At 41.2% G+C, this 61,141-nt stretch overlaps 3 protein-coding genes and 1 pseudogene across 9 annotated transcripts; 3 read left to right on the plus strand and 1 right to left on the minus strand.

The window, feature by feature from the left end:
- The first annotated feature begins 9,071 nt into the window (after positions 1-9,071).
- On the plus strand, positions 9,072-11,985 carry LOC116384305 (trans-1,2-dihydrobenzene-1,2-diol dehydrogenase-like; annotated as a pseudogene).
- A 3,251-nt stretch (positions 11,986-15,236) lies between these two features.
- On the plus strand, positions 15,237-18,760 carry dhdh.2 (dihydrodiol dehydrogenase, tandem duplicate 2). Of its 2 annotated transcripts, none has more exons than XM_031848551.1 (7): positions 15,237-15,326; positions 15,792-15,903; positions 16,153-16,316; positions 16,571-16,823; positions 17,453-17,577; positions 17,678-17,828; positions 18,080-18,760. In XM_031848551.1, the coding sequence occupies exons 1-7, from the start codon at positions 15,237-15,239 to the stop codon at positions 18,187-18,189; spliced, it is 1,005 nt and encodes a 334-aa protein (XP_031704411.1). In that variant the 3' UTR covers positions 18,190-18,760. The 2 variants fall into 2 exon arrangements, with proteins under 2 accessions (XP_031704411.1, XP_031704412.1); XM_031848552.1 differs by having other exon boundaries at positions 17,678-17,783.
- On the minus strand, positions 18,564-33,870 carry pkma (pyruvate kinase M1/2a). 3 transcript variants are annotated; one of them, XM_031848550.1, is made up of 11 exons: positions 33,764-33,870; positions 27,801-27,976; positions 27,602-27,693; positions 24,715-24,846; positions 24,407-24,593; positions 24,037-24,307; positions 23,667-23,817; positions 23,295-23,447; positions 20,955-21,121; positions 19,886-20,067; positions 18,564-19,799 (listed from the first exon to the last, which is right to left on the minus strand). In XM_031848550.1, exons 2-11 carry the CDS (start codon positions 27,955-27,957, stop codon positions 19,693-19,695), a joined length of 1,599 nt encoding a protein of 532 aa, XP_031704410.1. In that variant the 5' UTR covers positions 27,958-27,976; positions 33,764-33,870; the 3' UTR covers positions 18,564-19,692. The 3 variants fall into 3 exon arrangements, with proteins under 3 accessions (XP_031704410.1, XP_031704408.1, XP_031704407.1); XM_031848548.1 differs by lacking the exon at positions 20,955-21,121 and adding an exon at positions 21,495-21,661; XM_031848547.1 differs by lacking the exons at positions 20,955-21,121; positions 33,764-33,870 and adding exons at positions 21,495-21,661; positions 31,342-31,607.
- Positions 33,871-36,707: 2,837 nt separating this feature from the next.
- Positions 36,708-56,371, plus strand: LOC116384162 (protein mono-ADP-ribosyltransferase PARP6). 4 transcript variants are annotated; one of them, XM_031848609.1, is made up of 23 exons: positions 36,708-36,968; positions 38,433-38,590; positions 39,073-39,150; positions 41,724-41,818; positions 42,238-42,298; positions 42,501-42,591; positions 42,762-42,828; positions 43,066-43,215; positions 44,781-44,931; positions 45,381-45,512; positions 45,713-45,808; positions 46,097-46,189; positions 46,447-46,572; positions 46,844-46,906; positions 47,313-47,380; positions 47,867-47,915; positions 48,071-48,183; positions 49,532-49,604; positions 51,393-51,462; positions 52,383-52,462; positions 52,793-52,856; positions 53,526-53,610; positions 54,437-56,371. In XM_031848609.1, exons 2-23 carry the CDS (start codon positions 38,588-38,590, stop codon positions 54,537-54,539), a joined length of 1,911 nt encoding a protein of 636 aa, XP_031704469.1. In that variant the 5' UTR covers positions 36,708-36,968; positions 38,433-38,587; the 3' UTR covers positions 54,540-56,371. The 4 variants fall into 4 exon arrangements, with proteins under 4 accessions (XP_031704469.1, XP_031704471.1, XP_031704470.1 ...); XM_031848611.1 differs by having other exon boundaries at positions 45,459-45,512; positions 46,841-46,906; XM_031848610.1 differs by having other exon boundaries at positions 42,576-42,591; positions 46,841-46,906.
- The last annotated feature ends 4,770 nt before the right edge of the window (positions 56,372-61,141 follow it).

Here is a 61,141-nt window from a genome sequence, read left to right on the forward strand (position 1 = left end):
CCCCCCCCCCCCCCCCCCCCAAAAAAAAATAAACAAACAGGCATTCCTGCAGTAGCCATCTCAATGCATGCATAAACAAAATCTTTCTCATCAACAAGGTAACGGATGGAATGCACATGGCAAAAGAGTCACAGCCAACATTGCGTTCACCCTCCTCATGTCAAGTGGCCTGTAATGTTACGTCATATAGCCCAGGAGAGCTGTAACATGTACCAGTAGTGAGTGAAATCAGAATCAGCTGTGATTGTTAGTTAGTACAATGAAAGCCTGAAAGGCCTTTCACTGAATGATTTCTTTCCCCATTGTGGAAAATAAAAAAGTCCCTGTCGCTGACCAGCTCTGGAGTGCTGAAGAGTCAGAAATATATCTCACTATGTGGCTTAAAGGACTGCTGAACAATCTGCTGCTCATTCACAAAGCGAGGGCTGTGGAGGGAGAAAGAGAGGGGTGGGTGAGGAAGGAGCGAGGCAGAGGAGACTTAAGAATGAGAGGTGTGCGAAAAGGGAGACCTGGAGAAAAATTAATTAAGTTTAACACAATATCTACATGGTCTAAATTATGAAACACCTATAATAGATTGATATTCTATACTGACCATGCCTGGTCCTCTTTTTGCTGCCGTTGCAAAGGGCACTTTGAAAGGATATCTGCGCTTTTGCCAATATGAATTCAAAAAGAATTAAGTCACACACCGCTTTAGGAGACGTGCAGGTCATTCAGGCATTTGGTAATGCAGCCATTCTCTCCTTCTGCCTGTCAGCACTGCAACGTTTGACCATTTATGGCAGATTCTTGATAACATAGAGAGAGATATTTGTAAAACACTCCTATGTGACTGACATACAAAACAGGTCTTACTGTAAAATACTTTCCAAAAATTGTTTCAAATCATATGGTTACGGTTTGGTTGACCGAGTAAGTGCGTTTACTGGTGACTCTGAGCCAGATGTTGTAACTGGTTGGCGTAGATGATAAAACACAGATGAGTATCTAAAATTGAATGAAGGATTTTTAATGGACACCTACATCTTCTGTTCATGTTTTCAACAGCTGCCGTCACTGCAGCCTCGGAGGCACTCAGCTAAGATTCACCAGCTATCACGGTCACTTGAATGTAAACATGTATTGTTTTGAGGTATTTTCTGTTGTTTTTCCAGTAGTCAAGTGTCATGCTTCAGAGTCAGGTGTCTCCCTAAAATCTGTCTGTATCTTTACCAACAGCCATCAATGGAGCAGGTCTCACAGAGGCTATAGAGTCTTTACATAACATGAAGGGAGCAGATATAGTTTGTGTAAAGGATGTCTCACTTTCATTAGCAGAGGTGGATCCTTCAGCGCTATTGTACCTTTGCTGTTTCCTCCTCAGGTGTTTCACAGGAAACACCTATCGCAAGATTAATATTGCATGTAATTGTCTGTGTGTATGTGTGAGTGTGTAACCACATAGCCCACAGCATTGGATACAATAGACAGTTACAGTACGGTGCCAACTTCCCCAGAGCAAAACAGAGACGAAAACAAGAGGGAGAGGTGGGGAAAATTGTATCGTGTTCGTGCTCTTATATTTGTGACTGTGCCTCTTTGGCTGTGTCTATGAGTGTGTGTGTTTTATGTGTGTGAGGGTTGTGCAGGGGAGAGGAAAGGTCCTGTGAGGTGATGGCCGAGCGATGGAGTATGTCTGTGGCCACGCTCAGGTGCACTGTAGGCACTGTAGGTGTGCTCCATCGTTTGAGTGTGAGGAGGAGACGGACAGACAGGAAGAGAAAGAGATGGTGTTTTGGAACATCCAGTTCTGCTTCCTTTCTAATCCTGGCACAGCCGTTGGGATTAAAGGAGGCAGTTAAACTCTGAATATTTCATGATTTTTATGTCAACCACAAAGAAATTTAGAGTATTATGCATGCTCTTTTCTGATATGGTGATTAGAGTCAGACGTGTTTGTTGTTTTTATTGTTGACCTGTATGTCTTTTTTCCTGTTGCCCAATTGACTGTTTGCGAAACCCCTCCCCGAAGAATGTTTGTCCAATACTAGTTTAGCAACCGTAACTATAGGCACGACAATTTAAAGTGGTGTCGATAGGGCTCCATTAAAAGTTATATTTGGAATGTTAGTATTTATTCTTTATATCTTTACTTGTCATACTCATAGTATCAGGATTCACTGGACTCAATTATGTTTTCCTTATTTCTTTTACATGTCTTTTACATGGATCATCAATAGGACGCTGGATTTTTTTGTTTGTAACATGCAGCTTTAGCCTCACTCTTAAAGAGCATTACATTGTAATTTGCTGTCAAGTGCATATTTAAGACCCCTTTTACAAGATTCTTATATATAAACAAGTCAGCAAGAAACATTAAAGACAGGGTTTTATTAAAACTTTATATCAAGTGACACATCCTTTTGAAATGTTGCTAAAAATAATTGCGAATAAGGAACTTTTCTATTCACTGATTTGGAACAAATAATCTTGTCTACAGTGTAGTTTGGTCAGAAGTTAGTGCTTGTGTATCAAGGTAGCACGGCTGTAAACCGCTATTAAACAGAATAGAAGAAGTAGCAAATCGGAAACAAGTCAGCATGGCCATATAACTCATCTATGAGAGGCAAATGGAGTGAGATCTTCAGGAATTTGTAATAGTTCTTTCATGTCAGCTACTTAGGCTAAGTTTCGTACTGTGCAGAGACAAAGAAAAGCATTTGCATGTTATGGGAATAAAGTGGTGCAAAGTGGGGATGAGTTGGTGTCTGTACATTTCAGGTTTGCTCGTCTTAAAGTCAATAGCTTTTTAGAATGGGTTTTTGGAAAGATTCCTGAAATAAGATATGTGTTTCACACAAGCTGAAGATGTTTTAAAGTTTTGTTCTACAATATAAAATATGCCAGTAAATATCCCTCTGTGGATTTTGAGGTTTTTAAGAAAAAAAATACTATTGCTAAAAGCTGGTGAAATGAGACTCCTGCTCATGCTACCGTGGTGTAGTTCATTTATAATGCTTTTTACTTCTGGAGATTGCATTTACACTTCAAAAATCATAAAAGTGGTGTTCATTTAGATAGATGGATTAAAACATGTAAGCATCATAAACCTGTGTTTGCCACAGAGCTTATTTTCTGCAGTATTCCAAAATCCAATGGAAGAATTCCATTGTTTTTTATTGAGGGAACCAATGCGATGCAAACTTCCGGAGTTGGCCTACAGAAATACGTCATCCCTGCAGCACTCTATATCCGAGAAGCCGTACACAGCTCAGGCAGTCATGTTAAATGTTCACTACGTCACAATTTGTTTGGCAAAAGTGTTTCCTGGTCCATTCATCGCATTAACTCCATTTCGACAAAGACAAAAACCTCCTCAAACAGCCATTAAAACTTTTTGTGGCAATTGAGGAAATTTAAGTACATTTTGACATTTCTATTCAGCAAAGGCATCTAAGGATTTGAATTGATTTTAGTTAGCTGTCCACTCAGAAAATATGGCAAGGAAAGATCAAGATTGACCATGAAATGTGGTGCATATTCTTTCATTTATTTATTCCAGGGTTCAAAGTTTTACACTTACCCTATTTTGGGAGAAATTGTGCTTGCGTTGTAAAATAGTGTGACTAACTGGCTGTATCCAATCAGTGTGCCGAGTGACCGCAGTAAAAATTCCTAAACTGCATTGAGGGAGTTGCTGAATGAATTCAATAATTCCCACATGAGACAGAGCTTGCACTCAAAGAGGAGAAATCCACTTCCTAATCCCCTGCCACAAACTCAACTGGAAAAGTGAGCGAATTGTTTTTTTCCTGTTTTTTTGTTGGTCGGCAGTTAGTAGGCTCCGGAGCTCTAATAAGGATCCTATGCTGTCTCTCTCTCTCTCTCTCTGGCTCCCCCACTGACACTTCTTCCTCCCTTCACCTCCCTCCAAAGCCCTAAATCACTCTGACTGTGGACAAGCATACAGTTAATAAACTCAACAGCCGGCAGGGAAGTGCTAATGTGTGTGTGATGTGTGTGAGAGACAGCAACAGTAACCTTTGTACTGCATCTGTATATAAAGTCCCTAGGCAGGAAAATGCCTCATATCTGATACTGATAGCAGCTTATAGTGATACATCCATCCACTATACTTTTCAGAGCCATCTTTAAACCTCATAATGTACATGCAAATATCCACAGTGGAGGAACAATTGTGTACTGTATGTGGGAAAGTCGGCTCCAAAGTGCTGAAGAAATTGTTCATTATCTTAGCACGATAATGATGAGGCGTCAAAGCCAAAGCCCAATTTAGGTACGGATGTTCTGTGCTATGTCACAGCTGAGAGGCTGGGTCACACAGTTTGATATGCAGGTGCACAGAAGCCCCGGGTTTCCTGCAGCAAGCAGGCAGCTCTCTTGTCAGAGGTGTACCGAGGCATGACACATAAAGACACACACACACACACACACACACATCTCCCCTCTTGGCAGCCATCCGCCACAGGACAGCTGATAAAAATATCACAAGCCCTATCAAGCAATTAAATAGGGGGACGCAGCGGAGTGTGTTAGCTGCTTAATGGCTTCGGCCTCCCCACAGAGGAGCCAGTGTGACTGGCCAACAGGGGGGATACAGACCACTGATGGAGTGGGAAATCAGAAGGTGGGTGAAGCAGCTACATTGGTCTCAGTCAACAGCTTTTCTGTCACGCGGTAGAGGAAGGGTGCTCAGGAGGGCCATGTTAGGAAATGTTTATGTGGAAGAAGGTTTAAACTGTAAAGTTAAAAGATAAATTATAATAAGGAGATTGAACATCAATATTGCAATATGTTGGGACAACTTTTCAATGAGTCATGATTCATAAACTCTCAAGTAGTGGGTTTATAAATGGGTAATGCACGCTTTGGCGGTGCCTTATGTATCAGTAATAAGCCGAGAGAGAGAGAGAGAGAGAGAGAGAGAGAGAGAGAGAGAGAGAGAGAGAGAGAGAGAGAGCGAGAGAGAGAGAGAGAGGAACAACTTCAGTGGAACAACAGCACTGATGGAGTAGACACCTTGTTTAGCACTCAAATAGAAATAGACATTCACCACACGGACAAAACCTCCTCTCACAGGCCTTTATTTGTTGGTTGGAAAACCCTCTTTCAGATCCATTAAGTGTAACCGTTACAGAAAAAACAAGACATATTTTACCACATTTGTTAACATGAAAACTCACCTTGGTAAATCCATTCTCCTTGTACATCTGCCTGAAACTTTGGTCAGAGTAATAAACAATTGGTATTACTTTGCTTGTTTAAATAAAGATTACACAACAATGAGACATTGCAAATGTAACAGAGAAGTGAATTTTGCTTAAAATGCGCTTGGGGTGTGTAGGTTAGTGTTGAAGAAAATCATCATATAACTTAGGATTGAACTGAACACATTTGGGCTCACAAGCAACCCGTTTATATAACGTGTTATGTAACACACATTCTGGTTCATAACAACATTCTTAAGTGATTAGGGCGCGCCAGACAAATTGTAATAAATCTCTCCAATTCGTACCAAATTGCCAAAAGGTTAACCTGACCTGAACAAGGACATGAGAACATGACCTAATGAAGAGACCAGATGTGCTTTGTTTTTGGTTCAACGGACTGGTTTGATTGGTGGAAAGTAACTTAAAGGGGGGTGAATCTTGACTATAAAAGTGATCTGTGAAAAGTAACACATTTGGATTTGTTTCGATATGCAGAACTTGTTGATGTTGGCTTGATCTTATTAAAAACACTTCCCGCTGGTTGCAACTCCAGTTCGCCGTCTCTTCTCGTCATTTGCCACAACATTAGCAGATGTGAAGATTAGATCACATTGGTGGTGCTTGCTTAGTCTGTACAGTGTCAATAACAGTGCACATATTTGACTTTAAACAGGCAACCAAGCATCAGGACTAAATGCACAATACTGTGTAAAATAAACGATCAACATATAATAACCAGCCTGCTGACAATGTTGCCTAATGTGTCTCCTCGGTCCGCTTTCATGAGTGTATTCAGCCTCACATAAACGGCTGACAAAAATCATAAGACACATGGAGAGTTGGTTGAAATGAACGGTAACTCGGTGTAATAGCTTTATGTTCCGCTCTACTCTCTCTACATCCTGCTGCCCTCCATATCAGCACTAACATCCAGATGAAGGGCTGCTAAGTCAGCTCTGGTCCAGCCTGCTGTTGGTCCACAGCTCAGCCTCCCAGTGTGTGTGTGCTGCAGACAAAGATAGGACTCTCAAAGGACCAGCACAATGCCGGGCAGCTCAAAGGCTCCCATTTCTGCTTGCTCCTCTCAGTCTCCTTCTATCACACTTTTTCTAATGGAAAAAAATAACCCGGCCCGCACATCAGAACATGCTGTAGCATTGACAAAATGACTTATTACTCCTCTCTGCCCACTTCCCTCTCCCTCCCTGGATTCATCAAGCTCCCAACCTCCCCTGAAAATAATGGCTGGCACCTTCTGGCGCTTGTCTAGCCTGACACCCTTCGTCTGCAGTGACCTTGAGACAGAGATGAAGGAGTGATGGTGCTCCCATAACTGCTGCAATACTGTTCCTTTTCCCCCACAAAAAAGAAAATACAAAGCAGCAAGATGGCTCTCACTTACACTGACAGCTGGAGGAAGGGGGGAAGAACCCTCTGCATATCCACATCAATCAAAATAGGATTAGGGTGCCTCTCTCTAGTCCTTTTTTATTTCCCATTAACTTGAAGTTGCTGATGAAATGCGGAGCTGTTACGTGGTAACTTGGGTTGCAGAGCCCCAATGTAGCCAGTACTATCTTCAATAATTAAGATTCAAAAAGAGTTCAACAACATCAAATAACAGGCTAGCTTTAAAAAATCCTACTAGTTTACAAGTTTTGAATGTTTTATGTTTCTTTCTTCCCAAAATTAGTTTGGGGGAGGGGTCTTTTTGATACCAATATGCACAGACGAAATTATGTGACAATGTGTGAAACAAAACTGTCTGCTGTGATCAACCACCTTCACATGCAAAACAATCCCCCCTCTCTAAGGAAACTGTTGCGACCGGTCTTCCTCCATGTCCTGGTGGAATAGGGAGGCAGACAAGAGATGATGCATGAATTCTTAATCAAATAGAGACAGTGAGAAGTGAAAGACGTGGAAGGCAATCGTCCTGGCCGTGCTAAATATTGAGGCCCTGGCTTCCTGGTATGCCAGGTTTCTGAATGACTTGGCTCATCACCATTTGCTTTCTGGAGCCATCTTTACCATCCACCTCCATCCCAGGGCCTCAAACTCCACCTTCTGATATTGACTCTTCAGCCACTCTTCACGCAAACTGAACAGTTTGCAGGTTTTGTCCTCCTCATGACCTCGAGCTTATGCAAGGAAGGGATGCTTTCAGCTGTCATTTTTTTTGTTTTCACTCTCCGCTGAGAAGTAGGCATCCATGGCTCAGCTGACGGGGAGAGCTGTGGGGTCCCAGTGCACGGCTGTCGGGCGACCCTGTCCGAGTCCTGTCCAGAACAGCCTTCTCTGACCACCTGAGCCTCTGTGCTGTGTGTCAGAACCAAGTCCTTGCTTCACACCAATTTAAAATCTAGTTGCACTCGCCCTGTCAGGTTACACATCCTGCCTCACACTTTTACCTCTTTTCTTAACACCTGTGGTGATGCCAGAGAAATACCGCTGTATCCGTAGTACTTAAAGTTAAAAATTAATAAAAAGGTACAAATTACTCAAGGAGGAGTTGGGCATTCCCATGGCAACCAGGTCCTGTGGTATAGGCAAGGATATCAGGCCAAGCCCAATGCTATTTGCATACAAATTGCCCAGCTGGCACCTTGTTGTTATGACAACGGCACACAGCTCCCAGTATTCATTTGGAAGCGAAATACAAAAGGAAAGCAGCCAGCGAGTATAGAGTCATTGATAAAAAAAAATAATGTCATAATGAGGAAGTTGCTGACACTGTCACTATGTTGACATGCAAATCCAATCACCATATAGCTCCTGCAGAAAATGAGGAAAAACACCATATAGCCTACTGAAGGCAAGATAATGACAAGAATGTACTTTAAATTGACCGCAATATTAAATGGGTATACATTTAGACAGGAAAATATATTTAAAATGTTGTGAATCATTGTCAAAAAATGTAACTATCCTCAGATGACAATAAATTCAACAAATGTTACATGACCTCTGGCAGATAGAAAGTGCATCTGTCTTCTCCTTAACTCACCTGATTTTGCAAACCTTTATATAATTCCTTACAATGACAAATGCCAACTCCTCAGAGCTTGAGAGGGAAAGTAAACTCCGCTGACAACACAGTGTCCTCTACTGGCAGCGCATGGCAGGAAGTTTACACAATCTGTAAACGGATAATATTTAGCTCAAGGGCAACTGAGCTGATTCTTTTCTATAGTCATCCTGGCTCAGCTTACTGGCCAGTTAAATTATCCTGCTGTGGGCACTATGAGCATTCTGTGAACCTAGCATATCTATTTATCCCAGAAACCCCCACGAGACTCGGGTTTAACCTTCTGTGTGGCTGACAGACCATCGCAGGCTGGCTCTCTCAGTGTGAAACAAAGCAGCTCCTGGTTCCAGTACCTGACCTGTACTACTGTGGGAGAGTGTTGGTCTGTGGACAAGGTGAGCCCTCGCCCTGTATACATTAAACTTTGCAATTTTTCCCCTTCAGCGTGTTAATGATTAGAGTCCCACTGATAATCCTGTTGCAGATTTCTAGAGGCAACTGGTACAAAACCACTTTAGTCCAAATTTAAAGGCCTGTGTCAACAACAACGCAGCAGTGTGTGTGTGTGTGTGTGTGTGTGTGTGTGTGTGTGTGTGTGTTGTACCATCTAACCTCAGGGTGGGAACAGAGGGCAGGTGACACATCCAGCCTCCCCAGCATATAAATTCAGGAGCCTTCTCGCTGAAGTGCTGCTGGCTCTAAGGCATGACAGTTTAGTATGTTTCTTCCCCTGAACGTGCAACCTTTTCCAAGGTCACAATTCGCCAGCAGCTCAGACCTTTACTAAAGCACCATCCCGCTCATTTGTCACTTATACGTTCCAAGTCAACATGGCAACCCGATGGGGACTCTGTGGTGTGGGGAAGATCAGCCATGACTTCAGCGTGGCCATGAAGACTCTGCCTCCTGGAGATCACCAGGTACTCTACCCAATCAGGCTCACTACATCTTCACTGTCAGACAGGTTGTCTCCTCTGCACTAAACAGAGCTGCTGACAGAGCAGCACTGTGATAAATGTGTGTGTTTTTTTGTGTTTTTTTCTCTTTCGCACAGATAGCAGTGATTGCATCGAGGAGCTTGGAGCGTGCCAAAGAGTTTGCCAAGAGGCATGGTGTTCCTAAGGCTTACGGCAGCTATGTGGAGCTGGCCAACGACCTAGACATTGGTGAATGAAGAGCTGTGAGCGGCTGCACAGGCAGAGATAGTGGCTTGTTTGTGTCGCTGTTTGAAGCTGAGCCTGGAACATCTGTATCCTCACAGACATTGTGTACTTGGGAGTGCTGCACATGGAGCACTGGCAAGTGCAGGTTTGGTGCCAACAACAAAATTAAGGTGTGATTAGAGGTTAAAACTGGGAGGTAATAATCGTAACACACAGACATCTTCCCCTTTAGTATCTCGTGAAATAAAAATGGATCAAATGCAGAAAACTATTATATTGTTATTAAATTACTTTTTTTCAACATTTTGGTAAATAGACTTTGCATTATTTGCTCTCCTGCCAGGAATTAGATGATAATGTATACCATACCCATTTGCAGAGAGTACTATCCATCTTCTCATCTAGCTCTCTGCAAGAAAGCAAGCGTATTTCCCAAAATGTACTGTATATCTATTGCTTTAACCTGTCACAAACAATATTGCAGCAGGAGGCATTGCATGTTGTATGTTAAAAATCCCATTACACTTTAGGCCAGCAGTTACATTACAGTGGCATGAGTGCAGTTATTTGAAGCAAAGAAGATTAATGTAGGAAGCAAAAGCCTGAATGTCATGGGAATATTTATACCTCATGACGCAAGAAAACATCTTGTCTGTCATGTTTGACCAGCACATCTGCCACAGCACTCATGGCAGGTGGAGAAAGTGGAGAGTTGTAGTTATAAACTGCTGCTCAGGTGAAAGTCCAGTATAAGCTGTTTACTGTTGCAGTGGTGCTAGGTTTTCTGCTCCGTCCCTCTCAGGCCATCTGGTCACGCTGTTTTCCCGTGCATGCTGAGGTGCGCAGGCTGCTGGCGGAGAAGGCATGTAGGCGAGCTTAAGCTGGTAAAGGCCTACTTCGGCTCCCTTCAGCTCCACATCCCCCGCTCTGTGGAGAAGGAGCTGGGTGGTGGCGCACTGCTGGATATTGGAGTGTACTGCTTGCAATTTGTGCTGATGGTGCTGAACGGAGAGAGGCCGGAGTCCATCCAGGCCACAGGGGTGCTGCTTGACTCAGGTATGATTCATGCAGCAGAGGTGGGATGTAGATTAGCATCATTAACCACCCTACATGAATCACTGATCACAAATGAAACCATAAAAAAGAACATTAGAATCCCTCTTGTGATGCACAAGAAACTTAGACAGAAATCACTTTTTTAAATAAACTGTCCACAGTGTAAACACCTCAGGGAAGAATTCTTCACACAGAAAATCCCAGACTTATCTTTAAAATGTGAGACTAATCCAAAGCCTCCCCGGAGAATACAGTAATACAGTAAAACTGACAGGGGAATACTGTCTCACAGCATGATATCCTTCAATGTAGGTCCATCACATCACACTACACATGTAATGAGCATTTTCTTATCTCTTACTTATCGTCATGTAACATTTTTGACTTTAATTTAATAGCTACACAAAAACAAATGGTGTGACCTCATGCCAGTAAATCCTGAATATTATTTAACTTATTGGACCTAGTTTTGATGAGCAACAGCAGTAGTGATTCCATTCATTCAGCCATTTCCTTTTCACCAGTGTTTCAATGATGTACCTTTTTAAATGTTCGACAGGAGTGGATGAGTCAGTGATTGTGGTGATGGAGTTCTCCAGGAACAGAATGGCCTTCTGTGCCTTTTCAATTGCTGCTCGACTTCCGAACGATGCTGTCATCAGTGGCACTGAGGGCTCCATTAAAGCATATTATGGTAGTCTTGCACAGGGACATTTGACTTAATTAAGAAAGGACTGAGACATGCAAAAAACTGAGTTAGACCGCTAATTATTTTCACATTTAATTAAACTGAAGCATTCAGTCAAGGATCCATTCCCACTGCATTTGATGAGTTACGAGTTGAGTGATTGGATAAACACAAAAATGCATGTCCTCTTTCCCCTCTAGGTCGTTGGCCCCATGCACTGCCCTACCACACTCATGGTGAACGACAAGGAGACAAAGTACCCTCTGCCTGAACACTGCCTCCCTCTGAATTTCACCAACAGCGCTAGGCTTCGCTATGAGGCAGAAGAAGTGAGGCAGTGCCTGCTTAAAGGTAGGTATATGTATATTTGTCTTCAAAGAGGTGAAACTGTTTGAACAGCCCGAAACCCCCATTTCAAAGGTAAGGTGCAGTTTGAAAGAACGACACTGCAAGTCAGTGAAACAGTCACTTTCCTGGAGCTTCTTGAGGAAATTTGGATGAGTACATGAATGAACTCATCAGATTGGTTCAGAATCAATGCTGTTATCAGTCCTCTAGCTTATACAGTATTACACTCCTATTTGTTTTGCCTCTTATGAATTTACATAATCTTTACATCCCTGCTATGACATAATTTATGCCTCATTGTGAATACGTGCATATAAACAGTGGTTATAAACAGTCTTTCAGTCAGTCTGATTTCCCTATTAAACTCCTCTTCATCTGCAGGACTTAAGGAGAGCCCACGGATGCCTCTGGCAGACTGTCTTACTGACAGAGATCATGGATGAAATCAGGAAACGGGTGGGAGTTACCTTCAGCCAGGACAGCCAGTGACATCACTCCAAAGCCGAAATCACCTGACCTTAACCTACTCAGATGGAACAGAGGGAGCTGCTCGAGGCAGGCTTTGGATCTTTGGTATAAGCAGATCACTCATGACAGTGTGTGACAAAGCCCGAGCAGACGCAGTGTCAGTGAGACAAATGTGACTTGGATAACATACTGTAGTGAGCGGCCACATGTATTAAAAATAAAATCTGCAAATTATTTGACCATGCAAATCAGTGCTTTCCATTTATTTTGTTGCATCTGATAGACCCGTTAGATCTCCAAACTGTCATTCTACCCCAGATTCACCTAGTAGGTCCTTATGATACAGTACACGACAAACACTGACACTGTCAGTTTACAAATGTCAGTTTAAAATGTCTTAAAACAGATAAATCACAATGTAACAAACAGAGCAGCCATGTCCTGTAATCAAGTCCTAGGCCTTGAAAGGCAACCCCAGCTGTCACTGTGGGATGTGTGATTGATGAATCCAATAAAGGATTGATTGTGAAAGCCTTGTTTCATTTCAAATATCATCCGCTGGAGAGAAGAAGAGACTTCGAGTGGCACATTTGAATCAAAGTGTTTTCTCATGTCTGACCCCTGCAGTCGTGTACAAATAGACTCATGCTCTCCATACAACAATAGGTTGCACTGCCTGCTTTTCAAGGTTAGGACAGAGAGAATGGCCTTTTATGAGTCAGCAAAGAGCATGGCTCATTTAATACTTTTTTTCCAACCTTTTGGCCTCATACTGTAGGCCTCCAAAAAACTGGGCAGTGTCTCATTGATGCAGGATGCCGTCCATGAATGCAAATGCAGTAACGTTATTTTGGCAACTGTTTTGCTTGTTGAATTGATAATGCTGAAATTTGCTGATATAAAAAAAATAAGTTATAAATGTATTTCTATACATGTCGTGCTGTTTCCATGCCAAAACTTTAACCTGTCACCTCTTACTAGAACAAAGACGGCTGTTTGTTTTGGGGCATAACATTTTAAATAAACATCTTCACTAAGGTAAAAAGATCTAATAGTCAAAATCTGATGAAAAATAACTATAAATAAAATAGCCCATGAGTCCATGCAGGAAAGAAGGAACATATAAGATATTACAAAACTGAATATAAAAAAAGGTTTATTCTGGTATTATTAGTGTCATGATCACTATTATTAATTATTGCTGTGCAACGTCACAGAGATACAAATAACACTGTGCCTCCATCTTGTGGCAGCAAAGTGGCACTGTTGATATCAACCGATAGACACTGTGACAAAACAGGTTAAAAAAAATTAGATCAGAAAGATCAGATTAATATGCTTCAGTTTCATCTAACACCAAGAAGAAGAAGAAGAAGAAGAAGAAGAAGAAGAACAAAGTGCCGCATATAATTCATTTATTGACTTTTCAAACTGAATATAAGGAGACTGAACGTGCACATTTGATTATTTTGAATTCTGATTTTTAACTATTTCAACAAAGGACTGGGAGGACTACTGTGGAAGCCTGACCTGGGATAGTGGTAGGAGGCAGACAGGAGAAACTTTTTCCTGAAAACAAAAAGTGTTTATTTACAAGAGTGGCCCTGCACATGTAACCAAAAATATATATAAACAATATATAGTATAAACAAAAACAGTTGATTTGGCTTAACTTCAGGCAGAAAACACTTTCAGATAGTTTACCATATGCTATGCAATTGCAACCATGCATAACAGATCACAACTAACCTAAATACCCACCTTTACATAATCTACCCCCCCCTACTTGGTCTAAACCTATGACATCACCGCTGACGTCATCAGTGTATAAATAGAGGTAATGGTTGGGCACCTCATCATTTAAACTCTGGAACACACTGTTGTATGTTAAGTACAAGTTGTTTGGGTACAATACCTAAAATGACTTCTTTCAACAACCTATGCTATGACTTATTTATGACTTTTTCCGACATACTTTACTGTGTTTTTTTTTTCCCATGATTTCTTTTTACTTTTTTGGACTCAACACACTATGATTTTTTTCTACGTACTATATAATAGATTTTGTTTCGTCATACTATTTTATGATTGTTTTCAACAGTAGTTATCATTTTGCTGCTCATATTAGTGCTACTACTGCTATTACTACTCTCATGTGTATCGTTTCTATCATATGGATTGACTATGTTGTAATCTTATTATGTTAAGTCTGTACACATGATATCTATTGCACCTCTGCCCATCCTAGGAGAGGGATCCCTCCTCAACTGCTCTTCCTGTGGTTTCTTCCTTCCCCCCCCATTAAAGTTTCTTTGGGGGGAGTTTTTCCTTAACCAATGTGAGGGTCCAAAGACAGGATATCGTATGTTGTACAGATGGTAAATCCATCTGAGGCAGATTTGTGATATGGAATGTTGCAATAGGACTGGAAGCTTGAGCGGGCACTGTTTCCGCGTGGTCCTAGTGCGTGCCATATATACAGTCTTTTCCCCCCTTTTAATATAGTTTTCGGACTGTGAAAAGTGGAGGGGTCCAATAATTAAATGTATTCATGTTCACTTTTGATCAGTTTTATGGTGCTTCTTTACCGCAACTTCACTCTATTACATTTACTTATTTAGTTAAGAGGTTAAATAAATAGACAATTCAGCCTCAATATAATGCCAAGCAATATAATGATAAATAGTCGCTAACAAAATGTACCTGTGCATAATAATAATAATAATAACTTTATTTATATAGCACCTTTAAAAACAGAGTTCACAAAGTGCTTTGACAGTCAAAGCAGAAAAAACAAGGCAATAACAACAACAGAAAGCTCAGTGAGACATTAAATGAACTAATAAAAAAAAAAAAAAAAAGAATAAAAAATATGAATAATAATAAATTAATAAAAATAAATAAATAATAATACATTAATTTAAAAAAACACACACACATATATACATACACACATACATATACACTTATACTTTATATACATGTCAGCTTATAAATAGAAGATATAAATAATACAATCATAAAAATGAATAATAAATAAAAGTGCTACTCTGACTATGGGCAGTGATGAAATAAGAGAAGGTAACAGAACACTATTAAAAAGTAGTTTATTTGATACGCGTTTTTGTACAAATCACCATCATTATATCTTCGTGCAACGTCACAGAGTTAAAAATAATACTTTGCCTCCACCGTGTGGCAGTAATGTGACACTGATATCAACTCAATGTGTTAGTTTCCCGTCGAACCACTTCTCACAGTCTGTGTCCAATATGGCAACGAGGTGGGGAATCTGTAGCGCGGGGCAGATCAGTCATGACTTCACTATAGCCCTGAAAACTCTTCCTCCTGAAGAACATCAGGTATCAGTATGAATAGATTCAGACACAAATACATCTCTGGTTTCAAATGCAAGACGTCTCCTCAGGACTCGGCGAGGATTAGACTGTATACTGTTTGCGACTATCCACAGTTCACCTTGTTAAAATCAGGCCGCAATGAAATGTTATAGATTTGCAACCAGCAGCTTTAACGAGCTAAATGCCATCGACACTGGACACCAGTGAGTTTAAGTACAATGCAAGCTACTGTTTGCAGCATTTTGAACACTTTGGCACACTTTCTTTGTAGGCTACCGTAAATTAAGCACTACATTTCTTTGCACTCGATAGCCTAAGAATTACGGTACTTTTTTTTCATCAATAATTACATTAAGGCAAAAGCTATCAGCAAAAGTGATGATTATGTGGCAATCCTGAGTCCTCTATACAGACTGGAACAGACGCACTGTGTTGTTAATAGTTAATATTATGAAACTGTATTTACAGGTTGTGGCTGTGGCAGCTCGCAAATTAGAGGATGCACAGGAGTTTGCCAAAAAGCATAGCGTCTCCCGGGCATACGGCAGCTATGAGGAGCTGGCCAGAGATCCAGATATAGGTTGGTTTCTGTCAGACCTTGGTCATAAAAGATTATGGTTCTTTGCACTTTAGCACCTGATGTAAGGGATTTGCTGTTTCAGGACATTTCAGTGGGAGCTAAAACTTAACAATGCAGTATAGCTTCAACCTTTACAGCTGTTTTCATTTCCTGTGGAAAATGTACTGTTACATGGAATTTGACAGACAGAACCATTTCTCCTGCTACATACTCTCTGGTTTGTGTGTGTGTGTGTGTGTGTGTGTGCAGATGCGGTGTATGTTGGAGTTATCCACCCCTACCATCTGACCACTTGTCTGCTCTTTACGAATGCCAAGAAGAATGTGCTGTGTGAGAAGCCACTGGCCATGAACACCAAGGAGGTGAAGGAGATCCTGACCTCTGCCAAGAGGAACGACGTCTTCCTCATGGAGGTACGCATGGAAAACATCTTCACAGCTTTAATTTCTCGTTCTCCGCTTTTCACCAGCAAAATAATTTAGGGGTCGGGATGTCTCGAGTTAAAAAATGACATGTGATAACTAAATGAGCTTGCAAACCCTTTCTAATAATTTAAAGTTATTTTAAGCTGGGATGTTTGAGCTTTAGTGTAAATCAACACCTGCATAACATAACACCAAGCAACTAGAATGCAACTGTAGAAACCACCTCCTGCTCTTTGCTTTAGGCCGTCTGGACCCGATTCTTCCCGGCCTCAGTGGAGATCAAACGGCTGCTGGCCCAGGGGGAGGTAGGAGAGGTCAAGATGGTAAGATCCGAGTTTGGCTTGCCGGTGATCCACTTGCCGAGATCTTCGCAGAAGGAGCTGGGCGGAGGAGCAATGCTAGATATTGGTGTCTACTGCTTGCAGTTCATATGCATGGTGTACAATGGAGAAAAGCCAGAGTGCATCCAGGCCACAGGTGTCTGCACGGAGACAGGTAACGACAAAGAGAACAGTAAGATCGCAAGATGCAATTATATGATTGCTGAAGCTCTGTCGCTTTATTAACATCTGGGGAAGTGTTAAAAAAATAGCTCATTCATTTACCAAAAAAACTAAATATTTGTTCATATGATATGAGTGATATGACAAAAAAAAAGCCTGTTGTAGTGGCCAAGTCGTCCTCCTCAATCCTGCTTTCTCTTCTCGCTTTAAACACATCAATCACAGTTTGACCGTGGCAGGATTGTTGCTCAGCAATATATATTCATTTGAAGCCCCTCATATAATAATAAATGGGAGTTTTTAAGGTGGAGCTTGTAAAATCTTTGCCAGTATGATTTTATACTGTATATAAATAGAGAATAGTTAACCATGGGAGTGTTCCTGTCTGAAAAAACTTCATCTCTTGGGTCTTATCTGCCACAATAAAATGTACGATATGATTCTTTTTCACTATATAGCACAGTCAAATTAACTGAGTCAACATTATGTTTGCAGAGGACGCATTTGGATACGCTGCAACAGTAATCTATGTTGCACTTTTTTAAAACCATGTCACAAAATGTACATAATTTGTTTTATCACTTCATCAAATGCAAATTATATATCTGCATGTTGTTGCAGGAGTGGACGAGACTGTCGTTGTCACTCTGAAGTTCTCCAAGAACAGGTTGGCAGTGTTTACTTGCTCTTCGCGTGTAGAGCTGTCCAACGATGCCATAATTGTGGGGACAAAAGGCATCATCAGGGTAGGTCATCACAGAAGGGTTGCATAATCAAATACAGTTCAGATAGTCTGAAATGCCAAACCAGTGCCTGCTGTTAAATATCCTGTTCCATGCTTTTTAGATCCCTGCCCATATGTGGTGCCCCACATCATTAGAAGTGAACGGGAAGGAGACCCAGTACCCAGTGCCAGATCCCTGTCTGCCTCTAAACTTCCTCAACAGCACAGGTATGCGTTACGAAGCAGAGGAGGTTCGACAGTGTTTGCTCAAAGGTACTTTGACACCCAGCATATTTTAGTCTGCATCTATATCACGATAAGAATGAGTTGTATTAAAAGAAATAACTACAAGCATCAGTAGGTGATTCATTATCATGTTAAGCATACCTTGTTATACATCCTTTCAACACAAGATGGCGTCAGAAACACTAAAATCTTAATGGCCATTTACTACATTTCTACCTGCAGACTAAACAGTACAGTTCAGTACAGTAATGTTCTTACAGTATGATTTTCCCATGTAGGGCTAAAGGAGAGTGCAGTTATCTCCCATGCTGACTCTATTCTGCTGGCTGAGGTGGAGGACGAGATTCGCAGGCAGGTGGGGGTGGTGTACAGCCAGGACAGCCAGTAATAAACATTAAGCTGAAAAAAATCCCCTTGTTGAATAGAACACGTTTGTTATCGAGCATGAATGGTTCTTTATGTTCCAACTGGACTTAACATTAGTACATGATCAGTTTGGATCATATTGACTAAGAAAGCGAAACTTCCTCTTTTGTCTGGCAACGATTAGCTTTAATATGGCTCATGTGTTTTGATAAAGATGTGTGACACGCCAGTATTTGCAAGCTCTTTAGTTCATCAAACCTACTCACTGGATGTCTTAGGTCTACCCACACATTAAAGCACTATCAAACCTTTGAGCATTTATAAAACATTCAGTGACTTGAGTTTTTCACCTGAAGGAAAAAAAAAAAAAAAATTTTTAAAAAGGCAAAGACAAGGTAGGTGCTCATATTTTTTATTGATGGAAACTCAGTCTTTTAGGATAGCTCAGTACACCAGCTAAACATTTCTTACACTCTAGCATTACAATCAAAAGCATGTTAGACACATGAAGACAACTACAGTGGGTCACCAACAAAAAGAGAAGCAGAGGTGGTTCCACCCACCACCCATTGGAGTTGAGAGGGAAAGGAAGTCAACCCACCACTAGGTCCCCAATGACAAAAACTCAAAGTGCATATTCATATTAGTCGACGTTAGTGAACTATACATTAGTTATAAGTGCGAACTTAGATATGAGCCGAATACAAATAAAGGCTTTATAACACATCTAATCACAAATACAGTAACACCTCTGAGGTGGACATCCAAAACTAACATTTCTCTCTATATATTCAGACAAAATAGAAGTAGTATTGGATGTCCCAAAACAAAACCCCACCACTCACAAAAGTCAAGTATAATATCAAATGTAACATCGTCTGGAGGAGATTAGGAGTGCACTTACAGACACACTTGGATACAGCGATAGCTGGCATTAAGAGCGGACACCACTACAAAGGGATCTGTTTGGGTGGAGTGGTGGAGCCAGTGCAGATCTGTAGGAGGAGCCCTTCGAATTAGGATGCCACAAATTTGTTCGTAATATCGGCAGAGGAGCGCGATTAGTAAACTGCAGTAGTCAAGGTGCTCTTTTAAGATCAGCCTGACCAACCCACCAACTCCACCTGAACAAGAGCCAGTATGCGCATGCACACCGACCAGGATGCATTCACTCTCACACTGGTTCACCTTTAATAATACAAGTGTTTGAGTGAATAAATACAGCAGTTTCTGGTCAGGTTGTTTTAATCTGAGGCCCTGCAGACTGGTTTGATTGAAATAATGTGAAAGGAATGGAGAAATAAAGTGGAATTGAACGAATCAAACCCCCATACCCACCGGAAACAGCCCTCTGGTCATGAGGGCTGTACTCTAATTTGCATTATTGCCTAAACGATTAATTGTTCAGCGGTTGAGTCTGTGAGCCCAGGTGTTCGATGAGAAGGGCTGTGAGCTGGAATGGCGTGGAGAGCTATGAAAGATAGATGAAGGTGGAGGGAGAAAGTAGAGCAGCCCTGTGGGCTGTTCAAGGCACCAGAACCACACGCATGGTGTTGGTGTAACCAGAGCCTGGGCGCCAGCCGGTCAAGACGATGACAACATCTCCCGCTTTGAAGAAGCCTCGGGCCTTGCCTGGAAATTAAACATAAACATGTTAAATGTACACTTTTTCTTCTATTAAGTATAAAACACTAAAAGGTGACAGAGTAGATACGAACCCATATCCATGGCAAAGTTGACGCGCATGTCGACGTCCTCTGCCCACACATCGTGGGCGGGCTTGGTGTAGAGGACGGGGAAAATGCCGCGGTACAGGTGGGCTTGGCGAGCCGTCTGGGCGTTACGAGTCACAGCAAGGATGGGAGCACGTGGCCTGTATCTGGAGATCAGGTGGGCGGACCTGCGAATACACAGAACGTTTACCTCACCTCACTCACATTTTCCTTTCATGATTGCAACAGTATAACTAAATAACTATGATGATTCGGGAGGGAAACAGATGAACAAGTTCGATGCAAAAATACTAGGTAATGCTTACTTCAACTGTGTACAAAATATCTTTACTTTTAAAAGTCAGTAAGAGGCTCAGTTACTACGGCATTATGTTATTATTCACAAGATATATTCAAAAGGCAGAATTTGGATCGATATTGTATATAATTCTCAGATGGATTCTTGGAGGAAGCAATTCAGTGCGATTAAAATCCCTGAACCCCACATACGGCAGCTACTAAATCCAGCAGTACTCCTGTAAACTAAATGTTAGCCGAGCTCAGACTTCATTAACTTAATCATGACAAACATACCGAGCTGTCCTGCCCAAACAGGTGCAAGACAACTAACAGGAAAGCTTCTCGTGTATGTTGCGTGTGCAGAGGCTTAAAGTCACTGCAGCGGGCAAACAAGAATGACAGCTTGCAACAAGTATCCATGTATGTTACTGTACTGTGTAAAACTAATGATTTCCATTAATCATTTCTAGTTGGATAATATTTAATATACTATATGAAGCTGTGTAGTAGCACTCAATTTGACTACATCTCTTGTGATATTAAATAAAGTATGTGAAGGATGGACATTGGGACTGGGCTAATGATTATCCCCACTCTTGATATCTGTTGCTGTCTCCACCCACCCTTTGTAACGCAATTCAGACACCCACACACAATCAATGGAGAGGGGATCTGCAAGAGCACATTAGGTGTTGGAGGGAGAATCAGGAGCTGTGTTGACGACACCTTACCTTCAGGACCAGAATCACTTCACCTCTACCCTTGTCTATCTTACCTTCCAGTCTTAGTGAGAACAATGATGGCACTAGCGCAGCATTTGAAGGCAGACTCAACGGCACCAACAGCTACCACCTCTGAGGGGTCTCTGGTCAGGTGGGAGTGTCTCCTCAGCTCCTCAAACAGCTGTCTGTGGAAGGTGGCCGCCTCGGCCTCTCGTGCTATCTGAGCCCAGAGGGACCATGAGGGAAGGGTGGGGTGGTGGGGTTACTCACAGATCACCCACTACTGCACGCCGAGTCATTCACACCACCGACAGTGACTGGCAAATGCGTAGCTAGACTCATGGTTAAACTTTAGTTGTTGCTTTAATGATAATCAAAGTTTTGGGTTAATTTGAGCCTTTAAACTGCAGGGCTTTGAAGACCACTTGTCCACATGGGTAAAGAAAAAAAACAGCAGTCTACTAGGTGTTTGCCAGGCTCTCCCAGTTACATCAGTCAGTCCCTGTCTGGCCCTACTCTCTCTCTCTCTCAGACTCCTTAAGCACCGGTATTATAATCCTCCCCGACCTGCTAGGACCAGATAACCTGCCTACCTTCCAGAGCCAGTGAGCACAATCATCGCAGAGGCTAAGCTCTTAAAAGAGGCCTCAACAGCGCCGATCGCAATAGCCTCAGCGGGGTCTTTGCAGTACGGCGTGGAGCGACGCAGGTCCTCAAACACCTGCCGGTGGAACATGGCTGCCTCGGCTTCACGGGCAATCTGGCACAAGTGAGGGCAAGATGCATCAAGCAAAGGCATTCCCACACCAGGCACACACACACCGATGTAAAATGAGGAAAACAGGAAAGGAACACACGAGAGAGAGAGAGAGAGACAATGTTAGAGGCACACAAAAAGAACCCAAGTTAAAGTAAAGAAGAGAAGAGACAGAAGGAAAGGAACAATGCATAGAAGAGTTTAGGTGTACACTTAGTGGGGGGGGGAGACAAGGAAACAACATATCCAGGAGTCAAGATTTCACCACAAACGTTAACATGAGGTATTTAAAAAAAAAAAAAATATATATATAAATTGTGCTAATCTAGAGTAAAGGCAACTGGGCTGCTGAGAACCACAAGGAATATTTAACATAAAGATAAAAAACAAAGTACCAAAATGACAGAGCCAAGCTTAATCAATTAAATAAATGAATTAAAAAACAAATTCAAGACAACTAAATGTGAAGAAATTGTAAAAAAGGAGAAATGAGTAAGAAAAACATGTAAAAGATTGAAGTAAAGGAGAAGAACACAAGAGTTATTAGTCTACGAGATGTTAAGAGAATATAAAATATTCCTAATATAAGCTTTTAGGTCAGCGACAGTCTTTGTATACAATATGCTAATTTAACATAAGGGCAGCAAGCTCAAAGGCAGGCACTGCAGTACTGCTGAGTCACTTCTGCATCTGCATAGCAGTGCAAACAGTGTAGCCGAGAACAGTGACGGTTAGCCAAGAAAGGCCTGAACAAGAGCAATTAGTGCATTGTCCATCCACGCAACTGATACCAATTGTGATTTTGATAATTTTTGACAATAGTGTCTGTCCCTGACTGAAAATAAATACAAACGTAGGTATTAGACACAATTTTAAGCAATTTTCAAAATCCATCAGCCTTGTTAATAACCAACAATTGGTTAATTTTATAAAATACAGACAGCACAAATGTTCCACAATAAATGCATTACCTCTATGTGCATGATTTGATTTTGCCATCACTCAAAGCTGATGTTGCTGCTGCCTCTGCACCAGCCTTATTGTTATTTAAGAACAGCAGTATACCTATGTAGTTTAGGGTGACTCATATGGGCACTGCAAGTCCTCGTTGACAAAAACTGGGTGGATCAGTTTGGGGATACCATGACAAATTAAGAAATGGTGAGAAAGCGTTGTGAAATTTGACTCCCGTTATTACAATTATCGTTAAGTGATCAAATATTTAATGATTGTTCATTGATTGATTATTCATTAGCATACCTAAAAGGCAGTAAATGTCTAAACTGAAAATAAGTGTATGGAAAAAATATGATGCACTTCCATTTGACCTAACAGTTCTGCTGACACCTTCTTTAGCAGCTATTAGGCCAAGTGGAAAAAGAGATGCTGAGAAGTAATAGAAGTGTTCAGGAGAACACAAAAATTAGGAAACAAGAAAGAGCAGTTTCCCTTTCCTAGAGCATGCTGTTAGAAGAGACATGCAAGATCATCCCATAAAATCCTGACATTTTAAAATGATAACTTTTATGCTTAGATAGATAGATAGATAGATAGATATATATATACACATATACACACACACACACACACACACACACACACACACACACACACACACACACACACACAGACTCACCATGTGCTGTGTGCGTACTGCCTCCAGAGGATAATCTCCCTTGGCAGTCTCTCCGCTCAGCATGATGCAGTCGGCTCCGTCCAACACGGCGTTGGCCACGTCGCTGCCCTCAGCACGTGTGGGTCTGGGCTTCTTGATCATGCTCTCCAACATCTGAATGGTGTTCATAGGATGTGTTAGAAGGTAACATGCATAGATCGCAAAAATAACAGCCTTTTGAGTGAGACAAACAAAATGAATGCTAGCATTATGTTTTAGAAAGCCCTCCTTCACATTCACATAAGTGCAGATATTAACGCATAAGTGGCTAATCTTAGCTCCTGGGGATAATATAGCTGAAGATATACAGCACGTCCTTTGCTTTTATCTAACCTGCGTGGCACATGTGATCGGCTTGCCAGCTCTGTTGCAGCGACCGATCATCATCTTCTGGGCGAGGAAGACCTTTTCTGTGGGGATCTCAATTCCCAAGTCTCCACGGGCCACCATGATGCCATCGCTGGCCTCCATGATCTCATCAAATCTGCACAGGAGACAGAAAATGAGTCATTTAACAGTAATCTGAAAATGATCATAAGATTCTAAAAGTTTCAAATGCCATGTGAAAGACACGGGTTCATAAAACACAGCCAACCATGGAATAAATAAAATATATTCAGAACAAGTATATCATGATGCAAACAAAAGATCTGAATTACTTGACCACACCAGTAAAACAGATGAAAACACTTCATCCACACACCTGCATACACCCTCGTGGTTCTCCAGCTTGCTGATGATCTTAATGTCTTTGCCCTTCTCTCCCAGCACTGCTCTGACAGCATGCACGTCTGCTGCTTTGCGGATAAAGGAGGCGAAGACCATGTCGACTCCATGCTCCACACCAAACTGCAAGTCCTGGATGTCCTTTTCTGAAACAGCAGGCAGGTCCACAGCAGCACCGGGGAGGTTCACTCCCTTCTTGCTGCCCAGGGTGCCACCGTTCTCAATCTCGCACATGAGGAAATCAGAACCTGGAGAAACAATAAAACGTGAATGGGTTGAGCCTTTAATTGGGTATTCTAAACATTCTAATGGATTACAAGAGATTCTGTTTGTTTGCCACTCCTCACCAATCTCCTTGACCTGAAGGGACATGAGTCCGTCATCAATGTAGATCTTGCTGCCAATCTCGACTACGTTGGGAATGTTCTTGTAGTCCAGCCAGAGGATCTCCTCACTGCAGTTCTCCTGATAGCTATCGTCCAAGGTTATCTTGATCATGTTGCCCTTCTTCAGCTCCACCTCAGCAGTGCCACTCTGTCAAATCATTAACAGACATCATTTTGCTTTCTTTTTGCTTCGTTTTCATGCAAAATGTTCTTGATTGTCAACAGCTAATAAAGCCATTGTGAAGACTACTAGGTAATGCTAAACTCACTCCCTGGATGAGGCCAGTCCTGATCTCTGGGCCTTTGGTGTCCAGGGCAATGCCGATGGGCCTGTACTGGATACTGCCAGGCTCGAAGCTCTCGCATGCCTTACGCATATTCTTGATGGTGTCTGCATGGTACTACATAAAGGGAAGAGAAGCATAACACGTGTTGAAATACCTCCAGAGGAAACATTAAGCAAGACCTATATTTCTAACCAATCTTCTGATTCTATACATTGAAATTAAATCACAATTATGCAGAGGCACTGGCATTAGAGATGCAACATATAAGTTTTATTCAAAAGACGTAAAAAAAAAACAAAAAAAACCAAAACAAAAAAAAAAACAAAAAAAAAAAAAAAAAACAACAACTCCCCCAGTAATAAACATGAGTTATACTGTCAGCATCACTGCAGGGTCATAAGGTTCTTTCTACCACCTTCACTGGCATGTTAAGTGTAACTCTGGAGTCTGAGTGCACTAACCACAATACCCGATAGACTTTAAGATAAAATGCCTTGCAAATTCAGCGTCAGTAAGTAATGCCATTGAAGACCAAAATTACATGTCATACAGTATCACTTAAATTAGCATTATAGATATAGAATGTGGCTTGCAATGTCTTTTGCCTCAAGTTGTATTGAGAGTATGTGCAGGGTTTCTCAGGAGGAAATTCCTCTGTGAAATTGGTGTTGAAAACCCAGCAATCCAGATCCTACCCCAATTTGAAATGGAAACCGACTTGTGTAAAATCATTACTCATGTGGTCGGATCTTGTTCCCTGCATCAACAGAATCTGGTGGCCGGCCTTAACCCTAAAATGCACATTACCGTTTGAGCCTTCCCGGCCCATTCATGCAGGCTAATGAACATGCAGCACAGTGTTTCCAGCAGAGAGCCGTCTTCAAAGCAACACACGGCTTAAACTTCCCACCTGGGTAACCAGAGTTTTCAGTAATAACTTAAGCGGCAGGTGAATGCATTGGCTGCCTTTCACAATGGCGATACATTGAGCCAACACTGTAGTCACTGCACTGTGACTAAAAGAAAGCCTGGATGGTCTCACCAACTGCAAAAACAACAAAAAAAAAAAAAAAAAAGACTAATCCAAAATTAGACCACTGTAGTTGTCCTACACGCTCGACACATAAGGAGAAATTTCAGTTGGTTGGAAGTTGCAACCTCACCACTAGATGTCGCCAGATCCTACACACTGCACCTTTAACTGGTTTTAAGAAATGGGACTTGCAACATAATATACTTTACACTCTAAAGTATAGTGACCTTGGTGTTGGTTGTTGTACACACTTAATGACAGAGTCTAGGCACGCAGCCAGCTGAGGAGATAAAGGGCAGGAAGCTACAGATACATATATATATATACACACACACACACACACACACACACACACACATATAGCACCCTAAGCCAACAAAGTTCCGATTTATTTTGATATTCTCCAAATCAAGACTAACCTTTCACTCACACAGCATGGACAGTTAAAACCTTTTGACTGAATCCATTTTTATCCATCTACTAGGGCTGTTAAGCAATTAAAATATTTAATCGCAATAAATTGCATGTTTGTCCATAGTTAATTGCAATTTTTTTTACCTGTTAAAAAAAAAAAAAAAAAAATGAACCTTAAAAGTATTTAGTACTCTTATCAACATGGGAGTGGACAAAAATGCTTGGTTTATGCAAATGTAAATACATTTATTAATTGGAAATCCGTTTACACAAAATGATGACAAATAGTCCAGAAACCCACACAGGTGCTGCATGCAGCAACAACAGCTGTCAGTGTGACAGTGTGCTGACAATATAGGGCTGTATCGAATGCAATTTATTTACTAAGCTTCTACAATTTGTTTTGACTTAGAGAGCGAGAGAGTAGACTGCACGCAATGCTTCTGTGAGTTATTAAAAATAATTTGAACGTTTACGTTTTGAATGAAGCTTTGAACTATTCGGTACAGCTCTAGTTCAATGTTCCACTGTTTTGCTACTTGCATAGTGTTCTTTATAAGTTCTCGGCTCATGCAAAATAAACTAAACAAAGTGAGGAATTTAAGCATAACATCCGACAGTCCAGTGCAGTGTGCATCTTGCAGAGTCTTAATCTACACGGTAACATCAGATTAAACGGACACTATGAGAAAAGCCCCACCTATCCCATGTGGATAGTTCTCTAATTAGATTGGATAATCTGTTGAAAAACATTACCATCTAGTTCTCCCTGCAGGAACCTGGAGGGTGGAGTCAGGTTGTCAGCGAGATTGGAACTGGGTTGGGGCATAAATGCAACTCATCTGAGCATTGCTTTCTTCAGTTTGCCTGACCAATGAACTGATTCATAGATCCGAGTTGTGTTTTTCATTAGACAAGCCATTAGCGTGACATTATAACTCAGGCTTTTTGATGAGAACTAGTGCTGACAGATAAGATTAATTAGCCAATTCTCTTGTTTGTCTGTTTTTAACAGATATAGTGAAGACGGACATTTGACTGATTACGGAATCTTAAAAGTATTAACTTTACAGAGCATTTGCCCTTGTGTGACACAAAGACTATTTTTTTTTTTCAGTCATGCTGGTTGGCCAAGTCTAGCTCAACGTGCCAATCTGATTGCAGTAGTTTAAAATGATTAACGTGCTTTTTCCCCGTGAGCATTGTTGACCCCGTCACCATAGCTATCTCATGAAAAGAGTTACAAACACTGCTTGGGGGGGAAGGGAGGAGAGAGAGAGAAGAAAAAAAAAAAAAAAAAAAAAAAAAAAAAAAAAAAAAAAAAAAAAAAAGGCTACACAAGACAAACGTGACTTTTAACAATTGGTTGGCTGCACCTGACAAACACATTTACAGAGTAGACAGAATTGTGCAAAGACCCACCTCATGTGTGCCATGGGAAAAGTTCATGCGAGCAATGTTCATTCCAGACTTGATCATCTCCTGCAGCATTTCCACAGAACGAGATGCTGGCCCTGCAGGCAGGTATTGAAAGGAAAGGACAAAGAGACAGCATACATTTTAAAATGTTACATTTACTATTAGATGTTAACAATTGTAATACAACTAAATGTTGACCAACCGATGGTGCAGATGATGCCGGTATTGCGTGCGGTGGTGGGCTCGGAGTCGATGTCCAGCAGGCACAAGTGTTCGAGGAAGGTGTCAGCCATGGAAGCGTTGAGCTGCTGTGTCTGGATGAAGGCAGAGCCCATGTCTGGAGACTTTAACTGAGGCATAGCGATCACTGGAGAAGTCCTGGAGAAAAAGAAAATAGGAGACAAAAAAAAGTAAATATAGAGGACACAGCAACTGACAGCTTTTTTCGGTTTACCACTGTTGGTCCAGGATTCCTGAAATCTTTTCAAAAGTTATCAGGTACACACTGAATCCCACTCTCTCCGAGTCTTGCACTGTGGTTGTATTCATGTATGTCTGAATGGACAGAGATCTAGGGTGAGGACTATTTTTCACACTGAGGTCACACTGGCCAGCAAGTAATGGCACGGTGTCTGCCATTTTGAGTGTACTCAGCAACATCCTGTACCCAATGGTGCTGTGTGGCTAACCTTGTGATAGTGAATATCAAAAGGAAAGGAGAAGTCCCAGTGGGAATCAATTGATCATGTTGATTACTGACGTACAACAAGGACTACAAACGGTTGTTATTCACCGCCAGCATATCCATTTTCCACCAACATCAGCCCCCAAGACTAAAGGAGAATAAAGACCAAGATTGGGCTTATGAAATATAGCCACTGCAATACTTTAACAAAAAAGGCTGTTGTGAGCTATCTTGCACAAGACTTTTCTTGAGCTACCATTTGCTTTTCAGGTTGCACAACCAACATTGTGACTAAATGTATGCTCATGATAAATGAGGGGAAAAAAACCTTTTCAGTGAGGCTCCAGTTGTTCACAATTGGACAACAGACGCATGACTGTTGACCTGAAATGCTAGGGGAAATGTTAGGTTAGAACATCTGCACTGCCACCACAGAGAGCAGAGTAGTATAGCTTATGGAGTTGCGCCACCATATTGTACAATCTGTTAATGGTAGGTGTGTTTGAGCAGGGTGTAGCATGGTTACTCTATAATGAATGTTGCTTATACTATGGCTCTAGTTGTTGTAATTATATGACTACAGCCCAGCTGAATAAAGCTGAAATGCTTTGTTGAGTGGTCAATCTGGTGATACGACAGATTTAAGCGGTCACAAATTGTAATTATTTACAGAAACTGGGATCTAAAACTAGCAGGTATACAGCATTATGGAAAGTATTTTAATGACTTGTGAAGACAATAATAAATGCTACATTTTCAACTGCAATACTCTGATGATGCACCTGTACCCACGTCTGGTTGGATGTGCACACTGTCCACCAGTAATGAATATAAAACATTCATAAAATAGAGGAAATATAATAGGAGAGATGTCAAAGTAGTTGATAGAAGATACCAATAGCCCTATGTATATTTTACTCAGTCACTTCAAAAATATAATGACTCCCTGCCAACCACAAACTCAGGCCACTGTCCAAACCTCCCCGTGGAGAGATTAAGTTCCCTTCGTTTAAATTATACATTGAAGTGCACTTCAACAAAGAACACTCACTGGTTGCTTCTTTGGCAGAGCAACAGGATAACAAACTGATATCACTTCAAGGGGAAAATCCTCATGCTTTTCCAATCCCCTCTACACAGACCTGTAATGAATTACTGACCCTAAGCAGGAAGTGGCTACTTATTAACATCTAGAACAGGCAGCAAAGGCTGATGTTGTATTCATAAAGAAGAGCTGGAAAATAGACAAAAAAAAAAGGCAAATATTCAATTGACGCTGCACGTGTTGCTGGTGTAACTGAAGACACGTTCATGACGGCCTCCAAGTCTATGATAGATAGAGTACGACTGACTCATCACATCTTAATCATATAATCACAAATGCATCATGGTGGGGAATTCCAGGCAGAGCCACTATACCAGCAGGCTGGAGCTATTGGCTGATGATGTAACAGGCAGAGCAGCGCTCTACGTGAGCTCAGTCACATCCCACTACTGCAACACACAGTCGTGGAGAGGCTGAGGGCAGACATCCGAGTGGGCTGAACCACTGGGAAAGACTGCAGAGGGGGGAAAGAGGCTGAAATATCCACAGTAACTGTAGTAGACTGCTGTGTTGTTTTCTTTAAATCATTTCCTGTTTTATTCATTCATTATTTATTAGTGAGGGGCTGAGGGCCAATATTCAATTGTTTTGAGTATTTTATTCATTAAAAATATCAGTCTGTTGCTGGTTAGATGTGAGCATATGCTGTTATCCCAGCCTGTTGCATATGTCTATCATTAATAATGTTTGTGCTTTAGTAACTTATAGGGCATTGACTAATCTATTTCATTTAAAAAAGTAGCAAGAGACACTGAACTATCTAGACATGCTAATGGTGGCCATTTGGTTAAATATATTTCTAAACCAATGACTAATATAGTTACCACAACTTCAGTTTAATGCAATACTACAGACAACGCAACACTGACAGTTGCAATTGCAAAACTGAAAGGGGATGCACATTGGAGGGAAAGGTTGACAGTTTTAGGCAAATCCCCTTACAAGTCGTTTTGCTACTCGACATACACGGACTACAAATCAGATGCATAACAAAAAGAGTAGATCTCTGCCAGGTGTGTCTGCAAAGACCACTGCTGTATTGTTTGATTGAATTGGGTAGTTTCGTTAGCTATTAGCCAAACCAATCGTCCAAAACACTAACAGGAAGCGCACTCAGCATTGTTAAAACTAGCGGCTCCTACTGCTAAAGGGCCTGTTAAGAGTAGTGAGCGAGGAGTCAGCATTCAGTCAATGGCGGTACAAAAACAGGCAATAAATGGTGTTTTCAGGAAGTGCAAGTAACCGCAACGGATTGTTTTATGGTATGTCTGTTTACCCTCAGCACATTTTCCAGATATGAAATGTGCAACCCCCACAAATTTGCTGATCGTCTTTTCATTACCGTCACGGGGGTCAAGTTTGATTAGCGAACAAGTCACAGCCTGTATCTTTGTCACTTCAATGAAACTTCATCCTCAGGCAACTCAACCTTATTGCCTGTATCCTCAGGTGAGGGCTATTTATAGAGCCCTTTTGAAAATCAGGTTATAGTGACTATCCTTCACCATGTGCGTGCCAACTCCTGGCTGTTACGGAAAGACAAGATTACATAATTGAAAGAATGGCAGACTGAAGAGACATAGATAGCGTGTCTGACCCCAGGACAGCAAGTGAGCAGCTACCACAAGCCAACAGCAGCCGTAGTAACCCTGACACAGGGCTAACTTTAGAGCCGACAGCTATTAATCCCCGCCAATCCCTTCTACCTTTGAAAAATACTCTCGTTGTAACATGCTCTCTGTCAGTCTTCCTGAACAATTTCCTTATCTGTGAAAACATGCCCGTGCAATAATTAGCAGTAATGATGGCATTGCTGTCAGGGTGACATGACATTTACTACCATTACTATAGGTGTGACGCAACACTGGGCTTATCCAAGTTGGCGCACAGAGACAGTCTACGGTTCATCAGTCACACTCAAACAAAGCACCATTTGCAAGTTGCACTACTTACCCCCAGTAGATCTTTCTGTTCCTGCTGGGGACAAACAGGCACGTCACAACCAATGACCTCCACAACAGTCTGTTAGATCTTCTAATGCCAATGAGCAAACCACTCCCTGCTGCTGCAGTCCAAGCCGAATTGACCGCTGCAGTGCACACATTCAGGTGCTCAAGCGTAAATCCCTTCAATAGGGATAAAGGATGTGGAGAGCACCTGCTGTGACCGAGCAATCGCCATGACCGGATAGAATAGAAGTACATGAGACTTCCACCACGACAATATCACACCAATTTTACTGCCAACCTAGATTGTACACCCCCCCCAGGTCTAAAAACAGTCTAGGCTAATAATAACGCACAGTATCCAGAAGCGGTTTGTAGAAATCTAATACACAGAATGTACACCTGTAAACTCCAAAACAAACCTTACATACACTTCACGGGTTTAAGTTTATGAATAAATAAAAATTCTGTGTGTTTCAAATGCACATGCCAAATCATCTGGCAACCCAAGCACTTTACACCAAATTGAGAGCATATTTTTGTCAGCGCAATCAAGTGTCTGCAGTGGCAAAGGCATACCCATAATTGGCAGTATTCACCCCATGGCCCCACGCAAACATGCAGCGATGGTGGTGAGGGACTGAATGGGAACCATGCCAGCTGCAAAAGGCCGAGTCTACTGCACTGACCACCGGCTCAGCTGCAACTGGACTACTTTACCACGACAGGGGGTCAAGGACAATTGACAGTTCAGCCATCCATTAACTGCAGTAGATGGCAGACATCACAATTCATAATCATCTTTGCAAATGGATCGTTACCTGCCAACATGCTTCTTAAAGTAGAAAAATAGCAACAGCTAAAGCTACATTTTAACAGTATAAACTCGCATGCTTTTGTTTATTTCACCAGCAGTGAAAGAAGAAGTCTGGACTTTTAGACTCTTCGGCGCGATGGGATTTGTTAAGTAACGGTGAATTTACTAAAGATATATTTATGACAAATGTGACTTTAGACCACATGGGCAAATTGTTTAAAAAAAAAGTCAACTGATATTTAGGTGAGGCAGACACTGAGCACTTCCTTCTGTTGAGCTCTTAACTTTAACAGGATTCCTGGTCACTTGACATTATAACCTGACTGGGCCACTGGGATAAAGACTCCATTTTGTCAACAGGGCCAGGAAGGACACAGTAAAGACAGTGTCGCCAGGTTGCCAAATAATTACTTCTCACAACAGAACACAGCACACGCAGGCTATACCAGAGGACCAATGCAAATCCTTCCAAAGTCACAGGAGATGTATTTGACAAAGGATATGACATTAATATTAAAAATGGATCTATAGAAAAAGCCCTGCCTTGGTCAAATCATCTTTTCTTCTTACCAAAAGGACAACACAGCTATCAGAGAGCCCAAAGCCACAACTAACAACCCAGACAGATAGGATTAGACGTGCCATTCTGTCGATGTATTTACTGTCAACAAGTCCTGTTCTCAGTGGCACCACTGCAATAAGCCACTGCAGTGAAGATGCTCAGGCAACGTACATATTTCAAACTACATTTATTATACGATGGTTATTTTCTACAGCATAACGAGATTATTTTAAATGTTTCTTGGGAAATAATAAATATTGATGTATAAAAAGGATTTTCAAATGCATCTCCTGACTAACTGCCACATGCATGAATACGACGACAACGCACGACATTTAACAAAGCAGGGGAGTTTTAGCTCTGGTGCATTTGTGTCACTAGTTACATATATACATACATCAGTTATGTATTATATTATAACGTTTCTTGTATACGCTGCAGTCAAATCGATGCGCTAAAGGTCACGTTCTCCTCCTGCGTCACTTTTTCCTGATCCAGAGCGACATCACAGAGACTGACCAATGGGAGGCCGAGAAGACGAAGCAACCACACCCACAACAGGAAGCGATTCTCCAACGTTCAACACTTTACGCATCACATTTAATTTAACCGATTTGGATGCAATAACCGTGTTTAAGCATACCACAAGAACATAGCGTGTTTGTAAGTTCGTTACAGAAAGATATGCTCCACGAATGGACACATTCCCTCAGTTTATCCATCTATTAGCTGCATATTAAAATCACAACGTTGTTACACGAATACCAAACCAGCACAGCGGGACTAAAAAATGGCCTATCTAACGTTACGCTAATTACACAAGTCCAGGAGTATTCGCATAGTTAGATAGTTAAGGGTACTAAGCAAGCTACCAGTGACCGACTCATACAATCATGGACTTACCACCTCGCAGGATGTAGCTACAGATATAATAAAGACAAAGCGGTTTAGAAGGCACGTTATGTGACAGTGCAAGTGTCACACACGTTATCAGATAACTTCATAGGATCGATGAGCGAACAAGTTGCAGCCCATGTCGAGGATACCCACCTTATCTCGCTGAACAAATGCTTGAAAGGATGTGAGCACACTGAAGCTAGCTCAAGGTGATCTTCTTAGTCCCTCACACTGCGGAACTACTTTATAGGGATGCTGAGACATATCCATCCGCCAGAATAAAGATATATGAAAAAAGAAAACAAAATCTAGACCTATTTATACTTACCGCAGTCATCAGAATCCAGTCAAACATGTGTTTTATTTTACTATTAGTCTTATGGCAAGTCGTGAAATGGTAAAAAAAACTAAAAAACGACGCGGAGTGATACGTTGATACGGTACACGATGGAAGTGCTTTGTAAAGTTAAGGAGCCAATCGCAGCGCTTGAATGCATCAGTAGAGCATGAGTCCGGCCCATGACTCCGACATGTGGCAGCGGATGGCGTGCTCTACTCTTCAGAAGAAAAGCAGTGTTTTGGTTACAATAGTTTTTATATACCTTCCCAGTTTAATGGCCCTTTTAGAGATTCAAATTAGTAAATTGTCAGGTGTGTATGTTTTTAAATCCATTATCCTACGGATGTGCAAATCATCGGCTACAGAAATGATCAAACATGATGCAGTACGGTAACTGTCTTGTAAGATACCACACTATTGTTAACACCCTTCTATTCATTTTCTAAAATCTGATGCAATAATCAGACCCAGACACCTTGCTGCTGTACAGTGTTTGAGGCAATACTTCCATCTAGTGATGAAACATAATATTACAGTTTTTACATGTTTTTTTCAATGATATGTATGCATTTATGTACATTTATGTTTATTTACTTCCAATTGAGTATTGTGGAAAAAGTATTGTTGTTATTTGTATTATTATTATTTACCATATATTTAATTTATTGTACATTTTAACTACATATTCAAAAATTGCATATTTTAAGTACACGATTAATATTGCTATAACATTACACACTATAGAAATAAATCTATCACTAACAGTATTATGCTACTACTCCTACTATGATTTTTCACAGAGAATACAAAAAGCCTGAGAAACCTTGTTAGAGGTACACGGTGCAGGTACACAGCTATACGTTTTTACGACATGATGTAATGCCATCCCTTTGCTAATCAGCTGTGGTATATCAATGGTCGACAGTAAATAAAGAAATATTGGTTGTTTATCCAGGGAAGACACTAGACAGCTAAATGTTCCCCAGGACGATTTATTCTGATGTTGTAATATTCAGCTCTGCCAACAAGATGGCAGCCAAAACCTAAAACCTTGACACAAACACAACTGTCAACTATATCTCCACTATAGTGTGGTTCAAATCTAAACTTCAAATTTAGCAACGGAGATTAGAGAAATCAATCCGGCAAAGATACTCTTCAATGTACTATTTACTCACAGAAACACAAAGCACCAATGCTAATGTTAATTTGTTTTTTTCTTGACTCCCTGTGTCCTATTCTAAGTGTGCATTCTTCACTGAGTCCACGTCTCCTCCCCCAGTGTCCCTTTTTGTTCTCACCTGTTCACAGCTGTGGTTGTGTTAGCACTGCTGTTTCCACTGCCCATGTTTCTGTCTCACTGGCTGGATCCACTCCTCTCCACTACCTGAGGCCAATGGACACACCTGTCCAAGTGAGGGACATATCTGCCATCCAGTCACCCCGTCCACTGGCCAAGCTCCTGGCTGTCAGTCAGTATTAATGGCTGCTAACCCCTGGGCCACGAGGTACAGTAAGACAATGTGGGAATATGCTCAGATAAATCTCAGAGATGAGCAGATTGGCCGTCCTAATGCTTAGTTGTGTATTATTACTGCATGAGCAAGTGCAACTGATGCCTATGAGTACGTCAATATAACAATATAAAGGGGGAATCAATCAAAACAAATTATGAAATAAGCACAACTTCATTAAGTCACACATAGAAAACCTAAAATAGTACAGTAAAATAACATTTTGATTACATTGATCATAATACGATAAAGAAAAACAGAAAAACAAAAAATGTGAAATAGCACTAATGGGAACCAATTTATGATTACATTTTTGGTGATCCGAATGGGCTGAAAATGGAAAAAAAATATTTGGCCTGCTGAAAAGTAGACTGCAACATTTAATTGCTGCACTTTCACCTTCTTCCAGAAACAAAATGTACTGACTGTAGTGTTGATGTACAGTGAAGGACAGTTGCACTATAGGTGGGAGATGGTGAATTGTTCTGGGGCTACTACTAAAGTGAACTCTTCATTGACCTGGAACACACATTCATGTACAAGAAGTACCAGGCAGCATAGCTGTGGTTGACAAAGCAACTATGGCATGATGTCAAACTGTTTCCCACACTTATATCGTGCCATTAGGGCCCGTGCACTCTAGTTTGCCTCATTGTATGCCACATAAAATGTACGAAGAGATCATCATTTTCTCTTCCTCTCCTGAGTACAGCCACACACTGATCAGACTGGCCTAAAACCTGTTCACTCTTTAGGCCAGTTCTTAAATAGATACCTTGAGTTAACATTGTCTCACACATGCACACAATGACAAGGTCTTTCATAGATACAGAAGATATGATCTTTTTTTGTAATGTTATATAATTTTTTGAAGATGTTACTGAATATCAATTAATTTAGCCTTCATTTCTTCATCTGTATAGCATGCAGTGTAGCTGAAATGTAAAGCACAAATATAGCAGTAAGGATATTTAGGGTTTCTTTTTTAAATGTGTATTCCTTATTTTAAGACACGAAAGCTTTTGAATATCAACCAGAAGCTACCTCTAAAGCATGATTGCACAGTAATAGACACTGACTTATGCAATCACACGCGCAAACACAGGCAGATGCATATATACAAGCAGACATTTTTCAGCAGCAGTGCAGTCAGCTGCAGGTCACATGACTGGCTTGCCTGGTCTCACTGAGCATGCTCAGACCCCTCAGTGTTGTCAGGCAAAATATAAGACAGCAGTAGCGGCAGAGATCTGCAATAGATAAACACAGGCTCACACACACACCGGCTGGATTACACGCAGACACACACCACAAGCACAGAGAGACAGACGCTGTAGAATTGGGGAATTGTGTCTCTGGTTTCTCTAAAATCCTCTTTTAATGGGCTTACTGTCATATCGTTTCAGTGGAATACAGCCACCGAGAGAGCGAGAAGCAGGTGTGCCCTTTAAGAGGGAGAGCAGCTGAGGCAAGGACGGCATCCGAGTCTCCATCCTCTGTGGAGGTAAGTGTGGATGGATGGGGTGGGGGTGCAGAGAGTGGGGGGAGGGGAAAATCCGCCTGACTGCATCTGTGTTTGTGTTAAATATCATCTGAAAGTGGAACGGGGACGATGGCGGTAGATGTGTGTGTGGGGTGGGGGAGTGTGTGTGTGTGGGGGGGGGGGGGTGCAGTTCGTCCGCAACTATTGGTATGTGAGACGACATAGGCTATGAGAATGACGGGGAGTGTGGGCGGTGGAGGGGTGTAGATGCTAGCAGGGTTGAGGACATGGCAGGGCAGCAGACATAGAGAGACAAGGAGAGGAGCTGAAGTGGAAGATGGTAACAACAGGGGATTCATTTAATAGGATGCAGTTGATGTCTGGAAGGGTGTTTTAGACAAAGAAGGAGCCAAACCGTAACCTGAAAAAAAGGACAGATATCCACAACCAGGAAGAGAAAAACACAGTATCATGATAGTTTTGCATAGATGATAGCCCAATCTGAGGGACAGATGAGCTTAGTGTCCTTTGTTAGTCCAGCAAACAAAGAAGAAATGAATAATTGGTGTTCATTTCATTATATTGACCTATATATAGCAAAGATGCAGAGTAGTGCCAAGCTACATTACTATCCAGTCTTTGTTTGCACATGTCTCAGGATTTAGAGCTGATAAATATTCAAAATTCTTTATCATTTTGGCTTGACGGGCCCCAGACTATGTAAATTGTAATTTGTATTTTGATGCTGCGGTGTGAAATATGCAACTCTGCATCTGCAGCTTTAAGCCATGTTGAACGGACACCACGCTCATTGTTTACATGTCTGGCACAAAATGCGATGGGCCGCCATGAACTGCAGTGTGCTGTAGCTGCCTCTGTTACATCAGCGACGTCGTTTATCCTCACAGATACTCTTCTCTCTAAATCTGGAATAAAATTTCTTTATCTTTTTTTCCCATCACGTACGGTAACTATTCATTTAAAGGCAACCATTATTTTATAATGCTAAATTCTTAAGAAACGACTTTGATTTTTTTAGTCAACACGGTGTGCCCACAATTGACTCTCCTTATGCTAACACATCAAGTTACCGTACATTGTGCTTCAACGATTTTCTTTTCATTAATTTGCCAAGACCAACAACGTCAGTCTAACGATGTACTGACATAATTCAAAGGTGTGCCAACCTCTGGAGCCTTGGTAATAATAGATGAAGATCCTGAAACAAAACCAAAACAAAGACATGGATACATCCTGGGTAATGAACGTACAGCACATATCTCCCACACATTCTCTCCACAGTGATTAATGCCACTCTGAAAGGAGGCAGAGATGGCTGTTGCTAGGATACATGGCAAGGTGAAGTGCAGACCATTTAAAGAAAAGAGGAGGAGGGCACCATTTACAAAGCATGGCATCACTGGTGATGGCCTCTTTGTTTCATGTTTTCGTCCATTACTGAATTTTAATTTCTATTTCTCCTAGGTTTTGCAGTTCTGACGAGTGCAAGAAAGAGAGGGGGGTGAGCCAAAGCTCTCCGGTTTTCTGTTCTTGTTCTGCCACCTGGAAAAAGGCTGCAATGGTTGGCAGTATTCAAAGGCCTAAACCTGTCTGAGTGAGCCTTATGAACAGCAGAACCAATGGTAAGACAGCTAGGATTCTATTGGTGTATTAATCAATGCATACGATTGAGCTGTGTCATTCATTCATGGTTTGTTTAAGATTATTAAAGTGGTAAATTAAATTAAATGACATTGCTGTGGCTACTCAAAGAAGTACAGACTGTAGGTTTGTGCAACAGAGTCTCTGGGCTTCAGGCTTTGCTGGAAATGACACGAGACATGGTTATTTTGCGATAAGAAGCGATTTTTATCAACTCATCATTGATTGTTATTTGAGTATTCTTTTGAACTTTGAATTCTTCCTGTCTTTTGGAAATAAATCGCGCCTCTCCGTCTCTCTCTTTGAAATTCTATATAAAGCAGTGTTTTGAAGCTGGGTGTTTTGAACAAGAGGCTAAATAGGGAGATGTGAGAAAGGATGTGAGATGAAAGGATGATGGAGAGAGGTTGCATTTTCTTTCCGCTCCACTATAACGGCCTTTTCAAAATGTGTGGGCCCACAGGACATCAAAGGCCAGTGTTGGACAGACGAGGAGTCGGACGGGGAGAACGAATCAGAACAGTTCCTGTATGGCATTCAGGTACAGCAATGGCAACCGTATTACCCTTACTATATTAATCTATGTGTTTAATCTGCTATTTGTCAATAATGGTGCTTGTTAAGCACTTTATCCTCTTTTTTACTTTCACATTACAATAATCCCAGGTAGTTAAAAAATAGTTGTTGTTTTGTTTCGCAAATTATTATAATTGTATTTACCAGCAACTGTAAAAGAACTACTGGATGTGTTCATGACAAATTCTACTGCTGTAATATACTAATTGGACCATTTAACCATGAATAACTACTGCAAGTGTCACAGAATAACAGCCACTAGTTTTCAGGATATTGCCAGAGACCTAGGTTTTGGTCGAGGTAGATTTTCACCTGATCTTGGCACCAGACAATAAATCAGGTGTCATTTGGAGTCATTCTTTTGAGGATTGTGGATATTCTGACCAAATGTCATGGCAATGTGGTGAATAGTTGTTGAGATATTTTGCTGTAGTAGTGCAGAACAGATGGACTTGCTGACGTTTCTATCTTAATGCCTCACTGCTGGCAGGGCAAACATTTAAATAAATCTGAAGTAGGATATTCAGTTAGAATGTAAGTGATCAATGTTTAACAATGCTCTGAGCTTTTGTCTTTTTGCAAACTGATAATAGCAAACATGACATTTACCTTGAAAGTACAGTACAGTTACTATCACCCTATGTCACCTTAAGTATCAATCCCAGGCAACACTGTCAAAATCATTTTCGTGGCCCTTATTTCATGTATCATCTCATCTCGAGAAGTTCAATGCTTCACTTCCATATAAGATCTTAATTTGTTAGTCATCCTTTTTTACTGTTATCTTCCAAGTCCTATGATTGAAATGTAAATCCAGTCTGGGATTTAAAGCTCATTTCTATGCAGTCAGAGAACATGAAAGCAGCGTATAAAGATAAGGATGAAAGAGTAGGATCTGTTCTACACACAGAGGAGAGCTGAGGAGAACAGAGTCTGACTTCAAGTCTAGACACCAGGAACGCGTATGAGGTCAATAAATGCTATTAATGGAGGATACCAAAGTATTAAATGACGGGATGTAAAATAATGACTGAAAAAAGCCAAAATGTATGTGTCAACAGTTTAAGAAATGTACGAATTCTTTCCTTAACGAAATACTTTGTTCTTTCCTCTTTAATGTTACATTACATAACTCTCTACTTTATTGCCAATATAAAATGCGCTTGATGTTGGATCGAGTTAGTAAATGGTTTGGTGTGTGGTTGAGGAGGTGACAGATTGAGTAGCTCAGCTGATTTAATAACAAAAAGTAATTGATTTGATTAGAAACATGTTTTAAAAGGGTTAAAAACTAGTTATCAAGTGAACAGCGAGGTCTGAACAGATAGCTAAAAGCAATGGCTAAATAGTTAATATAGTAAAAAATATATAGTAATATTTAGGTAATTATAATAGATAATGGTTTAAATAGACAGCTAAAAGTAATGGATAAAGCGTTGCAATATTTAGATATAAACAATTGATGAATGGTTGAACTAGTTAGCTAAAAATAGTGATTAAACAGCTCAAACAGTTAGGTAATTATGACAGATATTGAAGTAAAATGAATAGATGAATGGTTCGAATAGAAACATTAATTTAGTATTATTGTAACAATATTCACTTTTATATATTAAATTGTCTTAATCCAGTTTCAAATAATCTTTAAATTCAAATGTTGAACCCGCACAATCTGTATATAAACAAGCTGTCAAGGTCCTGGACAATAAACCTACAAGCTGTCAATACTGTTACTTCATATGGTGAAGATATGATCATGGTCTCCTTTGGTACGGAAATCTTATTAAATTTCACAAAGCCTGTTTGATATTAAAAATTCGTAATAGATTAGCACCTCCCCCATTTACCACAGTCATCTTTCAGATACACGTTGGGGATAGATTAACTAGATCAAGAATAAAAAGGGACATAATTGGCACAAGGAGAAAGAAAATCTTTCCGCCAGTCAGCTTTTACAGTTTTGAACATCCGTTCTGTTTCATATACGACATAGCGACTCTAACTGTTCCTTTACATATATGCTGAAAACTTGACTAAAAAGCCACTGGACCGGCCATCATACCTAGTCCATGCATGCTTGCCTTCTCTGCTATCATTTACTTGGCTTTTTGTCTGTTTGTCCGATTGCGTCCCTTCTGGTTTTAACTGTCTTCTGTAATGTTATGTGATTTGATTGTCTTTCAAACATTGAGTAATAATTGCCTTTTTAATAGCATTTTATATATCCTACTTTGCATGATACTTGCTACTCCTTCTTAGCTCCTTCTGTTTATTAGCTGTTCATGTTTTGCTTTCTCCGGCTCAGATTTGATGTGTTGTGTGTTTTATTGTTGTTTTTAATGGCTAATATAACATCTGGCTAAGTGAGATGATAAAATGATCCTTTTGTCTAACACTGGCACATTTACAGTGATGTTGATCAATATACATTGTCCATTAAATGAAATAAAAAAATTAACATATTTGGAACATGCTGGGTGGTGTCACCCAAGGGTACTTGAATTCATCTGAGAGGGCTTTGTATACTGCTCGTTACAGGGGAGCTGTGCTGCTGACCTGTACCGCCACCCTCAACTGGATGCAGATATTGAGGCAGTAAAAGACATCTACACTGACAGTGCTGTCTCTGTTAGGTACAGCACAGACACACAGAAGCACACACTCTTACACACAGGCGCAATTCAAAGATTGTATGTATTCATTTTCAAAGTGCTCAATACAAAATTCAGAGCATTACTATTGCCTCCACACGGCTCTCAACATGGCCACAACTGAGCCGGTGGCTCGTATCTGACGATGCTATGAGTGCTAACAGTGCAAATGACGGCAACTGTGCTGACAAAGCTAACAGTGTTTACATAAGGGGGAACCTGAGGGCGGGCGCTACGCTTCCATGATGACCAGAACCTTTAAGTAGGCATTTTCTGGAGAAATAGAAAAAACAACAACCCTATTTTCTCCCTCAAGGGATAATCAGTTGAAAGTGTTGGAGTTTAATGTATCCCATTACGTATGATAAATGAACTGTATCTGTTGTTGTGTCTCTGAATAGGGAGTATGGAACCATTGATGACGTGGACATCGATCTTCACATTAATATCAGTTTCTTAGATGTGAGTCAGCATTCTTCTCCCCTTGCACACACCTTCTCCCCTGCCCATTACTATTCCAACGTTGACATTTTGCAAAGTAACACATCATTTATAATGCATTGCATGCTCATAATTTATTTATGTAATGAGAAATGGCCCTAATTAGGATGCTAACTCTGTATATTTGTGTGTATGTGTGTATGTGTGTGTGTGTCTGACTCAGGAGGAGGTTGCGACAGCTTGGAAAGTTATCAGAACAGAGCCCATTATTCTGAGACTGCGCTTTTCTCTTTCTCAGTACCTCGATGGACCTGGTGAGTAAAGATGTCAGTGTGGATGTTGGTTTTCTGGGAGGGACTTTAGGTATTTGTGCCACTCATTGAGCGTAGGAGGTGAGTACGGTATGTGCTATACAAGAGGGAGAGTGAAAGAGAGAGTCTGTGTATCTGTGCACTGTGTAATAGTGTTAGTCATCTTTACTCAGAGCCATCAGTGGAAGTGTTCCAGCCCTCCAATAAAGAAGGCTTCAGCTTGGGCCTGCAGCTCAAAAAGTGAGTCATGTGATCTATTATATTGAGCATAGATGTTTCATAGTGAAATTGTAGTAGATTTTGGATATCCAAATGTGCAGCATCAGAAGTAAAAAACAATTGTTGGTTGCCTAATCCAATCACACAAAATAATAATGCACATCAACAACAAAAAGAAGGTGATTTAAAGAGTAATTCACTCTGTCAGGTTCACTCACATATCTTCCTGCTTGGCTCTCTTAATTTGTAACGTGGCAGGATCCTGAGTACATTCACCTCACAGCAGTGGAAGCACCTCAGTAATGAGTTCCTCAAGGCCCAGCAGGAGAAGAGGCACAGCTGGTTCAAAGCCGGAGGAACCATCAAGAAGTTCCGCGCCGGGCTCAGCATCTTCTCCCCCATACCCAAGTAGGTCTCTCTACCACTGTATATCTCTATCAGGGCAACTACAGCCCCGTGCCTATGTTTCATATACAGCATACTACACAGCATTTTCAAATAAACAAACAACAATTTAGGCCAATGATATTACAGATATGTACTGGATGTTTTTCATTTCATTGCAAAATCGGCATGTCTTTCTAGTCCAGCAATAGAGCTCAGTTGTTATACTGATATTGTGACGCTTGGTTTTGATGCTGACTGTCTACAAACACAGTCTTATTAGTTATTGTCCTGATTTATTTTCTGAACACTTCACTGTTTCCAAGTGTCTGCAATCACTCCTGGAGAAGAGCCCAGATTAATTAACCTCAAGTACAGAAATATTTAAGTTATTTTGGCATAACATCTGCGGTTTGTTATTGCGTTTTTCCCCCACAGTAGGTAGGTATTACTGTAACTCAAGTGAAAGCAGTCTTTATAAGACATTTCTATCAGTTGTTGTAAAGGTGTTTAGGAAATAATAGAAGGCTTTAGATTAAGTTTATCCATTTACAAATGGTTGTTAATTATCATTAAGAAATTATTAATAATTATTGCATATGGACTTTTAATTCTAAAGAATTACAACAGTATACTGTGCACTTTCAAATAGATTTCAGTTGTTTTGTACCTAGGCAGTGACACAAAACATTCTTAACACCTCATTCTTGAGATGTCTTTACCAGGAAATATCCTGTTTCAAAGGGATCGATTGTCTTTCTTCTTTTGTGAAGCACCCTGTGACGTCTGAATTAGAAATGTGCAATATGAATAAATGTACTTGCATACAAGTAAGCTGTTTTTCCAAGATTGAAGATTTCTGTTGGAAGATAGTGATGGAAATACTTTAAGAAGGTTGTGTCTGTGAAAGAGGAACTGTAGCAAATAAGACAAGCAGCGAAAAGGAATCTCTGACACTGCAAATTTGACACACTCAACCAATTTCCCCAAGGGGGGGAAGTACCCTTCTCGGCCTCTGTCTTACTTTTCAATGCTTTGACAGTTATTGGTGCACAGGGATTGAATCTCGGCCCACTCGATGGAGGTCAGTCTCACTAACTATAGGCTGTCTTGATATCCTCACAACTTGACAGGAGTCTCACGTCAAGAGTGTACATGGATAATGTACTGAGAGTGATGGTGGAAGTGAACACTGGTTCTTGAATGTTAACAGTTAGTGACTTGAGCTACTGCCCAAACAGATTTCACTTGTCAGAGATAGTATAATACTCCAAGTGCAGCATGTGCAGTGTGTATTTCTTTAACACATGTCACTATAAAATAACCCAGGTACTGACTATGTGATCACAGTGCAGTCTTACCATGCAGGATTACAGCTCAGGAGATGTTGCCAATGATATTATTGATAATTAAGATTTATTCAAAGCAACATTACAATGATAAGTTCTGAAATTCCTGATTTGGCCTTTGAAGCCAAACCCTCCATTACGTAACTTCTACAAACACAGGGACAACAACAACATTTTTTTCCTCCTGGGAAAAATGGCAGATGAAGTGATGCACATGAATTGTTTCTTGCTATATTCTAGGTCTCCGAGTTTTCCTCTGATCCAAGACACAGTTTTAAAAGGGAAGCTGAGCGTCCCTGAGCTGAGAGTGACCCGTCTGATGAACCGCTCTATCTCGTGTACCATGAAGAATCCCAAAGGGGAGCTTTTCAGCTATCCACCAAACAGCCAGGTCAGTTCCGGTCTGGACATTATAGCACCCGTGCATCTCTCAGATTTGGAGTTAGATACATTTCAGTTTATATTTGAATATGATGAATTGACTAAATGCCACTGTCCTCCCACTTATTTATCTGTCTCACTCACGTGTCAAGTTGTGATCATAGCGTTTTTGTCACATCCCTCTAAGCTTTACACTCCTTACATGTGTAACATTGCTGCTGTAGAAACTCATGATGCTATGATACGGAGTTCAAAATCATCAAGAATACTACAAAATGTTGATGATGATGATGTTCTTGGCACTGTATATTTCTGTTTTTAATCCACTGTGATTCACTCGGACCCTCTTCTCAGTCACCCGCCACCTGCACTGTTCCCACCTGAGCCTTTCCTTACCCCTACCGTAAAATGGCTGGTGCGCCGTTTCCCATAATGCTTTGTCTTCACTTGACTCATCAGACTGTGGCTGTCCCGGCGGCCAGGGCCCCTGCGCAGATTACCACGAGGCAGCTGATTGAATTGTTTTTCTCATCCCAGGCGGGCGGCCACTGCAAGAACATCCCTACCTTGGAGTATGGCTTCTTAGTGCAGGTTAGACTTGCTGACAGTGGCATGGGGTGGGGCCTACAGTGCATTGTTGTTCTAGGACATAATAACAGGTTAAGTCAGTCACGATTGCAGTACAAAATTGTAGTTTGTGACAATTCTGCCACCAAACTAGTCCTTATTCCTTCATATGGCACTTCTTCATTTGGGAGTGATAACTGGGAACACCGCTTTTCTCCAAACAGATAATGAAGTACTCAGAGCAGAGGATCCCCACGCTCAACGAGTACTGCGTGGTGTGTGATGAACAGCACGTCTTTCAGAATGGATCCATGCTGAAGGTATCAGAGACGAGAAAGAGAAATGTGCAGTATCGGTTTAGAAACCCTTCCCTATTGGTTAAAAAAAAAAGAAACGTTATGAATAGCATGTATGTGATGTTTTCTCTCTCTATTAGTAATACGATCCTGTTAATGGATTTTCCACAATTGTAGTTGTGAGTGAGAAAGATAAAGAGTGTGTGTCAATACGAGTGGGCATGAGTGTACTTGTTTTTGTGTAGATATGTAGTACACATTGAAATTTGTGTATTCTCATCCCTCTTTGTGTCCATGTGTGTGTTTTTATAGCCGGCTGTGTGCACCAGGGAGCTGTGTGTCTTCTCCTTCTACACTCTGGGTGTAATGTCCGGAGCTGCAGAGGAAGTGGCCACTGGAGCAGAGGTGACAACAAAACAACAGATATTGTATATGATATAATCCTGATTATTTATATTTCTTTTTAAGAAGAAAGGCTGAACATATATGTAAGAAACTCAAAACACAAACATCAAACACTGGGACATGTGATGATGTTAATTTGTGATTATTTGAAGTTTATATGCGTTATTGGAACTGAGGTGGGTTCTTCAGTCGTATCGAGTCGATAACAGCATCACATAAAGGCATAAAATGTAAATTTAAAATCCCTCTCTCTGCAGGTGGTGGACCTACTTGTGGCTATGTGTAGAGCTGCTCTTGAGTCGCCCCGTAAGAGCATCATCTTTGAGCCCTACCCATCAGTCGTTGACCCCAATGACCCTAAAACTCTGGCCTTCAACCCAAAGGTCAGCATCCTTACAAAACCAATACACAAATTTCAATTTGTAAAACAAACCGACTCTATTAAAACTACTTCTGCTCTCACCACAAAACTAGAAAATATCATTGTAGTTATCCACAGACGAAACTAATGACGCGATGTAACTGAAATGCTTAAGATGGTATCAATGGATAGGATAGGATGAAAAACTTCTACAAGTGAATTTAGATGTCTGTATGTTGTTCCCTTTCTCATTGCATACAATGGATGTTCGGCTCAACCGATGAACACAGAAGAAGAATTATGAGAGACTGCAGAAAGCATTGGACAGCGTCATGTCCATTCGGGAAATGACCCAGGTACAAGGAGTAGATGGGAGGGAATGAAGTAAAGGGCCACAGTTGATATAGGCTGCAGATGGTCTTGATGTATAATGTTTAAGACATAATCTAAGTTTTTTTTTGTATAAGATCATCACTCTATGTCCCCCACATGTACATTACACAGTCCTGTATTTATTTGACTGTTTGAGCTGTATGGGTGGGGTCTTTGTTTATCAAAATGACAGCTGTTTCTGATTAGTTTATCTTCTCTATTGATCTTCCCCACTCTTGTTTCTATTATTTATTTACCCACTGTGGCTTGACTGCATCTGTACTATGTATAAAACACATAGTAAGTCTAGATCTAAACACTTGCTCATTTGGCTTCGGGGAAACAATCCTGAAAACTGAAAACCACACATGCTTGTGTGCTTTTTTACAGGGCTCATATCTAGAGATCAAGAAACAGATGGACAAGCTTGACCCTTTGGCCCATCCTCTGCTACAATGGTGAGTAGAGGATCTGTTTTAAAAAGGGGTTTGCTCTGCTTTACATCTAACATGATTTCACTTATACAGCACTACTTAACAGTAGAGAGCATATCAAACATACCATGTTAGTTAAATAATCATTGATAACACAATAAGACGTATAGGCTTATGCCTATAGGCCTTTCTCATGGAGAACATTTTGACATTTCACAGCAGGAAAAGCACAGCTGTAAATAATGATGGCTGAATTCCATTTGGCTGGTTTCGTGGTCCTGCTCTTGTGCCATGTTGGCTCATTGTCACACTGTCATGGCTTTCTGGAACACTTGAATAGAACGGAACCATTGTTAACACCTGCGTTTTACTATTTTTGACAAGTCAAAATGTCTGCTGTGAAAAAGGCCTATTGTGGTTCAAGCAAAGTGGTAGCACATTGGCTAGTACTTTAAATTGTGTTTCACCTTATTTGATTTATGTTGCGATCTTCTCTCTGTCTTTTTGCAGGATTATTTCCAGTAACAGGTCTCATATCGTCAAGCTGCCTTTGAGTAGGGTAGGGAACCAGAACGACATCCCCTCAAGTGTCCTTTTTTAAATTATTTTTTTATTACTGCTACATTATGTCATTTAATGGTTCTTACTCACTTTCTATCTCTCTGTTTGTCTCTCTCTTGCTCTCACTTTCCCCTTATGATCTCATTGTGATAGCAACTGAAATTCATGCACACCTCCCACCAGTTCCTGCTGCTCAGCAGCCCCCCGGCCAAGGAGGCTCGTTTTCGCACTGCCAAGAAGCTATATGGCAGCACCTTCGCCTTCCAGTGAGTCCACTTTGTTCCTCTCATTGGCTCACACAATCGAAAATCGTATAGAGTGTAAAGCTACAGTTATAGAGTTTAAATCATTTAGGCTGTGTAATATCAGAAAACAGTTTGTAGTTATTACATTGTTAAGCTTGTGGCTGTTGAGCAAATATAATGTGAGAAATCACTTACTTTACATAATGAATCTCAAATCAAGCATAGTCACTAAAAAGCATGCATAATTTAGCGTAACAACAGTACACACTGTCAAACATGAACATGTCTCAGCGTAACACCTGGTTGCGGATGGGGGAGCCACTCTAGCAGCTTTTTATGGAACCATAACAAACAATAGCAGAGAGCAGTGACCATTCTATTGGACAGAGAAACCACCTTGCTAAGCCAGCATGTGGAGCCAGCAATATCTGTGAGATCGAGATTTGTACTGTAGCAGATGGGGCTTCGCTGAATATTTTAGATACACATGGCCCATCTGGGCTCTCGCCGGGTACAGCTAACACATGAGCAGTGATAACAGTCTCTCTTTTTATGCTGGTTAATACAACAAATGATGAGCAGGAAATGCCAAATTTGTATGTCAGTGTGGCTGCCATCTTTTCATATAAATAGAAACATTTGAAAATACAAATGCACGTTCAGAGTCAGTTTAATGACAATTGGCAAGATTTAGAAGGGAATCCATAAACAGCTAATACTTTTAGCTCTATAACTTTTCCCTGTTTAGTTATTAGACTGTGAGAACAAGGACTCGATACTGCTTCAAAAAGTTAAAAATTACAGCAATCGTGACACTGCTCTCTGTGTTGTAAGACAGTCCAGATACCTGCACTGGGAAAGGTATTCAAATATCCCGTCCTGTCCTGAAAGACAGCAGTGATGGGTTGTCATCTTAGATCTTTTTTTTTATATTAAATTTGGAATACTATGATGATGTAACAGAATGTCACTGCACAGATTGTATAAATAGATGACTACAGAAGCTGTTTGTGGATGGCAGAAGAGAACTTCAAACTTCTCTCTTCAATAAGTATTCTTTTACAAAATACTTATGTAATGATAAAAAGAACAACACTGTAAAGGTAATGTAACACATTCTTTCATTAATAATTCATGACATTTTCAAACACAGTAAATAATATAAAAATAAATTAAATAATAGTGAATTTGCTAATCCCTTTTTGTGGATCACAGGTCACAGACAGAATGTGCCCCAGTGTTATTTTGAACAGCATGGATCTGGCCCACTACACATCAGTGGTTGCACACTGAGATCCACGCTGTTTATATTCACACAGCACTTTTATCTCTTCCTTCTTATCTCTCCCTCTCTCTACACTTGCTCTAGTGGTTCCCATATAGAGAACTGGCACTCTGTTCTGAGAAATGGACTAGTCAATGCCTCTTATACCAAACTGCAGGTACGTAACCCTGGCAGTTGGCTGCAATTTACGACGCATCTCCTCTCGGACAGTGAACCTGCTCTCTGACAGAGCAGGTTCGCTGTCCGGCTGATTCATTTTTGCAGTTAATGGATGCCAGCTTCCCTTTCGTCAGCTTTGCAATTGGCATTTTAGCGAGCGGGGCACACTGGTAGATTTTCCTGGCCAATGTCGGCTGTTTTTTTTGCTGTCGTCGACAGCAGCAGACAGCACGTCTCTTCCTGTTGTGGGACAAAGGGAGGGGGCTGTGGTGTCAGCTGTGATGTTGGGAGGCTGCCTGTGTGCCCTGTTGGGGTTAACCACCTAGAGCACTGAGTAGGCTAGGTCTGAAGCTGAAGGATGCAAAGGACAAGCTCCATGGTAGTAAGTATAGACTTCCGGTGGGTGTGGCTTCCCGCAAAGGTCAGTAACTAGCACCACTTCTTGGGTCAAAGAACAGCCTCAAATCAGGTCATTTAAATTAGTTGATACCAGATGGGTCCAATTGACCAAATGAGGACCGTAAATATAGTTTCAAGGCAGAAGCAGAAAATCATACTTTTCTTTCCGAGTGTATTCCGGTTTTTACTCAGGTCTGTATCCATCTGGATCTTTATATTGTTTTGCCAAGGTTGTTTTTGCACTTTGTGACCCAGGTCTGTATAAGATGAATAAATAATAATACACAATTATTATTTAAAAAGAAGCGAGCACCAGAGAGTGCAGTATTGTCTCATTTGCACAATACGGCAGATAATGACTGTTTGCAGATACACCGGCATGTCCTGAAAATAGATGAAAAACATTTAAATGTGAAAACTCAAGAATCTCTGAAACATTCACGTCGGCCGTGATTGCTCTATCATGCTGATGTGTTTCATTTATGCCTTCTTTGTTCTCCAACTTTTTGAACACTCTATCTTTGATCACGCCTCAGTGCTCGTCTGCCTCCTCTTTCTCCTCTCCATTTCACCTTGAGCATTGACACCCCCCTTCCTCAGTCATTGTCTCTCACAAGAGGAGGAGGATCGAGTCTGCCTCCAGCTCCAACCATCACACAAAACCTCTTGTCTATTGTTCCTTTTGATTTCTTCCAGATGTGCCAAGTCCCGAACTCCATCTCCTTCACATTTCATTCCCAAACTATCACGGTGCTCTTTGTTCTTCCTCTCGTTTGTCCTCTGGATCACTGTGTCCTATGAAAACTTGTCCATGTTACACCTGTGGTCCTTTTCGTTTTCCTCATTCTGGACATTCTTGTGTGGAGGCTTAAACATCATTATCAGTCGTCCTCATACTCAAACCAAGCCAGCATACACAGTCTCATTTCAGCATTGCTTGAATATCTGAGCATCACATACACAAATTTCATTCACTAAACTCAAGAGCATCACATGATCTTCTCTGGACTACATTATGTTGCAAGGAGGAAACATGTTGGCAGTTTAAAGGTGTGACTGTGTGGGTTATACGAGTTGTTTCAGATCACTAGAATAATAAAACTATCTTTTCTCTCTTTGGCTCTTTGCAATCCACTATCTTTGGATTGTCGTGTGCATGTGGGTGTGCGTGTGTATTTAGTATGCCTGGTTGGTGTTGTTTGCCAGGTAGACTAACAGAAACATAAAAATCACTGGCTTATACATCCTGAGATACAACTAGAGTAAGACTGGTATGTATTGCACTGTATGTGTGAGTACATTCGTGTGTGTGTGCGTGCATGTAAGAGGTTGTCCTGTGCAACTGCTCAGTGACCCTTCCTTCCTTCCTGCTCTTTTCAAACCCAAGCTGCATGGGGCAGCATATGGAAAGGGCATCTATCTGAGCCCCATCTCCAGCATATCTTTTGGATACTCAGGTAGGAACGGCTCATTCCTCGCCACTCAGTCCCCTCCGGCCCCCCCACCCACCCCTCTACCTTTGATTCCACCATGTTGACTGAGTACGCTCTATGTTTTTGAAATGGCCTGATTATCATCTCAGAACACGTCATTTTCACATGTGGGAGCTTTCCATGCTATCATATTGTGCTGCTCTGTGTTTTGTGTCCATTTTGGGTGCTGTGCCTTGGGCTTGTGTGCCGTGCCGCATACCATACCATACATTATGTTGTGGCTGAGTAAAAGGGAGCTGTCAGTGGATCTGTGTGTGTTACTTTGTACTGTGTTGGTATTTTATACTATGTTCTGTTCATGGGGTGGGGCTGAAGAGACATTTAAACTTAACTAGTCCTTCCCTTACTTCCCCCTGTGAATTTTCGCTGAAACACAATCTCCGAGGTTGGTTTTGAGGTCCCACTATGGTTCTGGTGCAGATTATGTGGACATGACATCTGCAGGTTGCCTGTTTACCTGTTAACACTATTAACAAGCTCATAAGCAATGGTTTCCCAGTTTTAAGGATTGATGTGGAATTAATTATTATCAGTTAAGGTGGCAAGAAAAACAGCAACAGTTGCTCGCATCATATCCATTTGGCTTACTCTGTCCGTGCTCAATTAAAGCCAATAAATACATACTTAAGATAATTTCATATTTTATTAGAACTTTGCAGTTTTAAAAAAATTAAAAGATAACAGCGTCACTTTCTGTCTCAGCTTGTGTGCAGCAAATATTCAGTAGCATTTTGGAACAACCTTCATATGAAGGTTAGAACTCTGGGTAATAATGTCTCTGTACAAGGAGCTCAAGACCACTAGAGGAAGGTTTTTGACAGCTTGAGTGACTCGAGGTCGTTCTGACTCAGGGTTGTTTGCTGTCTGTGTGCTGCTTCTTGCAGGAATGGGGAAAGGACAGCACCGCATGCCCACCAAAGATGAGCTGGTGCAGCGTTACAACCGCATGAACACCATACCACAGGTGGACATTTTACATCCAGATTCCCATCACACACAAAGAAGATATGCAAATAAAGGGGCAGAGACGAGGAACAATTTGAAGCCTTCACAGAAATCAACATGGATTACCAGATGAGGGCTGTTCAACTTATTTTAGAATATTTTGTATTCTGAGTTCAAATCATCAAATGTTTCCTACATTCACTCTGCCCTGCTTCTGACTATTACACTCAGTACAGTTTCAGTGTTTGTAATTCTCAATGTTTCCATGTGTGCCATCATCAGCATAGTTAGGTCGTATTCACTTTAGCAGCTTGGTGGGACTTAACTGTTGTCTCCTTTTTTTCTATAGAGCCGTCCGATACAATCAAGGTTTCTTCAGAGTCGAAATCTGAACTGCATCGCTCTGTGTGAAGGTAATCACAAGCAGGAGGTATTACATGTCAGAGCGGAGATAATAGCAAATATGTTGCATTAGTATATTTGATTGTATGACATTTAATTAATAAACTAAAAATGTATAATAATATATTGATTTAAAGTCCCAGTGAAACAGAAGTTAGAGCATCTTTATGCTTTGTACTGTGACATATTCCCCCCCATTGAAACAGATTATTTGAGCAGTGTATAGTTATAAGAAGGATTTAAATGAAGGCCTGCGCATTTGTTTTGACTGCTAAAAAGTGAACAGGCTGAGCGCGATATGCAGCTATAGAGGACAGTTACAACAAAAAAGCAAAACAAGAAAAAAAATACCACAGGTTTGATCATTACAATCTAAATTAAACTAGGTAATGTGACCAGTGTATTTATGTGTTAAAAGGTCATATAAATTATTATAATATCATCATCATCATTATAGGATAAAACTATTACAGATAAACAAAAGAAATAATGTGCATCAGTTTGGATAATAACTGAGTTGAAGCCCTTAAGCTCTACAGCATCTTATGTAGTATAATATAATATAATACAACACCAAATACAACAGCAACACCACTGCTAATATTGATAAATAACAAGAAAGTAAAGTACAAAATACAAACCACCACCTCTGGTAAAATGTGCTTCTCTCTCTTCAACAGTTATCACATCTAAGGATCTGCAGAAACATGGTAACATTTGGGTGTGTCCAGTATCGGATCACGTCTGTACTCGCTTCTTTTTTGTGTAAGTATTTCCAACACTTGGAAACTCCTTGGTCATTTCTACATAAGTAATGCATAATTACCAAAGTAGTTGGCATCACAACCAGGTAGCAAAAATAAAAAATAATCATCACACTTAAAAGGCATAGTTGATCACTCAGGCTGCTTATTTTTTACTGCGAAGCCGCACCTGATGAAGGTGATTTAATGAAGAATTGTGATATCTGCTGCCGTTTTCCCTCATCACTCATCATCATTTTAAATTAGCCGAGAATAAGTGATGGTTGAATGGTGTTACCGCTTCACTAAACTGGGTTCCTGTCAAGTCACAGCCTTTCGGTATGATGTTTAAAACTGTGTTTTGGAGCTCGGCAAATAACACATGACATCCACACTGGCTGCTGATGTTATGGCTTTGGACACAGGCATTCACCAGATGGCAAAGTCTATTATCATGTCCACTGCTGTCTTCTGAGTTGGAAATTAGATTCGCGATGGCCTGCAATCAAATTTAAATCTCAGCTAAATATAATTCAATTCTGACCTTGTGCTCAGCGTATGATTGTGTTTTTCAGCTTGAGGAAACGTTGATCTGATTAGAATAAAAACAGGAAGATTTGTTGTGTCAGACATAACAGTGCCTTTTCTAAAACCACTGTAATTCACTTGCTTCCTAGACAACAGCAGCTCATTAGTCTATGGAAAGGTAACCTTTCTATCATCAGTATAGAAAGGTATTCTTGTAGAAACATCGAGGTAGTGAGCAAGAGAGGGGATAAAACATAAGGCAGCTATTGATGAAAAGTTGAAAAGAAACCCTATGTCTACTCATCTATGTATATGTGCAGGTATGAGGATGGCCAAGTAGGAGATGCCAACATCAACACCCAGGAGCCTAAGGTGCAGAAGGAGATCATGCGTGTGATTGGGACCCAGATCTACTCCAGCTAATGGCGGTTTTCCATACGTCTCTCTGGGCGAAGGCACACAGGCAGGCAGACAGCGAATGTTGGGGCGAGCTGACCTCAGGCCTGACACTGAAGGCTGTGGGAGCTCTTGAGCACATTATCTCTAAAGTTGTTTTGTTCTGGTCCTGTCATTTTCCTCGCCCTTCTTTGTTCCTCTTCTCCAAGTGGTTACACATGACATGTTCAGATTTAACCTGGTTAAAGTCAGTCTGTTTTTCTCAGTTAACAGCAGGAGAAAAAAGTGAGTAGTCACTGCTTTGGCTCTCCACACATACACATACTGTCCAATCCTGGTTAGACTGGGCATTCCCCTTTCTTAATGCACTGACTGATCACTGATCCTTTGGACTCATTATATCTATTCATCATTTCTATTTGCGAAAATGTAGTTTAAAAAAAAAAAAAAAAAAAGAATCATTCCAAACAAAATCCCTTTTGTGGCAAATAATTGATGGATTTACATGCATAGAAGTTTGTTTTCTTATAGTGTTATTTGACTAATGACATGAATTAAGGTCTGTGACATGGTTATCTGAGGGGTGAGCACTACTCTGTCATTTTGTCCTTGTTCAATCCCAGAATCCATAAAGGGAGGTGTGGTTACGTACACTATAGGCACTTTGTTTTTGATAACATTTTCAAATGTAAAAATCCAGCTGTCCAATTTTCATTACAGAATCAAGACAGTTCTCATTGGTAATGCACCTTCAAGCCCCTCACAGTCTCCAAGTGGCAAACAAACAAGAATTGACAGAGACAACTTTGATCTTAACTGGACGGATGTGACATGGCAGGCTGAACAACAAGGGTCATAAAGAAAAACAAAAAACCAACAGTGGATGTAATCTGTGGACATGTTATATCTGTTGCCTATGATCTATGTTCAAAAAGCTACCACAATCTGTCACGCATCATCATTTTGTTCAAGTAGTCATCACCTTTTCTTTACGTTCAAAATGAATCTTTGTGTGTATGGACTATACTTCCCATTGGAGTCGCAACTTCCAAAAGCCACTGTACAGAATCATGGACAATTTTACCCAACAATCTACTGGCAGTCTCCAGTCCAGGTGAGCTCCCGGTGGACACTGGATGTTACAGATCGGCATTTGTGTGCAACTCTATTGTTTCTCCTTGGAGAATGGCAACCTTGTATAGCTAATCAAGTTTATCAGTTAGTCATGTACTGTATGTATGTATGTGTGGGTTTGTATTTTCTTGACATTATACTAGACATTGCACTTATTCAACGTTTGCCTAAACTGGAAGAATGGACTGTCCTCAGACCTGCAGTAGATGTTTAGTGGAAGAAAAGTGGTTAAAAAAGTATGTATGGACTCAGCAAGACTGTAATATCCAACATCTTAACCATGTCTGTACTGAGATGGGCTTTCGGTATCTCTTGGAACTAAAGATTCTGACCACTGGATGGACTTCGAGGCACTGAGAGAGCAAATTGTATAACAGGACATTGAACATTGTTGCAATGTATTGCCCAGAAAGAAGTGGACATGTACAGCTTACTCATTGCATTGCGGGACTGTGCTAATAGCTGATGGCTGTTTTTGCCAACAGGCTTGAGCTGCGAGTCTCTTTGAGAATCTATTCTCTAGCTGTCTCTAATGATGAGTAATGTTTTCAAAGATGATGTTGACGACAATGATGGTGATTATGATGATGATGATGAAAGGCGACGATGCAGAAAAAAAAAAAAGAATAAAGCCTGATTTTGCACAGTTTTACATACAGTCTCCTATTATTTGATGTCTCTGTGGAAAATATGTGTAACCATTAAACGTAGAATTATCTTCTGTGGCTAAAGCTTTCTGTTAGCATTTTGGGCAGAAGGGGGCACCATTACTCCACCAGCACATACACGGACCAGCTGAATTCTCTTATTTCATTTCAAGGATATTGATGAAATCTAATCCGACTTTCACACGTATAATTACTTGAAAAGGTTTATGCAATAATAGGTGAAGTATGATGCTTTGTAAATTCAGAGTCTGTGGACTTTTTTTCAGGTGATTCAAATTTCCTTTTAAGTTCATGTGGTGACAAATCAATTGGCTGCAATCAGCACTTCTGTTCATTGAGCCATTATGTCCTGCATATAGGAAGATATCTCCTATGTGACTCACATGTGAACACACTATACCTCAATGCTACTCCTGAAGAAAGACAAAGAAAGAAAATGGGATGAATAATAAACAAAATATGCCCATCCTGCTATATCCACATACATTGTTAATACACACACCAAGTAAATTGTATAAGGCGTGTGTAGTTGAGTTTCTTCCATTAACTTTTATTCTTTTATCCTAGTAGTGTATACTAACCTTTAACAACATTGTGTCAGAGTAAATATGTATATTATGCATCAGATTGGCTTGAGCAATACTAGCTCACTGAAAGATAAATAGCTATATTAGTTGTACACCACATCATCCTAAACTAACTTAAAAGAAAGAATAAAAGTAAATGGAAGAAACTCAACACTACAGTCCCGAAGTATGACTTCCCCATTCAAACTGATTTTCCTTTAAAAGTTTTATTGATTTCGTTTTGGAGGCGGTGGTGCAGGACAGACCAATATACTGACATATCTGCAGTACCTACAGGCTTGTCAAAGCTACATCTAATTGATTTATTGCATCACAAATTCATTAAAGTTTACATTGATTCCCTCAAATCAATCTCTGGCGGTTAAATATGACAGGGTATGCGGCAGCCTCAGAGAGAGCAGATCACTAATAGTTGACCAGCCAGTTGCTCACTCTGTCCTTCCGCTCTGTATCTCTCTCTCTCTCTCTCTCGCTCTCTCTCTCTCTCTCTCTCTCTCTCTGATCACAGAAAGTTCTCCTCTTTCAAACCAGCTGAACACGTCTCCTCGGTACTCCGCTGAAAAAAGTCAAGTCTGATGGCTGTTTTGGCAAAGGAGGCCCTGTATGTGTATGACAAGTGCTGGGTGTGTAGAGAGCGGGCATAATCATGGGGAAGCTGAAGCACTCATGGGCCCTTGAAAGGCACTTTATGTGTGTATTTGTGGCTACGGTAATTGGGCCCCTCCCTTTGTAAGCTGACCCATTTGACAGGGCCCTGTGGCTGGGCCCTTGTACTGATGTCTGTGTATATGTGTGTGACTACCAGATGATGTGTATGGTTCACGTGTTGCTATGATCTCTGAAACCCGGCTCTCATGTTGGACACGGTCCCCTGGTTTGGCTTTGTCCCCCATTACCAAAGCCAGCTGGCTGATGGCACACAACTGCACATTGCTTAGATCCAACTGGGGCTTGGTGGACGGTTGAATAGTTCAACCGTCTACCACTGAGGGGAGCTCTGGTGTTATTCTACTTTGCCTGGTTTCAACGGCCTTCTTTGCATACTTAACGCAAACAAACACACACTGGCGCACACACTGGGCACGAGCACACACATGCAGGTAAACACACACGACACAGTGGTTGTTTGGTCAGATAAAGGAGTAGTGACGGGAGGGCAGAAGGTCACTGAGGGTGTCTGGCCCTCGGCGGAAGCGGCTGCTCCCAACCTCCTTCTCTCCTGCCTCAGTAATAAGTGTGACCGTTTGATTTCTGCACAAAAGGAGCAATTACAGGGAGTTGTTTAATCACCCACACTTTTATTGAGCTTGGGGTCTCTTAGCTTGCAGCTCAGGCCCCCGTCGTCAGCAGCAGCGGGCGACAGAAGTGACAGAGAAGGTCGGTGGTTTAACGGGGCGCGAAGGGGTCTCGTTTGAGTTAAGACTTCGCAGGCTACTCTGCACGCTGCGGAGGCCCCCGGGACAGAGACAAAGAGGTAGACGACATGAGAAGACAGGCTGGCCAGCCAGGCAGAGAGATAGATGGACTTAACAGAGAGACGGAGACTATAGAGGGCAGAGTTTGGGGGACACATCAGAATCAGAATCACTTTACTCGCCAAGTAGGATAAATGTGCAGGAGGTCATCATGTGTTTGGGCAGAGATACAGCAACAATTTATGCAGTGACACAAAGCAAAAGAGGTATTCAGGTACATGGCAGTTGCACTTGTTGAGCAGGAGATGCGATAAATTCCCAGGAGTACAACAGAACCAGTGTCTAATAATGTTTCTTTTCTTTTTTTGTTTGAAACGCTTGAAATGAGCAATAGTATGAACAAAGCACAGACATGATTCCTAAACCTTTTAAGCAATGTAGCATGCAAGGACTTGTGCGGACACTGTGAGCACAGGGATGGCATACAAAAATGTGTTTTAACAAAGAGAGGGAGAAGAAAAACAACAGAATTTGATTTTCCTACTTTACAGTCAGCCCAGAGCTCCAGTAAGCCCAACTCCCATTCAAAACAGTACCAAGCACTGTCAGTGTCGGTGCCTTTTATTGAATTTTCAGCCCGGGTGTTACTCTATATTTGTGTGCATGCCGAGTGCCTCCTCCTCCTCCTTCTGCCTGGATATGAATGATGGAGTACAAGTTCTTGTCTAGTCCCTCAGAGATGGCGAGGATGGTGGTGCGAGGCGCAAAAGAAGGGGGTGGCGATGGATGGCATAGCTGGTGGTGGCAAAATGACCAAGGTGAGACAGGTGTGTGTGTGTGTGTGTGTGTGTGTGTGTGTGTGTGTGTGTGTGTGTGTTGGAGGGGGAGAGAAGAGACAGAGAGTTGGAAGAGAGGGAGAGGGAGGGAGGAAGGGAGTACATTGCTGCTCATAAAGCCAACAGCTGTGTGGGTAATGTTTTGTGACACCGAGCCTCTCCGAGCCCTTCTGTTTCCCAGAGAGCTAGGAGACGCCATATTCCGTCGTCACAAATGGCTCTGTCATTCACCCCCTAAGTCTTAATTATCGCTGCCGGTTTTTTGGCCACGTTTTGCTCAGGCGTATGGATCCATCTGCACGCTGTATAATTCCACTCCGCAATTTACAAGTGGCATTTATTACAATGGCCTCCGCGGCATCTCCTCTTTAACACCAGCAGCCCTTTCCAGAAAGACGAGGGGGAACAAAAGAGCAGTGCAATCTGGCAGCAACAGTGCCCACCCTCAGTTCCCTCAAATCTCTCTCTTGTCTTTTTTTTCCCATCTGTATTCTTGCTCTCTGTACGACTATCTCTCTCCACCCCCGTACTACTAATTTTTTTGCGCTTCTGCTTGTGTGTGTGTGTGTTTTTCCCTTTGTTATTAATTTAATTTTTATGGGATTCACAGTACTCGCACAAACCGCCCCCTATCTGCCTCGAAGCAGAGGAAAAGGAAATAGCTGATGTTGATTTTCTTTCCCTCCTCTCCTCCTCTCCCCCCTTCGTAATTCATTTTGGATTAATTCCCCTGTCTTCAGAGACAATCCTAATTCTTTATTATTTCCACTTCACAGGCTTGATGACATCCCCATATCCACATATCATATCCAGGGGAAACTTTACACCCAGCAGACCTTCTTGTTTTTCTCCTATATTTTCCCTGTCTCTCTCTCGCCCTCCCGCTCTCTTTCTCTGTGATGTTATGTCTCTCTCCCACTCAATTTTCTCTCTTTCTATCCATTTCTCTACATCCTCCCGACTCTGTTTTTCTCACCGGAGTGAAGTTACTTGTTAGTTTCTACCCAGTTGCTGGGCTCACGTCTTCTCAACAGAAGTGGACTGCCTGTCTCACAATCACACACACACACACACACACCTACCTACCCACATCTTTCAATCGATATCAGAAAATGTGTGCGTGTATGTGCATGTCATGTATGCTCATCTCTCCCTATTCATATTGGAATAAAACAAGTGTTCATTGCTTAAAGTGCCACTGAAAAAAACTTAATTCATGTGTCACTTGTCTTCCTCTCCTCGTGTAGCGCTCCACAGTGCTACTCTTTGACTCCCCCACTTGTCAATTTCCTCTGCTGTTAGAGATGCTCATTGGCAGATGGACACTCAGGCTCATCATATAGCAGCTCTCCTTCAACCTTCATGTCTTGCCTAGCTATCTTTTCCCCTCCAGGCCTCTCTTTTCCCCCCGCTGTCATGATTTTCTGCCTCTGCATTTCATTTTCCTTCTCACACCTCTTCCCCTTTTCCTTATCTTTCTCCCCTCTGCATCTCCCTCCATGTGTTTTCTCTCAGTCTCTCTTCATCTCCCTCCATGTGTTTTCTCTCTGTCTCCCTTCTCTCTGCTTTGTGATGCCTCTGTATTTTTTCCAGGTGTTTTTCTTCCGCTCGTCAGGTAGTTTCCCGAATCAACCTCCTTCTGGTTTTTAGTGACCATTTTTGCTGCTGCCACTGATGCTTTCCTTTGTCCCACATCTACCGAGCACTCACGCACAAACTCATACCCAGACCCACACACACACACGCAATGTCCCATCTCCAATTCACTATTAAGTGGGCCCAGAATTTCCCCTGAGCTCTGGTATGGTGGCGGCCGCCTCTGGAGTCCGGCTGTGCTAGATGTGTTGTCTGCTCCCTTACCATTCAATTACCCTCCTGTAATCTGACAGGCTCCTCATGGCCTGCACTGGGACAATCACTAGTGATTGTGTGTATGTATGTATGTGTGTGTGTGTGTGTGTGTGTGTGTGTGTGTGTGTGTGTGTGTGT

Source organism: Anarrhichthys ocellatus, unplaced genomic scaffold (assembly GCF_004355925.1).
Source record: "Anarrhichthys ocellatus isolate YVR2014 unplaced genomic scaffold, GSC_Weel_1.0 scaffold8, whole genome shotgun sequence".
NCBI lineage: Eukaryota > Metazoa > Chordata > Actinopteri > Perciformes > Anarhichadidae > Anarrhichthys > Anarrhichthys ocellatus.

Coding starts and splice junctions, on each gene's coding strand:
- dhdh.2 (XM_031848551.1), top strand. CDS start 15,237: ATGGCAACGAGGTGGGGAATCTGTAGCGCGGGGCAGATCAGTCATGAC. Junction 15,327..15,791: donor TTCCTCCTGAAGAACATCAG/GTATCAGTATGA, acceptor CTGTATTTACAG/GTTGTGGCTGTGGCAGCTCG. Junction 16,824..17,452: donor AGGTGTCTGCACGGAGACAG/GTAACGACAAAG, acceptor ATGTTGTTGCAG/GAGTGGACGAGACTGTCGTT.
- pkma (XM_031848547.1), bottom strand. CDS start 31,592: ATGTACTTCTATTCTATCCGGTCATGGCGATTGCTCGGTCACAGCAGG. Junction 24,847..27,601: donor TTTCCCATGGCACACATGAG/GTGGGTCTTTGC, acceptor CCCTTTATGTAG/TACCATGCAGACACCATCAA. Junction 21,662..23,294: donor CAGTACGCACACAGCACATG/GTGAGTCTGTGT, acceptor CACTTGTGCCAG/ATTGCCCGTGAAGCCGAGGC.
- LOC116384162 (XM_031848608.1), top strand. Junction 46,190..46,446: donor AAGTGGCCACTGGAGCAGAG/GTGACAACAAAA, acceptor CTCTCTCTGCAG/GTGGTGGACCTACTTGTGGC. Junction 47,916..48,070: donor TCAAGCTGCCTTTGAGTAGG/GTAGGGAACCAG, acceptor TCATTGTGATAG/CAACTGAAATTCATGCACAC.